This window comes from Eumetopias jubatus, unplaced genomic scaffold (assembly GCF_037043125.1).
Source record: "Eumetopias jubatus isolate StellerSeaLion01/CBP00866 unplaced genomic scaffold, mEumJub1_p1.0 scaffold_13, whole genome shotgun sequence".
Classification (NCBI taxonomy): domain Eukaryota; kingdom Metazoa; phylum Chordata; class Mammalia; order Carnivora; family Otariidae; genus Eumetopias; species Eumetopias jubatus.
Genome location: NW_028274819.1, coordinates 50538245 through 50610333, shown reverse-complemented (window position 1 = coordinate 50610333; position 72089 = coordinate 50538245). Strand labels below are relative to the sequence as shown.

General features: G+C 38.8%; 3 protein-coding genes across 4 annotated transcripts in view; 2 read left to right on the top strand and 1 right to left on the bottom strand.

Moving 5' to 3' along the window:
- The first annotated feature begins 17398 nt into the window (after positions 1-17398).
- LOC114219397 (olfactory receptor 2D3) lies at positions 17399-18364 on the top strand. Its single transcript, XM_028116968.2, has one exon. It carries the CDS (start codon positions 17420-17422, stop codon positions 18362-18364), a length of 945 nt encoding a protein of 314 aa, XP_027972769.1. The 5' UTR covers positions 17399-17419.
- A 14538-nt stretch (positions 18365-32902) lies between these two features.
- On the top strand, positions 32903-65083 carry ZNF215 (zinc finger protein 215). Of its 2 annotated transcripts, none has more exons than XM_028116893.2 (6): positions 32903-33063; positions 41303-41879; positions 45762-45847; positions 47833-47965; positions 48280-48375; positions 57646-65083. In XM_028116893.2, the coding sequence occupies exons 2-6, from the start codon at positions 41480-41482 to the stop codon at positions 58584-58586; spliced, it is 1656 nt and encodes a 551-aa protein (XP_027972694.1). In that variant the 5' UTR covers positions 32903-33063; positions 41303-41479; the 3' UTR covers positions 58587-65083. The 2 variants fall into 2 exon arrangements, with proteins under 2 accessions (XP_027972694.1, XP_027972693.1); XM_028116892.2 differs by lacking the exon at positions 32903-33063 and adding an exon at positions 33079-33935.
- Positions 65084-70443: 5360 nt separating this feature from the next.
- Positions 70444-72089, bottom strand: part of ZNF214 (zinc finger protein 214) — a 3032-nt gene continuing 1386 nt past the window's right edge. The window contains 1 exon segment of the mRNA XM_028116739.2: positions 70444-72089. This exon segment is cut by the window's right edge and continues 123 nt beyond it. Coding sequence (XP_027972540.2) covers positions 70444-72089 — 1646 coding nt within the window.

The following is a 72089-nucleotide window of genomic DNA, read 5'->3' as shown; positions in this document are numbered from 1 at the left end:
CAAACACAAAATCATTTTTTGAGGACAAACTAAAAACTTCACATACATTAGAATGGTTATGAGGTCAATGGGAATAAGGTATGGGTGTATATTAAGCAAACAATAAAATAAATGCATAAATAAACAAGAGAGGGACTTTGAAATCACTAATCATACAATATGTCATATACTGAGGAATATAATTAACTCATTTCTTCACACCTGAAAACAAACAAACAAACAAAAAACAGGAGAAATTAAGATTGCATGGTACTGTACGGAAATACGAAGTCAGTGAAGGAACAGACTACAGAGTGTAAAATAGACCAAATTTAGCAAGAGTTTAATATCTAGATGTTTAAAATCTAGATGTATCAAGATGTAAATGAAGCCATATATGTAAACAAAACTATGAAAATCTTAGAAGAAAAAAAGATGAGTTTTAAAAAGCATACCCTTTTAACAACAGAAACCTTTCAAATATTAACACAAAATCAAATCATAAGGGAAAGACTGATTAAATTATAAATGTGTGATATAAAAATCTGTAAAGTCAACTGCCAAAGTAGAAAAAGACTTATTTTTAACACAAAATCAAAGAGCCAATTCTTGATAATACTCAAGGGTTCTACACAGCAGTAAAAGAAATTTGAATAGCCCAATAAAAGACTAGCAAAGGAAATAGTCATGTCACAGAAAAAGGAAATGAAAATGATCAATAAACATATAAAGTTATGCTCATCCTCAAGTATAAATAAGGTATCATATAAATTAACAGTAAGATACCATTTTTTTAACCTAATGGATTAACAAAATTGATGTTTCACAATACTAAATGTTAGTAAAGGTGAACTAAATAGGAACTTTTATGCAATTTTGATGACTGTAAATTAATGCAACTTTTTAATAGGGCAATTGACAATATCTATTGACATTTTAAAGGAATGTAACTTTAGATCCTGCAATTAAACCTCCGGAAGTTATGCTTCAAATATATTTGACAAGGACACAAAGATATATGTTCAAAGAAGTTCACTATGGCGCTATTTTATTGTCTAAAGATTAGAAAAAATCCATATGTCCACAAAATGGATATGGTTAAGTAAATTACAGCATATTTATACCATGGAACATAATCATTTATTTTTAATGAGTTAGATTTATAGGTGCTGTGAAATCAAAACTAAACTATAAATAATGTGTAAATCAAACCACAAAAACAATAAAACAATAAAATTCAAATTACTAGCATTTCCTTAAGGTGATGAATGATGTTTTGCTGAAACTACATTGCCACTTGAAATATGATTGGGGGATTAACAACTTTAAGCCATTTCCTTGAATCCCACATGGCTATACTACCATCTGATAACCTGATTCTCCCCCCTGTTTTCTCTTACACTTTTTGACCTTCAGATGATATCAATGCATCATTTGGATCTAAAATTTACCTTTTAAAAAATGTTTTCATTAGCTTGAGAGTGCTATAGTAGTTCCATTTTCATGTGCCCAAACCAAAGCCTTTTTTTTAAAAAAAGATTTTTATTTATTTATCTGACAGACTGAGAGAGAGAGAAGCGAGAGAGAGAGCACACAACCCGGGGGAGAAGCAGGCTCCCTGCTGAGCAGGGAGCCCAATGTGGGCTCAATCCCAGGACCCTGGGTTCATGACCTGAGCCAAAGGCAGACGCTTAACAGACTGAGCCACCCAGGCGCCCCTCAAAGCTTTAATTTAATAGTTTAAAAGTCTCATTCTATAAGATTGTTCTTATAGAACAGTCCACAAAAAAAAAGCGTGGACTTTATGTCCAGTAACAACTTTAATATAAGAGCCCACCCAGAACCCCTGCTATCATGTTGCTATTAAGACCATGCTAACCAAATTCAACTCCACCACTTAAGGTGATCATATGGCACCAAAACAACCATAAACCAAAGTGAAAACACAAGGCCTGCAGTGCAGCTGCAGTACTCAGAAAGTTAGCATCCAGACAACCCAATATCTGCTTATTTTCACTTCTATTTAATCACCATATAAGTGAAAACACAAGTTTGATAACTTGTGAACGCCTGAGAATACATCTGCTGAGGTATTTGGAATGACATGGGTGTAAAACTTGGAAGAGGGGTGTTAGTGGGAGTTGGAGACTTTAGTCTGTGACCTCAAATATAACACCGAGTGCCCTAGGATGTCTCAGAGGATGGAAAGGTAATAAAGTTAAGGGCTTTTAAAGCTCCAGGGAATGCTCTGTTTAAATACTCTCAGGATCTCACCTTTAAATATATCCTTGAAGGAAAAATGCTCTGTTCAGAACTGGGACCTAGGAGAATTGGCGTTTGTACCTTGAATGAAGTTGAGGCAGAAAGGTTGGGAGTGGAGTCAGACTCCTAGCGCCGGCTCTAGTGCAGGCCTGGGAGGCATTGCTTAGGAGCCAACCCACAACGGGTGCTGTCCTTTGAAACTGGACCTGCAGGCTACAGAAATCATTCCCTCCCACACTTGATCCTCGATTCCCTCACCAGTGACCCTGCAGCCCAGATTCTGCCTCCTCTCTGTCCTCAGGTGAGAGTGGACAAGCTGTTGATGGGTCTCAGTCTGTAGGCATCTTCAGTACCGGTTGGGGATTGGGAGGTGGGCCTGGCATTAGGAAAGGTACATTTGGTCCTTTACTTTCTTACACATCAATGTTTCTCCTTGCTAGACTCCCAGAGACAACAATTTCATTCCCACTCTTCTCCAGAATGCCAGCCCAAAAACCCTTTTCCAGACTTTCTTCATCAGGAATGGGGCTCCTTCCAGAGAGAGCACAGAGGCTGTGCCTCTTGCTGTTGAAAAGGAACTGCCTGATTTTCCCTTTCCCTCCTGTGTCAGCCCTTCAGGCTTCATTGTTTCTCTCAGCTTGCATGTGTTCCACCATCTCCCATTGAACAGGCAAGGGGCTGGAAGGAAAACAGGAATCTTGCTTTGAGGAACCCCATCAAGAGCTCCTTGCTCTTGAGTGTTCTCTGGGTCTAGGAGATGGGAAGGAATCAGGACTGCATGGTACACTGTTCTAGGAAGGCCGGCACTGCTGCCTCCAAGCCCCCGGCGAGTTAGGGCAGACAGCAGAGCCTGGGTCCCGTGACAATCAGTGCTGTCTTTCTAGTCTCAAAGAGGATCCTAGCCCCCACTGCTCGTGCCCTCACACACACACCCCGTACTGTGGTACCTTCACATCAAGTCAGGCATGGTGGGTTCCCGAAACACCCAGCCTTGGTCAGTATCAGTATCCAGTTGGCTCAGTACCTACTCTGCGACATCTTATTGTGAAAGATTTGGTGGCCGTGAGGGTACACGTATGAGAATATGAAGTACTTCAGTGAGTATATCTGTGGTGTGTGGATGTCTGCGTGTTTATATAAGATATTGTGAAGCTGAGAGTGTGTAGGTGTATGCAGCATGTGGTGTGCGTATATGACAAGGAATAATGCCACGTATGCAACTGTGTGTGTGTGAGACACAGTCACTAAGAGGAGAGATCTGGAAAGGCCATAGTTACAATGTTGTTAGGGCCTCCGAGGATAAAAGATACATTGCCTGTCCCTTTGGTTTGGGAACACAGCCAGACTTACAGATCTCTTCCTGTCTTCCTGCCTTCTTCTTTTTCTCCACATCTCTAGATTCCTGTCCTCCAAGCTCAGTTTCCGTTCCCTGATTTTTTCTAACTTCTTTTCTCCTTATTGCGTTTTCCCATTCCGATTTTTTCTTCCTCATTTTTTATCTGAATTAGATAAAGATACATCATTGCTTCATTAACTAGTAAAGTTGACAAAGTTATGTGAAATCCTTAGAACATGAAAGAATCCTTATCCCTGTCCTTCTTTGGAATGTAAACGATACTACATTCATCTTATTTACCTCCTTTTCCACTGATGTTTATTACTCTCCTGTTTGGAGGTCCTCCCAATTCACATATACACGTACACATGTAGATGTGCAAAGCCTACCTTTAAGGGATAGAGCGATAGTCATTTTTTTAATACTGTACAGTCTCTCCCTGGATATTAAGATTTTGTTGTGCATTAAGAGTTTATCAATAAGGTAAGGGTATTATTTAATGGAATCATTTCTAGAGAGACAGAAATATACACAACATGTATGTACATACACACACACACACACACCCATATATATAAATCATACCCATATATGGTATTTGCAACCCTCTTTTGAAACTCAACAGTGTGAGCAACATCTTTCTTTTTTTTTTTTATTTTTTTATTGTTATGTTAATCACCGTATATTACATCATTAGTTTTTGGTGCAGTGTTCCATGATTCATTGTTTGTTCATAACACCCAGTGCTCCATGCAGAACGTGCCCTCCTCAATACCCATCACCAGGCTAACCCATCCCCCTACCCCCCTCCCCTCTAGAACCCTCAGTTTGTTTTTCAGAGTCCATCATCTCTCATGGTTCGTCTCCCCCTCTGACATACTCCCCTTTTCTTCCTCTCCTGTTATCTTCTTCTTTTTCTTTTTTCTTAAAATATGTTGCGTTATTTGTTTCAGAAGTACAGAACTGTGATTCAACAGTCTTGCACAATTCACAGCGCTCACCGTAGCACACACCCTCCCCAATGTCTATCACCCAGCCACCCCATCCCTCCCACCCCCAACCACTCCAGCAACACTCAGTTTCTTTCCTGAGATTAAGAATTCCTCATATCAGTGAGGTCATGTGATACATGTCTTTCTCTGATTGACTTATTTCACTCAGCATAACACCCTCCAGGTCCATCCACGTCGTGAGCAACATCTTTCTATGGAAAATATAGATCTACTTACTTTTAATGGCTTAAGGTTAGGGCATCATGATCACAACAGCAATTTCTTGAAATGTAGCTGTCAGACATTGTACGAACTACTTTCCATTAAGTTCTTAATTTAATCTTTATAACCACACTATGAATTTGTGGTGTTATATCCATTTCACACTAGGAAACGGAGGCATAAAGGAGCTGAATCACTGGGCCAAGGCCACAGAGCTAAGAAAATAGGGGGAAATGATTCGACCTATGTCTGTATGATTCACACATCTTTACTGTTACCCATTTCTCTATATGATATAGATTATATTATATAGCAAAACAATAATTTATTTAACAAATCACCTATTGTTAGACTGTGAGTTGTTTTTTTCTGGAAACAATCCTATATGTGCATATCCTTTGAAACAAAGTTTTATGCATACCTGTAATTATTTACAAAGTGTAAAGTCCTAAAAATAGCATTGTTCAGAAAAAAACGGCAAGTCCATTTTGAAACTTTTTAATATTTTCAGATCACCTTCCAGAGAGATTTTATAAATGTTACATGCCTACATCTTTCATATCTGTTTGCCCCATTCTCAAAAATACAGTTGAAGATATCATTCTATTTCAACTTTGCTAATCTAATGTGAGAAAAACAATAGCTACTATTTTATTTTCTATTTCTCTAAGTGAGGATGAATATTCTTTACACAGTTTTTGGATATTTACATTTCTTCTATTTAACATCCTGTTTGCATCATTTTCATTGGTATTCTTTTTAAACGCTCTTTGATGTCACAGTTTCCTATTTGTTGTTTATATTTTAAATGTATTTGTTCTTATTGGTTTGATTTGTATTTCCCACATGATGAGTGATGGTGAGCATCTTTTCATGTGTCTGTTGGCCATCTGTATGTCTTCTTTGGAGAAATGTCTGTTCATGTCTTCCACCCATTTTTTTAATTGGATTATTTGGGTTTACACTGTTGGGTTGTATAAATTCTTCATATATGTAAGTACTTCCCTTTTATTGGATATGTCATTTGCAAATATCTTCTCCCATTCAGTAGGTTGTCTTTTAGTTTTGTTGATTGTTTCCTTTGCTGTGCAGAAGATTTTTCTTTAGAAGTAGTCCCAATAGTTTATTTTGCTTCTGTTTACCTTGCCTCAGGAGACATATCTAGAAAGATGTTGCTATGGCCAGTGGCAGAGAAATTTCTGCCTGTGCTCTCTTCTAGGATTTTAATGGTTTCAGGTCTCACATTTAGGTCTCTAACCCATTTTGAGTTTATTTTTGCATATGGTGTAAGAAAGTGATCTGGTTTCATTCTTTTGCATGTAGCTGTCCAATTTTCCCAAAACCATTTGTGAAAAGACTGTCTTTTTCCCATTGCATGGTTGCTTCCTTTGTCAAAGATTAAACAACCATATAATGATGGGTATTTCTAGACTCTCTGTTCTAATCTATATATCTATGCATCTGTTGTATTGGTGCTATATTGCTTTGATTACTACAATTCTGCAGTATATCTAGAAATCTGAACTGTGGTACCTACACTTTTTCTTCTTTCTCAGGATTGCTTTGGCTATTCAGGTTCTTTTGTGGTTGGTTCCATACATATTTTAGGATTATTTGAATTAGCCCTGTGAAAAATGTTGTTGGTGTTTTGATAAGGATTGTGTTAAGTCTGTAGATTGCTTTGGGCAGTATGGATATTTTAACATTTGTTCTTCCAATCCATGAGCATGGAATATTTTTCCATTTGTGTCATCTTCAATTTCTTTCATCAATGTTTTAAGTTTTCAGAGTAGAAGTCTTTCACCTCAGTTAATTTCTAGGTATCTTATTCTTTTTGGTGCAATTGTAAAGGGATTGTTTTCTTAATTTCTCTTTCTGCTGTTTCAATTATTAGTGTATAGAAATGCAACAGATTTCTCTATATTGATTTTGTATCCTGTGACCTTACTGAATTCATTCATCAGTTCTAGCAGTTTCTTGGTGGCATCTTTGGGGTTTTCTATATATAGTATCATGTCATCAGCAAATAGTGAAAATACATCCTTACCAATTCAGATGCCTTTTATTTCTTTGTCTTGTCTAATTGCTGTGGCTAAGACTTCCAGTACTATGGTGAATAAAAGTGGTGTGAGTGGATGTCCTTCTCTTGTTCCTGATCTTAGGGGGAAAGCTGTCAGTTTTTCACCATTGAGTAGATGCTAACTGTGAGTTTTTCACGGAGGGCTCGTATTATGTTGAGTATATTTCCTCTACACCTACTTTGTGGAGGGTTTTTATTGTGAATGGTTGTCGTATTTTGTCAAATGCTTTTTCTGCATCTCTTGAAACAATCATATGGTTTTTATTCTTTCTCTTGTTGATGTGATGTATCCTGTATCATGTTGATTGATCACTGTGAAAGATTTTTTAATGTATTGTTGGGTTCAGTTTGCTAGTATTTTATTGAGGATTTATGCATCTATGTTCATCAGAAATACTGGCCTATAGTTCTCTTTTTTATGTAGTGTCCTTACCTGGTTTTGGTATCAGGGTAATGTTGGTCTCATAGAATAAATTTGAAAGCTTTTCTTCGTTTTCTATTTTTTTTGTAATAGTTTGAGAAGAATAGGTATTAACTCTTCTTTAAATGTTTTGGTAGCATTCACCTGTGAATTCCTCTGGTCCTGGACTTTTGTTTGCTGGGAGATTTTTGATTACTGATTCAATTTCATTGCTGGTAACAGTCTGTTCAAATTTTCTATTTATTCCTGATTCAGTTTTGGGAGTTTATATGTTTCTAGGAATTTTTCCATTTCTTCTAGGTTGTCTAACTTGTTGGCATATAATTTTTAATAATATTCTCTTACAATTTTTTCTATTTCTGTGGTGTTGTTTGTTATTGCTCCTCTCTCATTTGTGATTTCATTTATTTGGGTCCTTTCTCTTTTCTTTTGATAAGTCTGGCTAGCAGTTTATCAAGTATATTAATTTTTTCAAAGAACCAGCTCCTGGTTTCATTGATCTGTTCTTTTTTTTTTTTTTTTAGTTTCTGTATCATTTATTTCCACTCTAATCTTTGTTATTTCCCTTCTTCAGCTAGCTTTAAGCTTTGTTTGATGTTCTTTTTCTAGCTCCTTGAGGTGTCAGGTTTGGTTCTTTGATATTTTTCATGCTTTTTGAGGTAGGCCTGTATTGCTATAAACTTCCCTCTTAGAAAAGATTTTGCTGCATCCCAACGATTTTTGACCATTGTGTCTTCATTTTCACTTATCTCCATGCATTTTTTCTTCTTTAATTTCTTTCTTTCTTTCTTGAGAGAGAGCATACATGCACATTAGTTGGGGAGGAGGGGCAGAGGGAAAGGGAGAGAATCCTAAGCAGGTTCCCTGATGAGCATGGAGCCCAACATGGGGCTCGATCTCACGACCCTGAGATCAATGATCTGTGCCGAAATCAAGAGTCAGATGCTCAACCAACTGAGCCACCCAGGTGCCCCAATTTCCTCTTTGACTTCTTGATTAACCCATTCATTGTTTAGTAGCATGTTGTTTAGCCTCCATGGATTTGTGTTCTTTCTAGATATTTTTTGTTTGATTTCTAGTGTCATAGTATTGGGGGTTGGAAAGATGCATGGTATGACTTCAGTGTTTTTTAATTTGTTAAGATTTACTTTGTGGCCTAATATGTGATCTGTTCTGGAGAATGTTTCGTGTGCACTTGAAAAGACTGTGTATTCTTCGGTTTTAGGATGGATTGTTCTGAATATATCAGTGGTCCAATGTTTCAATCAAAGCCACTGTATTCTTGTTGATTTTATGTTTGGATGATCTATCCTTTTTGGTCTCTGGTTCCAGTCTTTGTTTTTAAGTCTATTTTGTCTGATATAAGTATTGCTACCCTGTTTTTCTTTGCACTTCCATTTGCATATTTGTTTTTCTATATATTCACTCTTTTTTGTAAAGATTTTATTTATTTGAGAGAGAGACAGGGAGACAGTGTGAGAGAGAGAGCATGAGTGGGGGGGTGGGGTGGGGCAGAGGGAGATGCAGGCTCCCCGCTGAGCAGGAAGTTCCAATGTGGGGCTTGATCCCAGGACCCTGGGATCATTACCTGAACCAAAGGCAGCCCTTAACAGACTGAGCCACCCAGGGACCCCTATCTATGCACTTTCAATCTGCATGTGTCTTTATGTCTAAGCTGAGTCTCTTGTAGGCAGCATATAAATGGGTCTTGTTTTTTTAATCCATTCTATCACCCTATGTCCTTTTTTTTTTTTAAGGTTTCATCTATTTCTTTGACAGAAAGACACAGTGAGAAAGGGAACACAGCAGGGGGAGTGGGAGAGGGAGAAGCAGGCTCCCCACAGAGCAGGGAGTCCAATATGGGGCTCAATCCCAGGACCCTGGGATCATGACCTGAGCCGAAGGCAGATGCTTAACAACTGAGACACCCAGGTGCCCCTATCATCTTATGTCCTTTGATCAGAACATTCTGTTCATTTACATTCAAAGTAGTTATTGATATATATGTATTTATTGCCATTTTATTACCTTTTTTGTTGTTGTTTTTGTAGTTTTTCTTTGATCCTTTCTTCTCCTGCTCACTTTCCTGGTTTGTTGACTTTCTTTAATGATACACTCAGATTCCTTTCCCTTTTTCTTTTCATATCTATTTCTAGTTTTTGATTTGTGGTTACCATTCGATTTGTATATAACATCTTCTGCATATAGAAGTCTATATTAAGTTGATGGCCACGTAAGCTTGAACCCATTCTATACTCTGATCCTCACCCCCCACCCACATGCACACATATGTTTTAGGTAGATGGTGTCATATTTTACATCCTTTTATTTTGTGAATCCCTTGACTGATTTTACAGATATACTTGTTTTGACTGGTTTTGTGTTTCCTACTCTAGTCTCACTGCGGTCTTTCCTTTCCACTCAAGAGTCTCTTAATGTTCCTTTCAAGAGTGATTCAGTGATCATGAACTCTTTTAGTTTTTATTTGTCTGTGAAACACTTTATCTCTCCTTCATTTCTGAATGATAACCTTGCTGGATAGTGTTCTTGGCTGCAGATTTTTCCCTTTCAGCACTTTGAATATATCAGCCACTCTCTTCTGGCCTGCAAAGTTTCTGCTGAACTACTGCTAGCCATATGCAGTTTCCCTTGTAGGTAACTGTCTTAATTTCTCTTGCTACTTGAAAATTTTTTTCTTTACTACTACTTTTGTCATTTTAATTACTATGTGTCTTATTATAGACCTCCTTCAGTTGATTTTATTGGGGGATCTCTGTGCCTCCTGGATCTGGATGTCTGTTTCTTTCCCCAGCTGTGGGAAGTTTTCAGCTATTACTTCTTCAATAAATACTCTGCCCCTTTTCTCTCTTTTTTCCTTCTGGAATCCCCATAATGCAAATGTTATTAGGCTCAATGGAGTCATTGAGTTCCCTGTGTCTCTTCTCTTTTTGCATAATTCTTTTTTCTCTCATTTGCTCAGCTTGATTACTTTCGATTACTCTGTCTTATGAGTCATTAATTCATTCCTCTCCTCCTCTAGCCTGCTATTTATTCCATCAGGTGTATTTTTATATCATTTATTGTGATCTTCATCTCTTATGGGTTCTTTTTTATCTCTTTTTAAGGGTCTCACTAATGTCCTCCACTCTTTTCTCAAGTCCAGTGAGTATTTATATAATCATTACTTTAAATTTTCTATCTCTATCAAATAATTAATATCTGTTTCACTTAGCTCTCTTGCTGTAGTTTTGTCCTATTCTTTCATTTGGGACATATTTCTCTCTGTCTTCATTTTGTCTTACTTTCTGTATCTGTGTCTCTGTGTTAGGAATGTCAGCTACATCTCCTGCTCTTAAAATTAAGGACTTTATGAAGAACAGGTCCTGTATGTCTTGTAGTGCAGTGTCTCCTGTTCTTCAGGACCTGGTGTTTCAGGAAGTGTCTTCTATGTGTGTTGCATATGCCCTGCTGTTGAGTCCTGGCCACATTTTCCTTCAGTCCAGTAGTCTTTGCCTGTTTTGTGCAGCATTTGGTCCCCAGACAAGTGGTGTACATTTTAATAAGGTGTGCACTGGTCGGCTTGTGAAATGAGACCTGCTCCTGCTGCTGCCAGAATTGAAGTCCAACAAAATGTGTCGGTTGGAAGATGAGGTGTTAGTGGGGTTCGTGCTGGTCTTCTGTGGGAGGAATCCTAGGGAGCCAGGTCTAAGGCAAGCATGACTGGGAAGGATGGAACCGCCAAAGTGTGTGTGGGCGGGGCTTGGAGTCAGCAATTTAGATAGTGAGTGTCAGCACTGTGCTGGTTCCTGCAAGTGGCCCTGTGTTTATGCTGGGGGGGTAAGAGAGGGAAATGGTAACTAACAGCTCCTTTGTTCCTAGAGAGTCTCCCTGTGATCCCTGCTTATCTGTGGCATGCTCTGAGATGAGTAAATTACTCTACCTCCTGTCTGCCCCCAGTGTTTTTCAATCTCTTGCTTCCATGTATCTTCTCTGGCTGTTTGTTGTGCTATCTCTTTATGGGGAGGACTCTGCCTACTAACAACCTCTGGGCTCTCCTAGAGCCAGGTCTGCTGATTTTTTTTTTTTTTTAATTCCAGGCTTTAAGTCCCACTGGTTGTGAGAACTCACAAGATTTACTCCCTCTCACTTTTAAAGCCAAATGTTATGGGGTTTCATCCCTGTGCAGGCTCCCTGGTATGATAGTCTATTTTTTGCCCTTCTCTGCACCACTGGCTACTTCCCCACTGGGGACTGACATGGTCCATTTTATCTCAAAGCTTATCTTTACCCTTCCTCCTTCTTTCAGTGTGGCCTCTTTTCTACATTTAGTTGTAAAGTTTGTTCTGCTGGTCTTCAGATCATTTTCTGGGCTATTTACTGATGTAAGTATTACCTAGTTGTATCCATGGGATAAGGCCAGCTTAGGGTCCTCCTACTTCTCTATCTTCCCAGGCTCTCAATCTCTTCCTTTTAATCAGAATGCTTTATCCATTTATTTTTAACGTAATTCTGAATACAATTGGGTTTAAGTCTACCATCTTGTTATTCACTTTCTATTTTTCTCATATTCCTCTTTCTTTTCCTCTTTCTTGCCTTCTGTTTAATTATTTTTTATTATTCCATTTTATATATTCTATTTGATTTTTTTTCTGTGCCCATTGTTTTATATATTGAGGTATACAGTATTCATCACAGTTTTATTACTAACACCTGCCCTCTGAGAGGTAGCAACTCCTTGACAGGAGTTTTCAGTGAAGCTCCTTAATTCTGGATGGCTGGAATTCCAAAATCTTGCTGCTTTACCTGACCTCCCTAATAACTGCTTTTGGGGGGGCTTTCCAAGTCTTATCCTATGCCTGCTTTGCTTAATATTCAGCCAAAACTTGTTCAGATTCCTAAAGCCCCTTTATTGTGCAACTACTTCCTTTTTGATGCTCTCTTTCACCATTTCCATTTGCTTTGGCACTATCAGTTATGGATCTCTGTCTCCTCACCTCAGCAAGGCCATCATGCTCTGCTTAGGCTCCATATCCATGGATCATGGTTCTGTGAGTGCCTCTTGGCATAAAGTTAGTGGGACCATGGAATTCACCTTGTTTGTTTCCTTGCTGTACAGGATTACTTTCTGAACTGACTGTTGTCCAATGTCTGAGCATAGTTGTTCCATATTTCATTTTATATTTGCTTCTAGCAAGAGGGCTGGTCCTATAGTAGTTACTTTATTAAGACTGAAAGCAGATGCAATAACATGACCTTTAGTTTAGAGCCTCCTCAATTAAGTGCTGTTTAGATTTTCCCATGTTTTTATTTTTCCTATATTGGCAATAGACGACCACCTATTAAAGAACAACATTAAAGAACAAAAACATTAAAAAAGAAAAAAAATAACCCACCCATAATTCTAATACCCACAGTCAATCCCCCCCAACCTTTTGGAATTTTTTTTCTTTCAGTGCTTTCTGTGCATTTTGAAAACCTATATTAACATTGGTCCCTAAAGCATTAACAAAACCACTTTTGGTAAGTACCAGTGTAAGATGATTGTCATTATTATTATTAGGGATATTAATCTTTATCTGTAGGATATAGAGGAAACAGAAATGCTCAGACAACGGCTAGATAATAAAATAAGGGGAAAGAGAAAGTGACAAATATTACATTACTGACAGTGCTGAGAACAGCACTGTTACCTGTGGAGTTTCAGAAATAATTTTGGGAGAGGAAATGGTTCTTTGAATAACTATAGGCACTATGCTGTACAGTACATCTCTAGGGCTTACTCATTTTACATAATTGAAACTTAGTATCCTTTGACTAATACATAATTTGACTAATAATTGCCTCCTTCCACAAGCCCCTGGCAATGACTATACCACTCTCTGCTTCTATGAGTTTGAAAATTTTACGTAAGTGATATCATGGAGTATTTTTCCTTTTGTGAGCTTGTGTGTGTTTGTATTAGTTCTTCTGTATCTGGTTTACTTCACTTAGCATAATGTCCTCCAGGTTCATCCGTGTTGTCACAAAAGGCAGGATTTCCTTTTTTAAGGATGAATAATATTCTATTGTGTGCATATTCAGCATTTTCTTTTTGCATTTGTCATTGGACATTTAAATTGCTTCTATGTCTTGACTGTTAATGAATAATGCTGCAATGAACATAGGATTTCAGATATTTCTTCAATATTGATTTCAATTCCTTCAGATATATACCCAGAAGTGAGATTACTGGATCATATGATAGTTCTATCTATTCTTAATTTTTTGAGATACCTCCAAACTGTTTTCCATAGTAGCTGTACCAATTTACATTCCACCAACAATGTACAAGGTTTTCCTTTTCTCCACATCCTTGCCAATACTAATTACCTTCTGGGTTTTGTATTTTTAAACTTTTTTTATAGTAACCATCCTAACAGGGGTAATATAATAGTTCATTGTTTTGATTGACACTTCCATGATGATTAGTGATGGTATGCAACTTTTCATGTACCTCTTGGTCATTTGTACGTCTTCTCTGGAGACATGTTTATTCAGTTTTCTTGTCCATTTAAAAAATTCGATTATTTGATTTATTATTACTTTTTTGCCATTCAGTTGTATGAGTTCCTTATATATTTCAGATATTAACCCTTTTCAGATTTACGGTTCGCAAATATTTTCTCCCATTTCATAGATTGCCTTTTCGTTTTGTTGATTGTTTCCTTTGCTGTGCAGAAGATTATTGTTAGGTTTTTGTTTTGTTTTGTTTTGTTTTTTATATCTCATTTGTCTTTTCATTGCTTGTGCTTTAGGTGTCAAATCCAAAATCATTGCCAAGTCTAATGTCCCTAAGTTTTCTGCTATGTTTTCTTCATTGAGTTTTATAGTTTCAGATCTTATGTTAATCTATTTTGGGTTGATTTTTGTTGGATTGGATAAGGGTCCAATTTCTTTCTTTCTTTCTTTTTTTGCATGTGGGTATCCAGTTTTCCCAACACCATTTATTGGAGAGACTGTCATTTCCTCATTGTGTATTCTTGACACCCTTGTCAAAGATCAATTGATTGTATATATGTGGTTTTATTTCTGAGTTCTTTATTATATTCCATTTGTCTATATGTCTGTTTTTAACCGTTATTATATAACATGATAATCAAATTTCACTGTGAATATTTTTCTTCAATTTAGAGTATTTATTTAGGATAGATTCCTGGAATTGGATTTAGAAATTGGGAAAATATTTGAAGGTATTATATGATATTAGGCCTAGGGGACTCCAGAACTCATATTATGCTAGTCCTGATCATTCTTCTCCTTAGAGTTCTACAAAAGAAACAAGAAATATGAAAACTAAGATACTGCTTTTTATTAATTGCCCTAGTCCCTAATGTTACTCAAGTTCAGAACTCTGATAAGCCTGGTTTGGAATACTCAGTCTAGTCTAAAATCTTTCAAAATTTTCAATCTCCTTTACAGCTTTAAGTGGGATTTTATCAGTCCAGTTCCATGAAGAAGTGAGGAAATCGAACATGCATGACCTTTTAAAGCACAATAACCCTAGCTGGTAGTAAATATGGACCAAGCAGCATCCTAGAAAGTCACAAATCAGATTCTTCCTTATGGGGAAGAAAGGACTAGTAAAAAGGGAATCTCTCCCTTCCCCATATTATTGAGAACTGGGTCAAATTTAAAAATTTTAAAATATATTTGAAAAATTATTTTCCAGAAAGATTGGACTAATTTTCCTACCCACTTGCATTGTACAAAATTGTCTTTTTTCCCGTGCATTCTCATTTTACAGTTAATGAATTCTGCCATTTTTAAACTGTGTAATTTGGAGAAGGTAGCTGAACTATTCTGTGCTCAGTTTTTTCATCTGCAAAGTAAGATGAATAATGTCTACCATACAATGTTATTGGGACAATATAATTATATAGAACCCTTCATGCCTGTCATGAGCTAAATTTTCAATAAAATACTAGTTGCTGGGGCACCTCGTGGCTCAGTCAGTTGTCTGCCTTCAGCTCAGGTCATGATCCCAGAGTTCTGGGATTGAGTCCCACATCAGGCTCCCTGCTCAACAGGGAGTCTGCTTCTCCCTTTTCCTCTATGTCTCCCCCCTGCTCCTGCTCTCTTGTGCTCTCTCTCTCAAATAAATAAATAAAATCTTTTTAAAAAAATACTAGTTACTATTTTGTGATGTTGTCGTTTTGTTAAAATATTAGCTAATTTCCAAGGTAAAAAATGTATTCTCATTGTTGTGTTGTACTTTTTTTTTATATTATTTACAATAATATCATCACGTATTTTTTTCTTATACTTAATAACTATTTGCATTTCTTCTTTGTAAATAGCCCTTGGCCCATTATTTCTTGGCCTCAACCATTTTCATAGTGTTTCATATGTAATCTTAATGTAATAAAGGCATTAACTATTATCTGCTATCTCCTTCAAATATTTTCCTGTTTATAGTTTATCTTTTAATTTTATTCATGATATTACTATCTCAAGAAGTCTTTCTATTTATGTTGTAAATTCTACATGTTTTCCTTCATGATTTCTTAGACAGATTTTATAACAGTCTGATCCTATGCAAATATCACAAGAATTTTAACTCATTCTTTCTGTTTTTTATTGTTTTACTTTCAGTATTTTACTCTTCAGTCCAAATAGAATAATACTTAGTGTATTAAGTGATAAGGCTTTATTTTTTTTAAAGATTTTATTTATTCATTTGTCAGAAAGAGAGAGAGAGCACAAGCAGGGGGAGCTACAGGCAGAGGGGAAAGCAGGCTCCCTGCCAAGCAAGGAGCCCAGTGAGGAACAGATACCAGGACCCTGGGATCATGACATGAGCCAGAGGCAGATGCTTCACTGAGCCACCGAGGTCCCAAGGCTTTCTTTTTGAGTGTGTTCTTTTTTTTTTTATGTTATGTTAATCACCATACATTACATCATTAGTTTTTGATGTAGTGTTCCATTATTCGTTGTTTGTGTATAACACCCAGTGCTCCATGCAGTACATGCCCTCCTTAATACCCATCACCAGGCTAACCCATCCCCCCACACCCCCTCCCCTCTAGAACCCTCAGTTTGTTTCTCAGAGTCCATAGTCTCTCATGGTTCATCTCCCCCTCCGACTTCCCCCCCTTCATCCATGGCTTTCTTTTTAAAGCAAGAATAATTTATTGTTTTTTTTAAGAGGTCAAATTAAGTTTGATGCCTGGAAGCTGTTTCACATTTTCCAAGCATATGTTATAATTAAATATGTAGTTAGTGGTGCAATTTTATACATGGTAATAGTGCTAACAATACATACATCATTTTGTAACAATATGTGTACAGCCATTAGTAAAATCCACATGAAGTCTAATATCCTTATATCAGAACTAGCCAAGAAGGCTTTAACAATTTCATACTCTATACATAAGCGACACTAGGAAGAGGAGAAACAATGGGAGACAATGAAGTGGATTTACATTATTTTTTTTAAAGATTTTGCTTATTTATTTTGAGAGAGAGAGAGAGAGAGTGCACACAAGAGCAAGTGAGCATGAGCAAGGGGGAGGAGCAGAGGCAGAGGGAGAAGGAGGATCCCTGCTCAGCAGGGAGCCCTATGCAGGGCTTGATCCCAGGATGCTGGGTCATGACCCTAGCCAAAGACAGATGTTTAACTGACAGAGCCACCCAGGCGCCCCGTGGATTTACATTATAACCAACTAATAAGAATTAAAATATTCTATTTAGTATTAATTAGAATGATATGAATAGCAAAAACTAGAAATATCCAATTTGGTTATAAACTGAGTATTATATTTTTTTAAGGTTTGAATTTTTATTTTTTATTATATATTTTTTTAGTTTTTCTCTTCCTTTCTTTTTGTTTATTTATTTATTTTATTACGTTCAGTTAGCCAGCAAATAGTACACCATTAGTTTTGATGGAGTGTTCAATGATTCATTAGTTGCTTATAACACGCTGTGCTCATCACAACATGTGCCCTCCTTAATACCCATCACCTGGTTACCTCATCCCCCCACTGTAACCCTGAGCTTTAAATGATACTCTTCTACAGGACTTGATGTCACAAACCCGAAGTTTGTTCTTTTTATTTGTGCAAACAGGTAAAGAGGCATAAATCTCAATGGGAGAGGAAAACCAAACCTTTGTGGCTGAGTTTATTTTCCTTGGCCTTTTCCAGGACTTGCAGACACAGATCCTGCTATTTGTTCCTTTTCTCATCATTTATCTTTTGACTGTGCTTGGAAACCTTCTCATCATCATTCTCATCTTCATGGATTCTCGACTTCACACTCCCATGTACTTTTTTCTTAGAAACCTCTCTTTCGCAGATCTCTGCTTCTCTACTAGCATTGTCCCTCAAGTGTTGGTCCACTTCCTTGTAAGGAGGAAAACTATTTCTTTTTTTGGGTGTATGGCACAGATAATCGTCTTCCTTCTGGTTGGGTGTACAGAGTGTGCACTGCTGGCGGTGATGTCCTATGACCGGTATGTGGCTGTCTGCAAGCCCCTGCACTACTTCACCATCATGACCCAAAAGGTGTGTCTCCAGTTGGCTATAGGCTCCTGGGCCAGTGGGGCACTAGTGTCTCTGGTGGATACCACCTTTACTTTCCAACTACCCTATCAAGGACAGAACATTATTAATCACTACTTTTGTGAACCTCCTGCCCTCCTGAAGCTGGCTTCGGCAGACACTTACAGCACAGAAATGGCCATCTTTGCAATGGGTGTGGTCATCCTCCTAGCTCCTGTCTGCCTGATCCTTGTCTCCTACTGGAATATTATCTCCACTGTGATCCAGATGCAGTCTAGGGAGGGGAGGCTCAAGGCTTTCTCTACCTGTGGCTCCCATCTCACTGTTGTTGTCCTCTTTTATGGGTCAGGAATATTCACCTACATGCAACCAAACTCCAAGACCCCAAGAAAGGGGAATAAAATGATATCTGTGTTCTATACAGTGGTGACTCCAATGTTGAACCCCATAATTTATAGCCTGAGAAACAAGGATGTCAAAGGGGCTCTCAGAAAACTAGCTGGCAGAAAGTCCTTTTCTCAGAGGGAGTGATCTCTGGGTGTGACAGTTTAGGTTAGTTTAGTTTAGTTTAATTTAGTTTAGTTTTAGTTCTGGAAGGAGACAAGAGAGGTAGAGAGAGAGGGAAGGCAGAAGGCAGAGGGAGAGAGAGAATCTTAAGCAGTCTCCCTGACGGTGCAGAGCTGACTCAGGGCTCCATTTCATGACACTGAGATCATACCTGAGCTGAAATGGTCAGATGCTCAACTGACTGAGCCTACCAAGCACCCCTCTGGGTCTGACTTTTAGAACTATGGTAACATTCTTAAAAGAGGTATAGGATTTTGGTAGACAGTTATGAATTAGTTCAGGAAGCATAAAAGTGAAGGACATGTTCTAAACACCATGAATACTCCACACTAAGCTAGAACACAGAAAAGGACAAAAAGTTAGGTTTTCACATTAAGTGCTGTTTCAGAGTTTGTGGTTAATTCAGTTAACATGGACATGTTTTAAGCATGATCACAACTGAATCTAAGAGGTTTAAACTGGATTATTTTGAAATAACATCTAATATGAGTTGCATACATGATTCTAACACCAAAGACATTTCAAGTTTAGATTTCCCTGTCATACAAACCTAGGAATAGGCTCTGATAGAAACAATATATTTGGAAGAGTCTTTAATACTGGGAATCATTTATGGCTCAGAGCTTTTCAGCTTGTAAATGACACCAAAAGCAAAATACTTACTAGTTCACAATGTTCTTTCCTGAAACCTTCAAAAACTTGAGTTTTTTTTTTTTTTAAATCTTATCCCACATTATGGGGGGAGGGGGCAGATGAAGATGGCGGAGGAGTAGGAGACCTGGATTTCGTCTGGTCCCAGGAATTCAGCTGGATAGGGACCAAACCATTCTGAACACCTACGAACTCAATAGGAGATAGAAGAAAATAATAGCAACAACTCTCTGAACAGAAAAATGACCACTTGGGGCGCCTGGGTAGCTCAGTTGGTTAAGCGACTGCCTTTGGCTCAGGTCATGATCCTGGAGTCCCAGGATCGAGTCCCACATCGGGCTCCCTGCTCAGCAGGGAGTCTGCTTCTCCCTCTGACCCTTCCCCCTATCATGTCATGTGCTCTCTCTCTTTCTCATTCTCGCTCTCTCAAATAAATAAATAAATAAATAAATAAATAAATAAATAGACCTAAAAAAGGAAGAAGTAAAATATCCACTATTAAAAAAAAAGCTTTAAAAAAAAAGAAAGAAAGAAAAGTGACCACTTTCTGGAAGGTAGGATGTGCGGAGAAGTGAATCCGAGCTGATATTCGGGAGGATAGATGGTGGGGGAGGGGGCCTCCGTTGACCGCTTCTGGCAAGTGACAGAGCCATGGAGCACAAAATCGGAACTTTTAGAAGTCGGCTCCACTGAGGGACGTCGCTCCAGTGGCTAAGCGGGGGGTGGAACCCTCGCGGGACAGTGTGGTCTCAGGACCCTGGGGGTAACAGAAAGACCGGGAGTGCCTGAGTGCAACGGAGCTCCCAGGTATTGGAGCAGGAAACCAGCTGCAGAGACAGAGCAGAGGAGTGGGCTCTCAGCTCAGGGTTGCCATAAACTGTGATCCGTGGCACAGTCGGGCCACTGCTCCTCCAGCAGGGACCCAACAAATGGCAGATCCGGGGAGACTCCCCTTGCTCCCCCCGGGAGGAGTGGTGCAGTAGCGCACCGCAGGGATCTGCTGGTTTGGAGACTCTGCACAGGGTCGTGTGCCAGAGATAGAAACGCTCGGTCACAGGCTGGGTGAGCACGGCTGGGGAGCTCGGTCTCCTTGCAGCCGGAGACCGAGGAGACGGGAGTGACTGCTTTTCTCTGGGGGCGCACTGAGAAGTGGTGCCCCGAGTTCTCAGCTCCTCTGGGTGGAGATTGGGAGGCCACCATTTTCACTCTGGTCCTCCAAAGCTGTACCGAGAGCTTCCAGGGAACAAAAGCACCGGAGAGCAAACCCGATCAGGGTACTTACCCCTGACCGGCAAGGGTGGGGCAATTCCGCCTCCAGCAAAGACATTTGGGAACCATGGCCCCTCCCCCAGAAGATCAGCAAGAGCCGCCAGCCAAGACCAAGTTTACCGAACAATGAGAACGGCAGAATGCCAGTGCTAGGGGAATACTGCATAGAATCCACGGCTTTTTTTTACCATGATTCTTTAGTCTTTCAAAGTTAATTGTTTTTTAAACTGTCCTTTGTTGTTTTTTTTTTTTTTTGAATTTTTCTTTTTCCCTTTTTCAACCAACATCTTATAAATCCCTTTTTTAAAAAACATTTTTATTTTTCATTGTTAGAGTCATAGTCTATCCCTTCATAGTAGTTACCCTTATTTTTGGTATATATATATATATATTTTTTTTTTTTGGTATATATATATATATTTGGTATATATATATATATGTATATATATATACATATATATATATATGTTGTTCTCTCTTTAAAAACTTGAGATACAGTTTCTTCTAGCAGATCAAAATATACCCTAAATCTCTAGTATATGGCTTTGTTCTAGTCTCCTGCCTGATCACATTCTCTCCCTTTTTTTTTCTTTTTTTCTTTTTTAATCCTCTTCTTTCTTTTTTCAAACAACTTATCTTATTCGTTTTATAAAATCTTTTATAATTTTCATCTTTACAGTCATATTCCATCCCTTCATCATATTAACCCTTATTTTTGTACATATATAAGTTTTTCTTTCTTTAAAATTCTGGGAGGCACTTTCTTCTAACAGACCAAAATATACCCAAAATCTAGTGTATGGCACCAATCTATGCACCAGCCTGATCATATTTGATCATATTCTGTTTTTTTTTTTGTTTTGTTTTGTTCTGTTTTTGTTTGTTTTTAACTTTTTCTTTTTCTTTTTTCTTTCTTTCCCTTTCTTTTTCCCTGCTTTCAGGTCTTTTCTGATTTGTTTAGAGTATATTTTCTGGGGACATTGGTACCCTGTTAGCATTTTGTTGTCTCATTCATCTATTCTCCTCTGGACAAAATGACAAGACAGAAAAAATCACCTCAACAAAAAGAACAAGAGGCAGTACCAACTGCCAGGGACCTACTCAATACGGACATTAGTACGATGTCAGAACTAGAGTTCAGAATGATGATTTTAAAGATACTAGCTCGGCATGAAAAAAACATGGAAGTTATTAGAGAAAACCTTTCTGGAGAAATAAAAGAACTAAAATCTAACCAAGTCGAAATCAAAAAGGCTATTAATGAGGTGCAATAAAAAATGGGGCTCTAACTGCTAGGATAAATGAGGCAGAATAGAGAATTAGCGATATAGAAGACCAAATGATGGAAAATAAAGAAGTTGTGAAAAAGAGAGATAAACAACTACTGGATCACTAGGGCAGAATTCAAGAGAGAAGCGATACGATAAGACGAAATGACATTAGAATAATTGGGATCCCAGAAGAAGAAGAAGAGAGAGAGGGGGGCAGAAGGTATATTGGAGCAAATTATAGCAAAGAACTTCCCTAATTTGGCGAAGGAAACAGGCATCAAAATCCAGGAGGCACAGAGAACCCCTCTCAAAATCAATAAAAAGAGGTCAACACCCTGACATCTAATAGTAAAACTTACGAGTCTCAGAGACAAAGAGAAAATCCTGAAAGCAGTTCGGGAGAGGAGATCTGTAACCTACAATGGTAGAAACATTAGATTGGCAACAGACCTATCCACAGAGACCCGGCAGGCCAGAAAGGACTGGCATGATATATTCAGAGCACTAAACGAGAAAAATATGCAGCCAAGAATACTATATCCAGCTAGGCTGTCATTGAAAATAGGAGAGATAAAAAGCTTCCAGGACAAAGAAAGACTAAAGAATTTGCAAACATGAAACCAGCCCTACAAGAAATAATGAAAGGGGTCCTCTAAGCAAAGAGAGAGCCTAAAAGCAACATAGACCAGAAAGGAATACAGACAATATACAGTAACAGTCACCTTACAGGCAATACAATGGCACTAAATTCATATCTTTCAATAGTTACCCTGAATGTAAATGGGCTAAATAACCCAATCAAAAGACACAGGCTATTGGATTGGATAAAAAGACAAGACCCATTGATATGCTGTCTGCAAGAGACTCATTTTAGACCCAAAGACACCCCCAGATTGAAAGTGAGGGGGTGGAAAACCATTTACCATGCTAATGGACACCAAAAGAAAGCTGGGGTGGCAATCCTTATATCAGACAAATTAGAGTTGAAACCAAAGACTGTAATAAGAGACAAGGAAGGACACTATATCCTAGTTAAAGGGTCTATCCAACAAGAAGATCTAAAAATTGTAAATATCTATGCCCCAATGTGGGAGTAGCCAATTATATAAGCCAATTAATAACAAAAGCAAAGAAACACATTGACAACAATACAATAATAGTGGGGGACTTTAATCCCCCCCTCACTGAAATGGACAGATCATCTAAGCAAAAGATCCACAAGGAAATAAAGTCCTTAAATGACACACTGGACCAAATGGACTTCACAGGTATATTCAGAATATTCCATCCCAGAGCAACGGAATACACATTCTTCTCAAGTACCCATGGAACATTCTCCAGAATAGATCATATCCTAGGTCACAAACCAGGTCTCAAATGGTACCAAAAGATTGGATCATTCCCTGCATATTTTCAGAACACAATGCTTTGAAAATAGAACTCAATCACAAGAGGAAAGTCAGAAAGAACTCAAATACATGAAGGCTAAAGAGCATCCTACTAAAGAATGAATGGGTCATCCAGGAAATTAAAGAATTATTTAAAAAATTCATGGAGACCAATGAAAATGAAAACACAACTGTTCAAAATCTTTGGGATACAGCAAAGGCAGTCCTAAGAGGAAAGTATATAGCAATACAAGCCTTTCTCAATAAACAAGAAAGGTCTCAAATACACAACCTAACCCTACACCTAAAGGAGCTGGAGAGAGAACAGCAAATAAATCCTAAACACAAGAGAAGAAGAGAAATAATAAAGATCAGAGCAGAAATCAATGAAATAGAAACCAAAAGAACAGTAGAACAGATCAACAAAACAAGGAGCTGGTTCTTTTGAAAGAATTAACAAGATTGATAAACGCCTGGCCAGACTTATCAAAAAGAAAAGAGAAATGACCCAAATCAACAAAATCATGAATGAAAGAGGAGAGATCACAACCAACACCAAAGAAATACAAACAATTATAAGAATATATTATGAGCAACACTATGCCAGCAAATTAGATAACCTGGAAGAAATGGATGCATTCCTAGAGATGTATCAACTACCAAAACTGAACCAGGAAGAAATAGAAAACCTGAACAGACCTATAACCACTAGGGAAATTGAAGCAGTCATCAAAAATCTCCCAACAAACAAAAGCCCAGGGCCAGTTGGCTTCCCAGGGGAATTCTACACATTTAAAGAATTAATACCTATCCTTTTGAAACTGTTCCAAAAAAGAAATGGAAGGAAAACTTCCAAACTCATTTGATGAGGCCATCATTACCTTGATCCCCAAACCAGACAAAGACCCCATCAAAAAGAATTACAGACCAATATCCTTGATGAACATGGATGCAAAAATTCTCACCAAAATACTAGCCAATAGGATCCAACAGTACATTAAAAGGATTATTCACCACGATCAAGTTGGATTTATCCCTGGGCTGCAAGCGTGGTTCAACATCCACAAATCAATCAATGTGATACAATCCATTAATAAAAGAAAGAACAAGAACCATATGATCCTCTCAACAGATGCAGAAAAAGCATTTGACAAAGTACAGCATCCTTTCTTGATCAAAACTCTTCAGACTATAGGCACAGAGGGTACATACCTCAATATCATAAAAGCCATCTTTGAAAAACCCACAGCAAATATCATTCTCAATGGGGAAAAACTGAGAGCTTTCCCCCTAAGGTCAGGAACATGGCAGGGATGTCCACTATCCCCACTGCTATTCAACATAGTACTAGAAGTCCTAGCCACAGCAATCAGACAACAAAAAGAAATCAAAGGCATCCAAATTGGCAAAGAAGAAGTCAAACTCTCAGTCTTTGCAGATGATATGATACTTTATGTGGAAAACCTAAAAGACTCCACCCCAAAACTGCTAGAACTCATACAGGAATTCAGTAAAGTGGCAGGATATAAAATCAATGCACAGAAATCAGTGGCATTCCTATACACCAACAACAAGACAGAAGAAAGAGAAATTAAGGAGTCTATCCCATTTACAATTGCACCCAAAACCATAAGATACCTAGGAATTTTGGTTCGATTGAACCAAAGAGGCAAAGAATCTGTACTCAGAAAACTATAGAATACTCATGAAAGAAATTTAGGAAGACACAAAGAAATGGAAAAATGTTCCATGCTCATGGATTGGAAGAACAAATATTGTGAAGATGTCAATGCTACCTAGAGCAATCTACACATTCAATGCAATCCCCATCAAAATACCGTCCACTTTTTTCAAAGAAATGGAACAAATAATCCTAAAATTTGTATGGAACCAGAAGAGACCCCGAATAGCCAGAGGAGTGTTGAAAAAGAAAAGCAAAGCTGGCGGCATCACAATTCCGGACTTCCAGCTCTATTACAAAGCTGTCATCATCAAGACAGTATGGTACCGGCACAAAAACAGACACATAGATCAGTGGAACAGAATAGAGAGCCTAGAAATAGACCCTGAACTCTATGGTCAACTAATCTTTGACAAAGCAGGAAAGAATGTCCAGTGGAAAAAAGACAGTCTTTTCAACAAATGGTGTTGGGAAAATTGGACAGCCACATGCAGAAGAATGAAACTGGACCATCTCCTTACACCACACACAAAAATAGACTCAAAATGGTTGAAAGACCTCAATGTGAGACAGGAGTCCCTCAAAATCCTAAAGGAGAACACAGGCAGCAACCTCTTTCACCTCAGCCACAGCAACTTCTTCCTAGAAACATCACCAAAGGCAAGGGAAACAAGGGCAAAAATGAACTATTGGGACTTCATCAAGATAAAAAGCTTTTGCACAGCAAAAGAAACAGTCCACAAAGCCAAAAGACAACCGACAGAATGGGAGAAGATATTCGCAAATGACATATCAGATAAAGGGCTAGTATCCAAACTCTATAAAGAACTTATGAAACCCAACACCCAAAGAACAAATGATCCAATCAAGAGATGGGCAGAAGACACGAACAGTCATTTTTCCAAAGAAGACATCCAAATGGCCAACAGACACATGAAAAAGTGCTCAACATTGCTCAGATCAGGGAAATCCAAATCAAAACCTCAATGAGATATCACCTCACACCAGTCAGAATGGCTAAAATTAACAAGTTGGGAAATGACAGATGTTGGCGGGGTTGCGGAGAAAGGGGAACCCTCCTCCACTGTTGGTGGGAATGCAAGCTGGTGCAGCCACTCTGGAAAACAGTATGGAGGTTCTTCAAAAAGTTGAAAATAGAGCTACCCTATGATCCAGCAATTGCACTACTGGGTATTTACCCCAAAGATACAAATGTAGGGATCCGAAGGGGTACGCACACCCTGATGTTTATAGCAGCAATGTCCACAATAGCCAAACTGTGGAAAGAGCCAAGATGTCCATCGACAGATGAATGGATAAAGAAGTTGTGGTATATATATATATATGTGTATATATATATATATATATATATATATATATATATATATATATATATATATATATATATAATGGAATATTATGCAGTCATCAAAAAGAATGAAATCTTGCTATTTGCAATAACGTGGATGGAAATGGAGGGTATTATGCTGAGAGAAATAAGTCAATCAGAGAAAGACATGTATCATATGACCTCACTGATATGAGGAATTCTTAATCTCAGGAAACAAACTGAGGGTTGCTGGAGTGGTGGGGGGGTGGGAGGGATGGGGTGGCTGGGTGATAGACATTGGGGAGGGTATGTGTTATGATGAGCGCTGTGAATTGTGCAAGACTGTTGAATCACAGACCTGTACTTCTGAAGCAAATAATACATTATATGTTAAAAAAAAAAAAAGAAGATAGCAGGAGGGGAAGAATAAAGAGGGTAGGAGTTGGAGGGGGAGACGAACCATGGAGTCTATGGACTCTGAAAAACAAACTGAGGGTTCTAGAGGGGAGGGGAGTGGGAGGATGGGTTAGCCTGGTGATGGGTTTTAAGGAGGGCACATTCTGCATGGAGCACTGGGTGTTATATGCAAACAATGAATCATGGAACACTAAATAAAAAAAAAATCTTATCCCACATTTCATAGAAACATAGACTATCAGGGTAAAAAGGGAAATTTACAGTCATTTAACTGAAACATAGGTCTGAGGCTTAAATCACTCCCCAATATTTCTATTGAGTAATTATCCAGCACTGGCCTAAACAAGAATATATAGCTCCATACTCTCTTGGATCATTCCCTTTCATTTATACAATTGATACTTGAACAATATGTGCCAACCCCCAAATATTGGAAAATCCTCATACAACTTTTAACTCCCCCAAAACTTAACTTCTAGCCTACTGTTGACTGGAAGCCTTCCCAAATACATAAACAGACAATTAATGTATATTTGTATATGTATTATATACTGTATTCTTACAAGAAAGTAAACTAGAGAAAAGAAAATGTTCTTATGAAGGTCATAAGAGAAAATATATTCACAGTACTGTACTGTATCGAAAAAAATCCACATATAAGGGGACCCATGCAGTCCAAACCTGCATTGTTCAACTATAGATGGTTCTTTGCTATTACAAAGACCTTCCTTATGGTAAGTCAACATCAATTTTCCTTTATCTTGAACCAGTTCTCTAGTTTTAGTCCTAGAACAATTTTCAGTATCCTATACCACAACTCACTGAAGTCAGTTTCTGTATTGGCCCAAATTCAATTCTCACAGCCAACCACCCACTTGTTTCTTTAAAGTTCCTTTATCTAACATGCTTTGGCACCCTGTATTCATTCTGGTCATCCTCCTTTGAATAAGCCCACTTTACCTAATGAATACCTCTTCCAAAACACAAAAGAGAAATTAGGATTTTAAATTTGGAGTTTCCCAATCTGAGGCTGACCCCTCCATAGGCTTAGAGGCCTGTAACCACATCTCACTTTGGCTCAACATCTCTAGAATGGTCGATTCTGGGGTCCACTTCGGGTTTCATAAACCCTTAGTCCAAACAATCTGGCTGACAGGCACTTGCCTATTTTACCCAAGCATTTACTCAATCACATGTTTAGAGGGGATTCCATGACAACCATTCTATAGTTGCCATGGATATGAGTCCAGGAACCACAGACCTTAGTAGTCAGGAACTACTGACTCTGCAGTAGAAGACCTCCCCAGTGAAGTAAGATCTAGTAGCTAAATTCTTTTTTTTTTTTTAAGATTTTATTTATTCACTTGAGACACAGAGATACAGAGAGGAAGAGAGAGCATGAGCAGGGAGAGAGGCAGAGGGAGAGGGAGAAGCAGGCTCCCTGCTGAGCCAGGAGCCTGATGTGGGGCTCGATCCCAGGACCCTGGGATCATGACCTGAGCCAAAGGCAGACGCTTAACCATCTGAGCCACCCAGGCACCCTAGTAGCTAAATTCTTATTTCTTTCATTCATGCATCCATGCATTCATTTTAAATATTTTTTTTATTTATTTGAGAGAGAGAGAGAACACAAGAAGGGGGGAGGCAGAGGGAGAGGGAGAAGCAGGCTCCCCACTGAGCAGGGAGCCCAAAGAGAGGCTCGATCCCAGGACCCTGGGTTCATGACGTGAGCCGAAGGCAGACCCTTAACCCACTTCTCGGACACTCAGCACCCTCCATGCATTCATTATAAAACCATTTATTGAGCTCTTATTTCATTTTATCTTCTCCAACTCTACTTGTATCCAGTATGCCCAGAGCAATGACTGACGTGTGTTTCACACAACGAAATGTGTGTTTCAGTACACATTTTTGCATTTGTTACTATCTTTTTAAAATTACTGGAGCTGCACTACAATAAACAAACTCTAATCTGGGCTGTGAGGATCAGAGAACACTCCCATACAAACAGCATGCTCTAGTTGAAGTGATACAGACCAGGACAAAACACTAATAGGTAAATTCGGTGACTTGGCTGCCCATGATCATCTAGATGAGATCTATTTCAGTAACAGGAGGAAAAGTAAGGAAATGTAAACAGAAAATTTGGGTACTAATTTAGAGAAGTCTCACCAAAAGGGAAAAGAAGAAAAAAGTAAGGGATGAGAGAGTGGGATTGTGAGTTTTTTTTTTTTTTTTTTTTAATTAGATTCCTAGGTCACTTCTCCCATTTTCTTGAAGACTTTCACCCCTGGATCACTGTCACTTTCCCCAACACACTACTCCTGTTATAGATCTTAGGTATTCTAATTTTTACATAAAATGAAATATTCAGCTACTTTGCATTCTCAGAAGTCCTTGATCTTCATTCCTCCAATGATCTCAGCCATCCACATCATGGTCATTTCTTTATTATTCCCATTACCAATGGTTGCCATCCCCACTCCAAATTCTGAAACCACAGAATCTCCAGAAAAATAAAATTACTGTTTTAAGGCACTAAGTGAATACATAACTGAACAAATAACTGAAAAGTTGAAAGAATTATGTTCCCATTCATTCCACCAAAATAGATGCTGATGGGACTTTTTCACACTAACAAAAGTTGCTATCTCTCTTAAAACAAAACAAAACCCCAAACATGCTATCTCTCCTGCTATGGAGGGAGAGGGAATAAATGGCCAGAAAGCTTCTAAAGAAAAAATTTCCTGCATACACCCAAAAACAATAATGAAGATAATGTATAGATTAGGGTTCTTAGTTGCAAGTAACAGAGGCCGACCATGTGTGATTTAAGCTACCAGGAAAAATACTGAAATAATGGTAATTCTGGTCCTGCAGCCAGAACCACACATATACATTGGTTGTGATGAGAACATGACTGCCATTCAGCACTAGATGGCCCACTTTACTCTGCCAACACCATCAGCCCAGGCCCTGCTGCTGGAGCTGCTGATTCACTGAGGCCAGAAATTTGGATGTTGGTGCTTCTTCTGCCACTGAAAGAAAAAGAAAGGAAGAAATTGTGTGCTGACAAACACTACATCAGTCAGGTGATCAAGGTTAACAGCAATAGGGGCACCTGGGTGGCTCGTCGGCTAAGCATCTGCATTTGGCTCAGGTCAGGATCCCAGGGTCCTGGGACCAACCCCCAAGTCAGGCTCCCTGTTCAATAGGGAGCCTGCTTCTCCCTCTCCCTCTTTGGCTCCCCCTGCTTGTATTCTCTCTCTCTCTCTCTGTGTCAAATTAATAAATAAAATCTTTTTAAAAAAAGGTTAAAACAATAGTGACAAATCACATTGATAGTATGTACCCTTGAGATGGTGTGATGGAAACAGCACTTGATCTTTGTGATCTTCCTCCCCTACACCCATAACCTCAGTCTAATCATGCGAAAAAGATCAGACAAATTCTACTATGTGGGCTTCCTATAAAATATATGACCAGTACTCCTGAAAACTGTAACGGTCACCAAAAACAAGTTTGAGATGCTATGGTGAGCGCTGTGAATTGTGTAAGACTGATGAATCACAGACCTGTACCCCTGAAACAAATAATACATTATATGTTAATAATAAAAGAAAACAACAAGTCTGAGAAATTGTCACAGCCAAAAAGAGCCTAAGGAGGCATGACAACTAAATGTAATGTGGCATCCTGGGTGGGATCCTGGATCAGAAAAGAAATATAAAGAAAAAGAGTAGAAAAGAAAAAAACAGGGGCACCTGGGTGGCTCAGTCAGTTAAGCATCTGCCTTCGGCTCAGGTCATGGTCCTGGGGTCCTGGGATCAAATCCTGGGTCAGGCACCCCACTGAGCAGGGAGAGTCTGCTTCTCCCTCTGCTCCCCCGCCCTTCTCCCAGGCCCTGCTCCTGGTCTCTTGTTCTCCCTCACTCAAGTAAATAAAATCTTAAAAAAGAAAAAAAAAAGGAAATCCAAATAAACCATGATTTTAGTTAATAATGTGTCAATAGGGCACCTGGGTGGTCAGTTGCTTGGGCATCTGACTCTTCGTTTCAGTTCAGGTCATGGTTTCGGGGTCTCAGAGTCATGGGACTGAGCCCCACATGAGGCTTTGTACTGGAGTCTGTGTGGGATTGTGTCTCTCCCTTCCCCTCTGCTCCTCCCCCCTGCTCATGCTCTCTCTAAAATAAATAAATGAATAAATAAAATCTTAAAAGAAAATATTGGGGTATCAATGTTGATTTTCTTAATTGTAACAAATATAATTATAATGTAAGATGTCAATAGTAGGGGAAAGAGGGTATATGAGGACTCAGGGTACTTCTCAGTTTTTTTGTAAGTCTAAAACTGATCTACAAAATAAAGTCTATTTTTTAAAAAGATAAGAAATGGTTTGCTGTCCTTGCTTTTTCATCTCAAGCTCCTAATTCAAAGACTAGACTGGGAGTATCTAATTGATTAAGTCCAAGTCACATGCTATACCCTAGCTGCAGTGAAGACAAAGTGAATTTCAAGTGGATTCAGCTTGTATGGAGGGAGACAGGCTCTAACTAGCCCAACACTCCCAGATGACTATAAATATGGAAAGGGTACTCAAATGATCAGAAGCCAAAAATTGACAAATGTCCACTACAGATGGCCTATGAAACCAAATCCCCCCCCCACTAATGTCTTGACTACCTACAGATTCCAGACTGACCAGTGTAACTCATAATCTACATAACACAATATTCTGAGGATGTGTAGAACACAAAATGTTGAGTGAAGAGATACAGTAGCTTAGCACAGGGAATATTTCTGTTGGGCATTAAGATAGTCCTCATCTGATTGTGTTACTAATGTATTCCCTGCAGCTAGTATAATATCTGCCACATATTAGATCATCAATAAAAATTTGCTGAATAACTATGTGGTCTAGGAAATGTATTAGCTCAAGTAAGTTTTCTCTGTACTTTTTCTTAAATAAATACAGACAGGTTCTAATTCAGAACATCTGGATGTCATGATGCTACAAGGAAACATAGTTTGTAGCAAACAATTGCATGCATCTCAAGGATCAAGTCCCAGATAGCTTCAGAGTCCTTTACCTTTACAGTAAAAGTCATACATTGAGAGAAATCTTACAAGATCGTTCCATTAAAATATATCTGGACCTTTAGTGAAGTGCCTGCAACCTGAAAATTACCCTGTTCACTTAGACAGCAGTCTCAGTGCTTCAGGGGACCTTTGAAGGCACATGGTCAGAAACCTCATATCCATAAGGTAAGAGAGAAAGGCTGGTCATTCTCCTTCCTACTTTGTGTCTTTTCCACTTCCCTGCTCTTTATTGGGTATAAAACATGTTTGAGCCTATGTACTAGCAATACTTACAAGTTAAATTTCTGATTTTGCCTAGCTACTTTAATATGAATTTTATAAAGGTCAACCTCATCACAAACAATTCATAGCACACACTATACCCCCAAACTTGGAAAATATCCATCCATAATTCTGCAATAACTTACTAATGGCCCCCTAAATATTTAAGTATTGAGTGAACAGCAGTGGTACAAGTAAGAAGTGATCTGAGCTTGGGGCTTAGCTTTGTCAGATTTAATTTCCAAAAACTGGGGGATGATAATCTCTACCTCATAGTGTTGTGGTGATGAATGAGACAGTATTTCTAATTTGCTTAAGACAGTAGTGAGCAGAGAGGAAGTTAGCAAAAAATCTTCTAGCTCCCCTTTTGTTTTACCTTGTTCAACTCATGGTCTAGATTTAAAGCTCTGTCCCAGAGAGGCTTTCCCTGATTTACTAGTTTGAGTTCTTCATCTGGGACTCAATCCTGGACCTTCTCCTTTTAGCGTTTTCGCTTTTTCTCTTTCTTTCTGCAATGCCATCCTCACCCATAGCCTCAACTATCATCTACCCAGAATTGACACAAATTTCATACCTCTGCCCGAGACCCCTCAAAGCTCCAGACACTTCTATCCATGTCTATTTGATAATGCTTCTTGGATATCACAAAGTATCTCATACTCAGCAAGCCAAAATTGAACTCATGGGCTTCCGCAAAACTTTTTATCTGGACGCAAAACAGAAGGAATGAATGAGTGACGCAATCAGTGAAAAACATGTTAGACACAAATCGGCATCTTTTCGAAATTCTGCCATGTTTTTTGGTTCCACGCAAATGGGGTGGGAGTAGCACGGAGAAGGTGAGGAAGATTTTGGCCAGTTATCCGGGATGGGTTGGGGGAAGCTAAGAATGTTTGACAGGCCATTCTCCCTGCACCTCACCCTCACCGCCTTCCTGACCAAGGCCCCCATCCACCCATTCCTGGCCCTAGGGTTGGACGCCAGTCTACGGGGTGGGCGGGCTCTGGGGAAGGGGGCGGAACTTGCAGAAACCGCCATCTAGTCCGCGGACTGGGGCCGCGAGGGCTGCTGGGGGCCCTTTCCAAGGATGGTGCGCATGCGTGCGCCGGGGCGTGCCTCGGCTTTTCCGAGACACAAATCTGGCGGCGGCGTTTAAGGGCCAGGGGTGGTCACGGCTTCTTAACTGTGTCTTGATTACCTACGCCGGCTCCCTCCGCCCGCGAGGCCGGCAGCTCCTGGCGGATCTGGCGCCTGGGTGTGACTGAACGGAGCCCCCGCTGGGAGCGGTGCCCGCAGGTATCACCGGGTCAGCGGGCGGTGAGGACGCGGGTGTGCGGAATTGGGAATCCCGCTTGAGGGCGTCGGCTGGTTCGCAGTGAGGCGGCTTCCGGCGCGGCGCTCCGCAGTCTCTGCGGGACCTCCTGGAGCCGGGCACTGGGAGCGGGGGAGGCGTGGGCTGCAGAAGGAAGTCAGTGCGCTGGAGAGCACAGGTGCACAGCGTTTAGCGCCGGCCTCTCTTCCATTCTGCAACGGAGGGCAGCCTCCAGGCGCTCGACTTGATGAAAGTGGCTTCACCAGTGGGTTTGGGAATGACTGGTATTGATTCCTCGTGGAAATACCGAGTGTGGCAGGATCGATCAGCTGGAAAAGAAACTGGAGAAAACTTCATTCCAGCTTACCTTCCTTCCTAGGCGTTCCTAGCCAGTCCTCCAAGCATAAAACTTCAAGGCATCTTCCTTATTTTCGGACGCTTCATTTGCAAACTGCTTCTGCGCCTCTTTATCTGCACTATTCTCCAAAGGCTGTTTTTACCTCAAGCTGTGGCCCTACCTATCAGCTGTTTGGTTGAAACAACCCTCTTTGCCCACAGATACTACCAGCGCACAGTTGGCACCTGTTCAGTTTCCTCAGTGCTCTACAGTCCTTTGAACCTGTGTCACCTAGGTGGTTAATGCTCCAGATTCCTGTCACCTGCGCCTTATTGAGTCCTCCCTTCCCGTGGTACTGGCTCACACTCTTAGCTCTTCATTCGGACTGCCACCATCGTCCTGAAAGGTGTCCGTTCAGTGCTTTAACCGTTCTTGACTTTAATTCCAGTGTTCATCGCTTACAGACCCCTTAAGCTCGCAGTCACAGCCATACCTTGCACCTTCTAACTCTACAAGATGGTGAGTGGAGAGAAACACAGTTTTTAAGGAACTGTAGAAAGGGCCACAACTTAGAATGTACTGTGAGGTAACCACAGTGGAGGTGGAAGCTTCCTCTGAGTCTCAGAAGTTCCAACACGGTGTGGGAGTGAGAATCCAATAGAGTAGAGGACTTGAGTGAAGGATTACATGTGAAACCTCTCTTTCAGTCATCTCCCCAACTTCCCCACCTGTTTCCCTTCCCACCTATATAAAGAAGCAGTTCAGCTAAAGTGCCTTCCTCCCACAAAAAGTTTTTTCCTAAATAAATTGAATAAACCGTCTGAGGAGAACTAAGGCTTTTAATGTGGATGTTCCTTTCAAAGTAAAACCTTTTCACTCTGTTATGTGGAGAGGGAGGCACAGCCTGACAGCCAGCTCCCCCCACTCACCCTAAATCAGAGCATGCCAATCTGTGTGTCTCACCCATATACACATGACTCTCAGGAGGATATCTTCATTCAGAGTAGATGCCCGTTAGAAAGCCAATCTACTGATACAGCCAAAGTAGAAATTGGTACAGCTCTCTGGAATAGTCACCCTAATACTTGATTCTTTTTTTTTTTTAAAGATTTTATTTATTTGAGAGAGAGAGAATGAGAGAGAGAGAGCACACGAGGGAAGAGGGTCAGAGGGAGAAGCAGACTCTCCCCCGAGCAGGGAGCCCGACGCCGGACTCGATCCCGACACTCCAGGGTCATGACCTGAGCCGAAGGCAGTCGCTTAACCAACTGAGCCACCCAGGCGCCCCCTTTTTTTTTTTTTTTTTTAAGATTTTGTTTATTTATTTTGACAGAGAGACAGCGAGAGAGGGAGCACAAGCAGGGGAGTGGGAGAGGGAGGAGCAGGTTTCCCGCTGAGCAAGGGAGCCTGATGCGGGGCTCCATCCCAGGATCCTGGGATCATGACCTGAGCTGAAGGCAGACGCTTAATGACTGAGCCACCCAGGCGCCCCTAATACTTGATTCTTAAGTATGAACAGAAAACTAAGGAACACCAGATGTCTAAGAACAAAGATAAACAGAAGTCTTGACCACAGAATAAAAGGGAATTTAAGAAACAGAAAACTCATATTAGAATTGCCAAAGAAATTTGAAGTAATTGCAACAACCAGACAAGAACAATACAGTGGAAGAAGAACCATCAGTGAACAAGAAAAAGCCCTTAAATTTAAAATATGACGGTAGAAATGTTTTTTTTATGAAATCTACAAGGTCAAGTGACAGAAATCTCCCATAACACAAAAAAAATTTCCAAAAAAATCACTTCTTGGTAGTAAACCCGGGCATAGAAAGGAGGATAGGATGGAAGACTGTTGATTTTCATCATAAAAGGTCTCATGTGCTTTTGATTATTTTTCCTTTTGCCATATGCATGGATTCTTTGATTTGCAAAAAATTTTCCATAATTTTAATTTGTTTTTCACCACAAATTTTGTTCTCCCTTACCTCAGCATTTTGGGAGAGACTTTTAGATTTGTCTATCATATCACTGGTTCAATGACATGTCCCTTTTGTTCTTTACTCCTTCTAATCGAAATTGTCAATCTCTTCATCCATTTTGATATTTACCTTAATCTCATCCTGTTTTACTAAATGGCTCCCTGATTCTGTTTCATAAATTTACCATGCATCCTTTTGAATCTGAATACATCAGGCAAGTGTCCTTTAATTTTTTTTTAAAGATTTTATTTATTTATTTAATTGACAGAGAGGGAGAGAGAGAGAGAGAGAGAGATGCGCGAGAGGGAACACAAGCAGGGGGAGTGGGAGAGGGAGAAGCAGGCTTCCCACTGAGCAGGGAGCCCGATGCAGGGCTCGATCCCAGGACGCTGGGATCATGACCTGAGCCGAAGGCAGTTGCTTAACCGACTGAGCCACCCAGGCGCCCCGTTTCCTTTAATTTCTTAAAATTTTTATTTTACAACAATTTCAGATTTACAGAAAAATTGAGACTATAGTACAAAGAGCTCCCATATACCCCATACCCGTTTCCCCTATTAGTAACAAATTAGTATGTTAATTAGATCTATTAATTAGATCCATTAACTGAAGTCCATTCTTTAATCATATTTCTTTAATTTTTGCCTAATTCCCTTTTTCTGATTCAACATCCCACCCAGGATGCCACATTACATTTAGTTGTCATATCTCCTTAGGCTCCTCTTGGCTGTGACAGTTTCTGAGACTTGTTTTTAATGACCTTTACAATTTTGAGGAGTACTGGTCAGGTATACTATAGGAAGCCCATCTGTTAGAATTTTTCTCATGATTAGACTGGGGTTATGGGTTTGGGGAAGGCAAATTACAGAGGTAAAGTGCTGTTTCTACCACATCATCTCAAAGGTACATACTGTCAACATGTCCTGTCATTACTGATGTTAACTTTGATCACATGACTGAGGTGTATCTTTCAGGTTTCTCCACTATAAATTTATTCTTTTTCCCTCTTCCCATATTTACTCTTTGGAAGGGGTTCACTATGTAGAGCCCAAACTCAAGGGATGGAGAGTTATGTTCCAACTCCTGGAGGACTGAGTATCTACACAAATTATTTGGGATTCTTCTGCATGAGAGATTGGTCTAGTCTTCCCCATTTACTTACTGATTGAGTCAGTCATGTATATTAGTATAGTTTATGGGTATTAATTTTATACTTTGGGTTATTTATTGCTCATATTGTTTCAGCTTTGGCCATTGGGAGCTCTTTCACTTGGCTCCTGGGTGCCTTGGACATGCCCCAGTGAATGTGTTTTTGTTTTTGAGCTCTTACCTAGTTTCTAGTACTTCGGGGTGCTCCAAGCTCATCTTGTATATTTCTTTTTTTCTTTTTTTAATTTTATTTATTTGAGAGAGAGAGCACAAGTAGGGGAGGGGGGCAAAGGGAGAGGCAGAGGGAGAAGCAGACTCCCTGCCGAGCAGGGAGCCGGGTGCAGGGCTCTATTCTAGGACCCGGAGATCATGACCTGAGCCAAAGGCAGACGCTTAACTGACTGAGCTACCCAGGCACCCCCGTATTGTATATTTCTTGCTCCAGTCCTAGAATAAGTCATTTTTCCATGAAGCCCTGGTTCCTTTATTGAAGAATGGTATTAAAAACTGAGATCTGGGCGACCTTTTTTTTTTTTTTTTGATCTGGGAGACCTTTGACCCCCTTTACCCATTTCTCCCACCTACCACTCTTCTCTGGCAACCACCAATTTGTTCTCTGAGCTTGTATTTTCTTTTTGTTTGTTTTTAAGATTACACATATAAGAGAGATCATACAGTATTTTTCTTTCTCTGACTTTATTTCCCTTATCATAATCCCCTCGAAGTACATCCATGTTGTTGCAGATGGTAAGATTTTATTCTTTTTATGGCTGAATAATATTCCTTTATGTGTGTGTGTGTGTGTGCGCGCGTAGATAAATTTCTTTATCCATTCATCTGTTGATGGACATTTAGGTTGTTTTCATATCTTGGCTGTTGTAAACCAAGTAAAGTGCTGCAGTGAACATGAGGGTGCATATATCTTTCCCAGTTAGTGTTTTCACTTTCTTTGGATAAATACCCAGAAGGAGTTGCTGGATATAGGATAGTTCTATTTTAATTTTTTAAGGAACCTCCATACTGTTCCAGAGTGGTTGCCCCGATTGACACTGCCATCAGCAGTGCACAAGGGTTCCCTTTTCTCCACATTCTCAGCAACACCTGTTATGTCTTGTCTTTTTCAGAATAATCATTCTCACAGGGCGCCTGGGTGGCTCAGTCGTTGGGCATCTGCCTTTGGCTCAGGTCATGATCCCTGCTCAGCGGGAAGCCTGCTTCCTCTCCCACTCCCCCTGCTTGTGTTCCTTCTCTCGCTGTGTCTCTCTCTGTCAAATAAATAAATAAAAATCTTTAAAAGAAATAATCATTCTCACAGCTGTGGGGTGATACATCATTGTATTATTTTGATTTGCATTTGCCTGATGATCAGTGATGTTGAGCATCTTTTTATGTATCTGTTGGCCACCTGTATGTCTTTGGAAAAATGTTCAAATGTCTTCTCTGGGAAAATAGTCAAATCTGCCTATTTTTAAATCAGATTGTTTTTTGTTATTAATATTTATGAGTTCTTTATGTATTTTGGATATTAATCTCTTACCAGATATGATTTGCAAACGTACACATTAAGAAAATGAAAATCACATCATTTCAATAGATGCAGAAAAATCATTTGACAGAATTAAACATCCATTTATAATTTAAAAAAAAAAAACTCTCAACAAAATGTATATTGAGTGTGTATTGCCTGCCAAGAAGTGGATGAGTGTTCTTTTACTCCCTGTAATTCAATCAGATAGGTATTGTTTATATCCATGTTACAGTTGAGAAAACTCACGGTTTGGTTAAATAATTTGCTTAAGTTCATACATGTAGTAACTAGTACAGCTGGGACTTAACCTCATGTCAGTGTGACTCCAAAGTATGTACTCTTAGTCACTATGTATTCTCTATAGCAGGATTTCTTTACTTTGGAATTTCTGACACTTTGGGCTGGACAATTCTCCATTACAGAACACTGTCTTGTGCATTGTAGGAGGTTTAGCAGGATCCCTGGGCTTCTCTCACTAGATGCCAGTAAGAGCCCCCAGTTGTGATAGCCAAAACTGTCTCCAGACATTGTCAGACTTCCCCTGGTACGAGATCGCTCCTAACCCCTGGCTTAGAGATGTATAATAAAATGAACCCTGAAAGTTGAATTGCATCCATACTGGGAGAATTGTCAATTGGGTAGAAAGCTGTATCCGAACTTCCCTGAATGTAATGACTCTTATAATTGGGCAAGCTCTTTGGGGAACAGTGAGTGCTCTGCTCATAGTTGTTAAAAGAGATACTGGCTCTTGTGGGAAGACTTTTCAGTCAATATGCTTTCTGCACAACCTACGTGGATCTCTTGACTTGGCTATATCGTATGAAGACTCCCATGAAGAACAGTGCCAGTTACTCACTCTGCTAGCAAGCTGTGTTTTCTGTTCAGTGGCCTTCTGAACAAACTGGTGCCAGATATGGCCCATGTAGTCTTGTGAGTCTAGATGTTTAGTTGAGCCTGTGACCTCCCTGGTGGACATTGCAGACAGGCCCATAGTGAGTCCTAACAAATGAAAATTTCTAATCATTACAATCTGGGAATGTACTTTTTTTAATTGAATAAAATTGACATACAATATTAGTTTCAGGTATACAACATATTGATTCTGCAGTTCTATACAGTACTCACCACGATGAGTGTTGTTACCATCTGTCACCATGTTTATTATATTACTACCTATATTTCCTGTGCTGTACTTTTCATCTCTGTGACTTATTTTGTGACTGAAGTTTGTACTTCTTAATTCCCTTTATTTTTCATATCTCCCCCCCGCCACCTCCACTCTGGCAACCACCAATTCTCTGTATTTAAGAGACTTTTTGTTGGTTTGTTTGTTCATTTGTTTTGGCTTTTAGGTTCCATGTGTAAGTGAAATCATAACAGTATTTATTTTTCTCATCTTATTTCACTTAGCATAATACCCTCTAGATCCATCCATGTTGTTGCAAATAGCAAGGTCTCATCCTTTTTTATGGCTGTGTAATATTCCATTGTGTATGTATACTACTACTTTATCCATTTGTCTTCAGTTGCTTTCATATCTTAGGTGTTGTAAATAATTCAGTAAACATAGGGGTACATAGATCTTTTCAAATTAGTGTCTTCATTTTCTTTGGCTAAATACCCAGTGGTGAAATTACTAGATCGTATTGTATATCTATTTGTAATTTTTTGACAAACCTCCATACTGTTTTCCACAGTGGTTGCACCAATTGACATTCCCACCAACGGTGCACAAGGTTCCCTTTTCTCCACATTCTTACCACTTGTTATTTCTTGTCCTTTTGATATTAGCCATTTTCTGACAGGTGTGAAATGATAGCTCATTGTGGTTTTGATTTGCATTTCCTGATGATTATTGATGTTGAGCATCTTTTCATATACCTGTTGGCCATTTGTATATCTTCTTTGGGAAAATGTCTATTCAGGTCCTCTGCCCATTTTTTAATCGAATTTGTGTGTGTGTGTTGGTGTGTGTTGTGTGTGTGTCAGTATGTGTATCGAGATGTACAAATTATATATTTTGAATATCAACCACTTACCAAATATGCCCTTTTCAAATATATTCTCCCATTCAGTAGGCTGCCTTTTTGTTTTGTTGATGGTTTCTTTTACTGTGCAAAAGTTTTTATTTTGTTGTAGTCCCAACAGTTTATTTTTGCTTTTGTTTTTCTTCTCTGAGGAGACATACCCATAAATATGTTGCTAAGGTTGATGTCCAAGAAATTACTGCCTGTATTTCTGTTAGGAGTTTGATGGCTTCGGATCTCATATTTAGGTTTTTAAGTCCATTTTGAGTTTATTTTTGTATATGGTGTAAGAAAGTGGTCCAGTTTCATTCTTTTGCTTATAGCTGTCCAGTTTTCCAGCACCATTTATTGAAAAGGCTGTCCTTTCCCCATTGTGTATTCTTGCCTCCCTTGTCATAGATTAATTAACCACATAGGTATGGGTTTTTTCCTGTGCTCTCTACCCGTTGACCTATGTGTCTGTTTTTGTGTCATTGAAATGTACTTTTTGATTTATCCCTGACAATGAAATGACTCACATTATTTTTTAAATAATTGTTTCTTAACTTAATTTCTAGTGGTATCTCCAATTTTACTCATTTTATAGAATCTTATTGATATTTTAGTGAGTATTTTTTAGGTATCGATAGTATAAAGCCTTAATAACTTGACTTCTGAAAATGTGTTTTGCTTAGTTTTAAAACAAAAATGTGTTGGAGCACCTGGGTGGCTCAGTTGGTTAAGTGTCTCTCTTTGGCTCAGGTCATGATCCCAGGGTCCTGGGATTGAGCCCCACGTTGGGCTCCCTGCTCAGCCCGGAGTCTGCTTCTCCCTCTCCCTCTGCCTGTCACTCCCCCTGCTTGTGCTCTCTCTCTTTCTCTCTGTTAAATAACTAAATAAAATTTTTTAAAAATAAAGCAAAAATGTGTTGTCACCTGGTACAGGAGAAATCTAATTGCAATTAAATTATGAGGTTTGTTTTAAAAGGACTGTTTCATTTATCACTTTTTGTGTGATGTCTGTTTTCTTTTTGATGGGTGGTGAAGGGAAAGAGACAGTATATTTTTTTGTTATAAAAAAGGGAAACAAGAATGGAAGAATAATCCATAATATTTATATTAGACAATTTTAAGAATATTATTTGTATTACTTTATCTTTTAACACTATGCTAAAACATGTTCATTAAATATAGGTCATATTGGTGTCTTTTTTCATTCTCTCAGGTACCTGAATGTTGGCTTTCTGTCTGACGCTCCTGGAACTTTTCTCTTATTGAGATAGAACTTGGCTGAAATCACATTGCACATATATTGTACACAAGTGCTTAGCCCAAGCCCAAGAATTACTATAATCCTCTAGTTAGACAAATTCAAACTACAGTGGGAGTTCTGGCCAGGAAGATGCAGGCTCTGAACAAATTGATGGCTATCTCAAAACCTCAAAACCTGATTCTACATGAACAAAGTGAGGCCTTGAGAGCAGATGTGTCCTGGCAACAGGAATCCATCCCAGTCATGGAAACCTATGACTCTGAGGCCTCTCGTCAAAGGTTCAGAAATTTCCAGTATTTGGCAGTGTCTGGGCCTCATGAAGCCCTGTGCCAACTCTGGGAGCTCTGTCTTCAGTGGCTGAGACCAGAGGTTCATACAAAGCAGCAGATCCTAGAACTGTTGGTGCTAGAACAATTTCTGACAATTCTCCCTGAAGACATCAGGACGTGGGTGAATTTACAACATCCAAGGAACAGCAAAGAAGTGATGACCCTCATAGAGGATGTGATTGAAATGCTTAAAGATGAAGGTGAGAATGTAGAAAATTGGCAGTAGAATAATAGTTGACCTTTATGTGGAATCTAAAAAAAAAGGGGGGGAAATGAGCTCATAGATACAGAGAACAGATTGGTGGTTGCCAGAGGTGGGGGGGGAGGATGGGCAAAATGGGTGGAGGGTCACAAGGTATAGAAACTTCCAGGTATAAAATAAGTCATGGGGATGTAATGTACAGGGTAATGACTATAGTGGATAATACTGTATTGCATATTTGAAAGTTAAGACATTAGATCTTAAAGAGCTCTCATTACAAGAAAAAACTTTTTGTAACTATATATGGTGACAGATGTTAACTAGACTTATTGTGGCGGTCATTTTGCAATATACATAAATATTGAACCATTACATTGTACACCTGAAGCTAATACAGTTGACCCTTGAACAACATGGGTTTAAACTGTGTGGGTCCAATTATACATGGGTGTTTTTCAATAAATACAGCACAGTACTGTAAATGTATTTTCTCTTACGATTTTCTTAACACTTTCTTTTCTCTAGCTCACTTTATTGTAAGAATACTGTATGTAATATATATATATATATAATATGCATTAGACTGCTTATGTTATTGGTATGGCTTCTGGTCAGTGGTCAGCTATTAGTAGTTAAGTTTTGGGGGAGTCTAAAGTTATATGCAGATCTCCAACTGCGCAGGAGGTTGGTGCCCCTGAAGCATCTGCCTTTGGCTCAGGTCATGATCCCAGGGTCCTGGGATCGAACCCCACATCAGGCTCCCTACTCAGTGGGAGGTCTGCTTCTCCCTCTCCCACTCCCCTGCCTGTGTTCCCTCTCTCGCTATGTCTCTGTCAAATAAATAAGATCTTTAAAAAAAAAAAAGAAAGGAAAAGAAATTATCTTTTTCTGAAGCTAAGAGGGTCTGTCAAATAAATAAAATCTTTTTAAAAAAATAAAATATAATTTTGATATCAGTATAGAGTAGTGGTTGGCAAACTATGGCCCAAAGGCCAAATGTTTTTGGAGATAGTGTTTTTGGAACACAGCCATGCCCACTGATTTACATTTAGTCTACAGTTGCTTTCATGTCATGACCAGAGTTGATTAGTTGTAGCAGAGACTGTATTGCCTACAAAACCCAGAATATTTACTATCTGGATCTTCACAGAAAAAGTTTATCAACATCTTGTTTAAAGGATAGACCTGAGGACTCTGAAAACAGGAAAATCAGTTAAGATAGGTGAGGTGTTAAAGGATGAGGGAGTATTGGGAAAACAGGAGTTTGAACCTAAAGGAATTATGGACTGCATATAAGGTGTGAGTGGGATAAGATTTGATGTAAATGTGCATGTTCTGCCATACATGAATGGGCATAAGTAGCAGATTTTATGGGAGGGGATTTATACAGTAATTATGTGGCGTGTTGAATTTGAGATCTCTATGGGTTTGGAAAGTTACAGGTATGAACAGAAGTAGGAGAAATACATACCCTTAGGGAGCATCAATATTTAAAGGCTATTATAGCTCTAAGTACCCATTACAGGAAATACAAAGGATGGAGGAACATGTTAAATTATATCATGGGAATGCCATTAGTAAAATCTAAACTCTGGGAAACTACAAGATAATCCAGTGTCTAAAACAAAATAGTTTTATTTTTTTTAAAGATTTTATTTATTTAGAGAGAGCACGCATACACAAGCAGGGTGAGAGGGAGAGCGAGAGAGAAAGAGGGACAGAGAATCTCCAGCGGACTCTGCACTGAGCACAGAGCCCAGCGTGGGGCTCCATCTCATGACCCTGAGGTCACAACTGAGCTGAAATCAAGGGTTGGACATTTAACCTGTTGAGCCACCCAGGCACCCCTCTAGAACAAAATAATTTTAAGGGAGAAGTGGGGATATGGACGAGGGATTTAGAAATTAAATGTAAAAGATGTATAGCCAATCACATGAATGTGTGAACCTTGTAAGTCATAAGGCAGTTGATTGGATATTTGACAAGGAATTATTGACTGGGGAGAGTGATGATATTGTTGCTATATTTAGTCCTTATTTGAAAAAGAAATAAAGGATTAAACAGAAGAAGAAAAGCCAGGTAAGCAGGCTAGAAAAGCATAATCTAGGACATCAGAGAACCAAGAAATGTTAGTATCTTGAGCTAAGAAAAGAGAAATCTTCAAGAAGGGAGTGTTCAGCAATGCTGTGACAAAAAGCTTCTCCTTTTAAGATGAATATTGAAAGTAATTTACTGAAATTGTTGATTATGAAGTAATTGTTAAGCTTTATAACAGTTTCAGAGAAGGAGTTGTGGTGCTTATTTGTAGTTAGTTATATTAGTTTTCTATTACTGTCATAACAAATGACCACAAAGTCAGTGGCTTAAAACAATGTGAATGTGGAGGGGAGGAGCAGAGGGAGAAGGGGAAGCAGACTACTCGCTGAGCAGGGAGCCTGATATGGGACTCTATCCCAGGACCCTGAGATCATGACCTGAGCTGAAGGTAGACAATCGACTGAGCCACCTAGGTGCACACAAGGTCCTCTTGATACAGAAAAAGTATTTGACAAGATCCAGTGCCCTTTCATGATAAAAGCACTCAACATACTAGGAATAGAAGGGAATTTCTTCTACCTGATAAAGGGCATCTATGAAAAACTTCAGGAAGCATCATACTTAATGGTTAAAGACTGAAAGCTTTACCCTTAGGATAAGGAAACAAGACAAGGATGCCCACTCTGGCCACGTCTGTTCAACATTATACTGGAGGTACTAGCCAGTGCATCAAACAAGAAAAAGAAATAAAAGGCATCCTAATTGGAAAGGAAGAAGTAAAGCTATCTTTACTGTCATATGATCTGTTCTTATGCAGTTGATCCTTGAACAACATGGGTTTAAAATACAAGGGTCACAATATGTGAATTTTTTTTTTAAGATTTCATAGCAAAAGCCATAAGGCATTTACTTACAACTGCCCGCCCCAGTCTCCACAGTTCCAATGGAAGACGACTCGTTCAGAGTTCACGCCTTCTGCCCTTTGAGCACCCCGAGAGGCCTGCAGAGCCCGTCAGCAGCCCTTGGGATCCCTGAGACTGGGTTACCTGTCAATTTTTTTCATTAAAAATAATTTTAAAAAGACAGCCTGTGTTCATGTATTGGATGACTTAATGTTTTTAAGATGATAATACTCTCTGAAGCGCTCTGCAGTTTCAAATGCAATTCATAGCAAAGTTCCAGCTACCTTTTTTTGCAGAAATAGACAAGCTGATCCTAAAATGCATATGAAGTTACAAAGGAGTCCAAATAACCAAACAGCCTTGATGAAGAACAAACTTTAAGGATGCGTACTTTAATTTCAAAACTTACTACAAAGCTACAGACTTTAGTTAGGACAGAATTAAAGTTATTTTGTGGAATCTGCTGTAGCCACAGATGAAGCCTCAAAATATTATTTTGGCCTTCTTCTCCCTGATCCGATACTTCAACTTCTGGTAGAATATCAGAATCATTTTTAGAGCTCTTATTTTATTTTTATTTATTTGAGAGAGAGAATGAGAGAGAACATGAGGGGGGGAGGGTCAGAGGGAGAAGCAGACTCTCCCCCGAGCAGGGAGCCCAATGTGGGACTCGATCCGGGACTCCAGGATCATGACCTGAGCCGAAGGCAGTCGCTTAACCAACTGAGCCATCCAGGTGCCCATTTTTAGAGTTTTTAAAAACTTTAACATCTGAGCCCCACCTTTGGAGATTCTGATTGCTGGTAGGGCCTGACATCGTTATTTTTCCAAAGCTCTAAAGATGATTCCTATGAATAGCATGTTAAAATGACTACTATAATCATTAAATGTTTCCCCAGGGCAAATCTTGTCTCCCTAATGTTTTCCTTCATCTTCCTCAGAGATACCCTGCAAGGATTGTATCATCCTCCAGAAGGGGAACATCAAGGAGAAAATGGAAACTGACTCACTAACTGGCAATTCTCAGGTGAATTAGGATTCCTACTCTTTACTGTAATGATCTGCTTTTTCTTTTTCCACTTTTGAACTTTTGCTAAATATAGGTCCATTTAAGGACGTAAGACTGTTACTTCTCCCATAGGACATTGGATCTATTTTATTTTAATTGATGATACACACTTTGGAAAATACTTAATCTTTGTATTTTTCTGTGCATCTGTTCCCTTAGGGTTGTAGACAACAATCAAAGCCATAGAAATAGAGCCCACCAGAGAATGTTTAAAATTAAAAGTGAAGGGAGCCAAGGGCAGAATCCTGAGTAACATCACTGAATAGGCAGGAGCAGAAGAAACCCCAAAGGATACTGAAATGAAAGCATCAAAGTGGTAGAGGAAAACCAAAAAGATACCATGTCACTGAAAGCCAAGGATGAGAGTATTTCAAGGATAAATGCTTTAAAAATTCAGGAAAATTCAGGGTGCCTGGGTGGCTCAGATGGTTAAGCGTCTGCCTTCGGCTCAGGTCATGATCCCAGAGTCCTGGGATCGAGTCCCGCATCGGGCTCCCTGCTCCTCGGGAGCCTGCTTCTCCCTCTGCCTCTCTCTCTCTCTCTCTCTCTCTCTCTCTGTCTCTCATGAATTAAAAAAAAAAAAAAAAAATTCAGGAAAATTCAGCCTGAATATACCCAGTCCCTTAACCATCACGGAGATACTACCATGCGTGGGAATAGAAGCCAGGTTGCAGGGCGCCTGGGTGGCTCAGTTGTTAAGCGTCTGCCTTCGGCTCAGGTCATGATCCCAGGGTCCTGGGATCGAGTCCCACATCGGGCTCCCTGCTCAGCGGGAAGCCTGCTTCTCCCTCTCCCACTCCCCCTGCTTGTGTTCCTGCTCTTGCTGTCTTTCTCTGTCAAATAAATAAATAAAATCTTTAAAAAAAAAAAAAAAAGCCAGGTTGCAGAGGGTTGAGGGAAGAAGGTGAGGAAGGAGGCAAAACTAACATAGATGATTTACTCAGAGTCATCCGATGTCTTAGAGTTGTCTGGCTCTGCAGTAGAGGGAGGGGAGAGATGTGTATTTCATTGTGACTGAAGGTGCCCATCACGACAAGGTTGGGAATGCTAGAGAGGGAAGTGCAACGCATGACGGTGTGAAGGCCCTCCTAAATACTTATGTTGTGGACACCTGGGTGGCGCAGTCGTTAAGCAGCTGCCTTCAGCTCAGGTCATGATCCCAGAGTCCTGGGATCGAGTCCCACATCGGGCTCCCTGCTCAGCGGGAAGCCTGCTTCTCCCTCTCCCACTCCCTCTGCTTGTGTTCCTGCTCTCGCTGTCTCTGTCTCTGTCAAATAAATAAATAAACTCTTTAAAAAATAAAAAAAAGAAAAATACTTATGTCGTGTCTGACCTGCACTGCTGAGGAGAAACAAAAGGAAATCCTCTGTGGTGATGCCAGTAGAGGCAGACAGGCACACAGGCCGACAAGCACAGGTAGTAATAATTATTACAAAGAAGAGAAAGAAACATAATGCAGTAGACTGATGAGGGGGTGGCTACTTCGTTTGGGTAATCAGGAAAGGACTGCCTGACCCGAATGGGAATGAGTTAGCAGGCTGCCTTTCTCAGAGAAAATGCCCTACGTCTGCTGCTAGCTATCTTCATTACAAATTCCCCTCAAATCTATCCGAAACTCCTCCTCTTCTGAACTCCTCTTCTGTCAGGTATTTTTGCTCTGTAGTAATTTTTTGTTCCACAATTATTCCAACTGTCTTTTTGTTTTTCATCAACCAAAATAAAAGTTAATTTAGGGTTAGGACTGCACTTGATTTTCCTTTGGCAGCCCTCACAGAGTGCCAAGTTGATAGGCCTCTAGTATAACTTGATTTTCATCACTTAGAACCCCAAACATTTGTCAGTTTCTTACGTATTCTGATGGCCTACCCTGTTCATTCCAGATTCTTTTCTCCTCTAGTAATCTTTTTGGGAGTGACCTTTGATTAAAAAATTTAATGTTTTAGGAATCAATAACATTCAAAGATGTGATTGTGGAATTCAGCGAGGAAGAGTGGGGACAACTGGACCCTGCTGTGAAGACCTTGTACAGGGATGTGATGCTGGAGAACTACAGGAACCTGAATTCAGTGCATCAAGGTGGCTTCTGTGTATTTACCTCCTCTGCCTGTCAGTGGTCTCTTCACCTGCTGCTAAAAGCTAGAAGACGACTGCAGCGGTTAAGGGCACTTTGGTTTGGGTTTCCTAATATCCTTTGGGCACGATCGCAGATTTTCCTGCTGTGTATCTGAGTGGAAGTCCTTTCTGTTGGAGAGCTAGATGTACCCAGATCCGTGGTGACTGCTGGCCTTATCTTTCAGCAGCTCTTAGAGAACTACTGAGGGATGGAATCTCTTCCCTATAAAAATGGCTGAGGTGTCTGTTTGTTGTTTTTTCAATTTCCCCATGAACAGAACATCTACTTTACAAGCCAGTTGAGATCTCCAAGCTGGAGAGTAAGGAAAGAAGATGGGCAGTGGAGCAAGAAATCCCAAGCACATCTGTTTTGGGTAAGAACCAGGCAGATATGAGGCAGCCATAAGAAGCTTCTGTTTGTTAAACACACAGTGTACTGTTAACAGCCTTCGAGTAAGAGTCGGGGAGGCGACGACAAAACCGCCGAAGCTTTGAAGGAAAAAAGTCACATTGCCTTTTGTTCACAGATTCTTTTTCTTCAGTGGATAGGCAAAAGAATGTTGCAGGTGAGGAACACAGACGCTTTTAAAGCTGTGTGGCCCGGAGCAGCCTACCTGCCAGTCTCCTGATCTGTAACATGGAGTTAATAACAGTCGTTCACAGATTCTTTTTCTTCAGTGGATAGGCAAAAGAATGTTGCAGGTGATGGGTGCCTGGGTGGCTCAGTCAGTTGGGCAACTGCCTTCGGCTCAGGTCATGATCCTGAAGTCCTGGGATCGAGTCCCACATTGGGCTCCCGGCTCAGCAGGGGGCCTGCTTCTCCCTCTGACCCTCTCCCCTCTCATGCTGTTTCTCACTCTCTCTCTCTCAAATAAATAAATAAAATCTTTAAAAAAAAAAAAAAGAATGTTGCAGGTGAGGAACACAGACGCTTTTAAAGCTCCGTGGCCCAGAGCAACCTACCTGCCATTCTCCTCATCTGTAACATGGAGTTAATAACAGTACTTACCTCTACATTCCTGTGAGGTTTAAGTGAGTCATATGGGTAGCACCCTTAGAACGGTGCCTGGCATGTGGTTAGTGCTACGTAAACAAACATTAGCCAACCCAGCATGAAATCATATTCTTTCTTTTAAAGAAAACTTTATACAGAGTGACTTTAGTAATCTTCGTTTTTCCATTTTTCCTTCGTTTACTATCGAACTTCTTGTGCCCTAACTTTCTACCTTCATGTAATCTCTTTGTTCTTATTAACATTTTGTTTGTGGGAGATGATCAATTATTGTGTGCTTAATGTAAATTTTAGTACATATAGAAAAGTATGAAGAGGAATAGAGCTCACCCCTTACCTCACTCCCCAGAGCTATGCAGTATTAACATTTTGATTTATTTTCTTAGACTTTTTTCTTTGTGATGATGTGTCTCTGTGGCTTGTGAAGATTTGTTTTTTTCCAAAATTGGGATCATCAGGGATATGCTACTTTATATTCTGCTCTTCTCACCTAATATGATACCATAGGCAATTACCTGTGTCACTAAATAGTGTGTGAAAATGTGGTTTCTAATTCACATGTAACATGCCATCGTATACATGTATCATAATATATTTAACCATTCCCCCTCAGCTGTTGGCCATTCAGGTTGTTGCCAAGTTTTCAGGCATATCTGATAAGTTCTACATAAGATATACCTTGTTAGAAAAGAAACTTCAGCATCAAAGGGCATGAATATATTTAACAGTCTTGTTACATTGTGCTGTATTGTCTACAGAAAGGTTATACCAATCCATACTGTCACTAATAACGTATTATCTATTTATTATCAGTCTAGCACCCAATTGTTTACTGAAATCTTTATTGATTTGATAGCCAAATTATTCAATTTCTTCCTTTCTGAGGTAAAGTCCCCCACCCCCCCACCCTTTTCCTTTGGACCCCATTTCTCCCTGCCTTCTTTCACTTACATTTTTACCATTTCTGCCTCATCTTCCCATTAGTTTTTCAACATTTTCAGGTCATTACTGATTTAAAAAATTTTTCTCTCAACGAACCTCTTTATAGCCAATCTTCTCAAAATATTTTTTTACTTTTCTCATTTCCTCACCTTCTATTCCTCACCCCATTCCAGTTTAGTTCTTATTCCAGATCTCCATCTGAAACAGTCCTTACTAAGGTTGTAGAAGACTTTCTTGTAGCTAAGTCCAGTGGATATTTTTTCATTCCTTGTCTTACATTACCTGCTCCTCACTCTTAAAACACTCGTAGGTTCTTATAGTCCATCCTATTTTCCTCCTCTTTCTGGCCTTTCTCAGTCTGGTGGAGACTTCTCTTTTCTCTAGCTCTAATTTCAGAGTTTCTCGACATGTGGTCTCATTTTGTCTTCTTTTCTTACTCTCTTTTCTTCTCTAGGTTATCACATCCACAACTGCAGCTTCACTTACTACACACGTGTAGGTGACTTACAAATTTGTGTCCCCAGCCCAGGGTTCTTCTCCGAATTGAAAAATTTATAGACATGTGACATTTCTCTTGGATGTCTTAAAGATGACTCCAGCTCTACAAAACCAAAATCGTAACTTTTTCCAGTCTTCCTCCACTGTTCCCTGAGCGAATGGCACTGCCATCCATCCAGTTACACAAGTATAGTGTATTATCCTTGACACAACTTCTCCTTCACTTAAGACTTGTTTTTTTCTTTCTAAATATCCCTTGAATGTCTCCACTTCTTTCCATCTGTAGTGCCACTACCCTAGTCCATGTACCATCACCGTCTCTCATCTCAGCTATCCCTGCAGTCTCTTAATTCATTGTACTGAAAGATCTTGCCATGCCTCTTTGCTCTTTTCCCCAACTCCAGTGTTTGAGCCACATTGCAATCAAAAAGATCAAATTCTGTCACGTGCTTGCTTAAATCGCTATGCTGACTGCAGTTTTGCTTGCTTCAGAATACACTAGTCCCCACCTATTTTTCCAGTCTCGCCTCACACTGCATCCTCCCCTCACTCTTTGCACACAAACCACACTGCTCTGCTTCCCATCAGCATCAAATGTGTATTAGCATCTCCTGGGTCCTAAGCACTCTGATAGGTGTTGGAGGACTGCAGAGAAAAGAGTTCCACACGACACACATTCCAGATGTCCCTTGAGTGGGGCTTGCCATCCATCTCAGGGCCTCTGTACATGTGGTTTCCTTACATAAAATGCTCGTTCTTCTGTTCTTTGCCTGGTTGATTCCTCATCTTCCTTCTGATCTCAAAGAGTTTACATTTCCTCAGGGAAGTCTGTCTTGATTCGTTTTTTTCTGTTATATTCTCCCATACGACCATAATCTTATCTTTTTAGCATTTATCACAATTATATTTTGCTTGCATCTGTTTAAGTCTTTATCTCCCACATTAGGCTTTATGTTCCTTGAGGGTAGGGACCATGTCTCTTTTTGCCCTACCTTTATATCTCAAGCTTTTGCACATTTATAGGAACCAAAGGAAAAAACTGGATAGATAAATATTGGATTTTGAGAAAGGTAAAAATTATCTTATTTGTTTTGGTCATTTGTGATTCAGTAAATGGTTTTATGTCCTTTATTAAGACTTTAGAGGTTTTTAAGTAAGATCTCATGGAAATTCCCACTATTGATCACAGTTACAGCAAATGAAATATCACTGAAGTTTTTTTATTATTTTGTTTATGGTGCCTGCCATACATATTTTTAAATTTATTTTATCACGTATCTTCCCCCCAGTGCTTTCTATCTGTTAGTTCTAGGCATAAGAATTTTTCCATACCCAAAGGAGAAATATATTTCCTGATTTTGTTCTGATTTCATCTATTTCCTCATTTAAGTAATACTTAAGTCAATCTGGAATTTACCTAGAATTTACCTCAGTAAATGTAGCTTATTTACCAAAACAGTTAATAGACTACAGTGGATTAAAGGTGGCTGCAGAATCTTTGTCACTCTCTCCATCAAGATGTAGCCTTTGTACACCTGAAGCTAATGTGACACTGTGTGTCAAGTATATTTCAGTTAGAAAAAAAAAGAGGCAGACTTTGTTTGCCCGCCATTTGAATCTCAGCAGACTGTTGGATCAAGAAAATGGAGCAGAGGTGACACTGCTGGTTCCAGGTCTAGCCTGTAATAGGACCTGGAGCTGCCACTTCTTTCTCTTGGAAGTTAGCAGCCACTACTTCAGCTAGCTTGACATTGCCGTTTGTGAGAAGCCTAGCATAGCCACATGAAATGTACATACATACACATATGTTCTTTAAAGGCTCATCAGATGATCAGAGGCACATCTAGATTTAAGTGCTAATGACCCAAGGTTATTAAAAACAGTTTAAGGTAAATTTGGATAGAGAATATAAAACCAAATTTTGGACAGCTTAATTAACTGGTCAAAACCTGTGAAAAAAGAATCCTGTGGATTTTAATCTGTAAACACAGATAAGCCATTGGAATGATTTGAGAAGTTGGGGGGAAACTCACCTAGGCCAAGGAAAGGCAGAGATGGTTTGGCATGGCTGGTCTCCAGGGGAGTTGTGAGCAGGCACCCAGGATTGGGATGACAGGCTCAGGTTTAACGTGTTCATTTTTGTTTCAGTTTAGAGACAGGAACAAAGTCTTGTAGGTAAAGCATAGTTTGTGAGTTTGGGATTAATAAGAATAACACATTGACTCAAAATCTGTTTAGTGCAAAAGGCGAACAAATCATGGGTGTAAAGATAAACAGTGGTGTTTCCACTAAAATCAGTAGATAAGACTGTTCCTATAATTATTTAATGTTAACCTGAAAGACGTCACTGATAAATGAAAAAAAAATGAGAAATTTAATTAGTAGAAGAGAGGAAAAAAGGCTATTATTTGTAAACAGTAACTTTCTACTTAGAAAATCCAAGAAACTCATTGTCAAAACTATTATATCTGTTAAGAGTTTTGTAAGGTGGCCAGATATAAAATAAAAATATTGGTAGCTTTCCTATATGTTAGAACTAAGTGATTTGAAAATAACAAAATACATGAAAGTGACTTTAAAAATAGGAGTAAAGAAGTTATATGAAAAATGAGTCCTAGAAATAAGAGAACATCAGAGATTTGCTTAGAGAAATACATTTAGGAACTCTGTCACTCAGTAAATACTTCTGGAACAACTTCTGTTTCAGTGACCTATTGTTTCTAACAAATTGCCCCAAAACTTACTGACTTGAAACAGCAATCATTTTATTAATTCACAATTTTGTGACTTGACGTAGGAGTTCTCAGGATCCATATGATGTTGACTGAGGATACAGTGTTCTGCTGGGATGGGATGGTCAAGATGGCTCATCACATGGCTGGAAGTTGATGCTGGCTGTCACTGGGAACTTTGGTCCTGTGGACCAGAGCACCTTCATGTGGCCTCTTCTTGAGGCATGGACTTCTCATAGCATGCCAGCCAGGTTCTGGGACTATCCTGAGAGGAATTCAAAATTGTCAGTCTCCTAAAGGCCAGGCCCAGAAGTGGCATGGTATCACTTCTACCGTATTCTGTTGGCTAAGCAGTCACAGAAGTAGCCCATTTTCAAGAGGAAGAAAAACCCCACTTCTCTATGGGAGGGTGCCAAAGAATGTACATCTATTTCTTTTTATTACTCAAGTATAATTAATATCTGGTGTTATGTTAGTTTCAGCTGTACAATATAATGATTCAACAATTCTGTACATTACTCCGTGCTCATCATGAGTGTCTTCTTAATCCTCTTCTGTCCTCACCTCTCCCCCCACTCACCTTACCTCTGGCAAGCACCAGTTTGTCCATTATATTTAAGACTCTCTTTCTTCACACACACACACACACACACACACACACCCCTATATATATCATATCTTCTTTATTCCTCTATGAATGGACATTGTGGTTGCTTCTGTATTGTAAATAATTCTGCAGTAAACATAAGGTTGCATATATCTTTTTGAATTAGTGTTTTCATTTTATTTGGCTAAAACCCACTAGTGGAATTACTAGATCATACAGAATTTCTATTTTTAATTTTTTGAGGAAACTCCATACTGTTTTCTACAGTGGCTATACCAGTGTGCATTCCAACCAACAGTGCAAGAGGGTTCCTTTTTCTCCACATCCTTGCCAACACTCTTATTTTTTGTGTTTCTGATTTTAGCCATTCTGACCAGTGTGAGATGATATCTCATTGTGGTTTTGATTTACATTTCTCTGATGATGAGTGATGTTGAACATTGTTTCATGTATCTGTTGGCCATCTAATGTCTATTTTTGGAAAAATGTCTATCAGGTCCTCTGCACATTTTTTTAATTGGATTGTTTTTTCGTGTTGAGTTTTATAAGTTCTTTCTTTTGGATTCTAACCCTTTATTGGATATATCATTTGAAAATATCTTCTCCCATTCAGTAGGTTGTTTTTATTTTGTTGATAGTTTCCTTCACTGTGCAAAAGATTTTTACTTTGGTGTAGTCTCAATAGTTTCCTTTTGCTTTTGTTTTCCTTGCCAAAGGAGACATATCTAGAAAAATATTGCTATGGCCAATGTCAGAGAAATTACTGCCTATGTTTTCTGTTAGGAATTTTATGGTTTCAGGTCTTGCATATAGGTCTTTAATCCATTTTGAGTTTATTTTTGTATATAGTGTAAGTAAAGGGTCCAGTGTCATTCTTTTGCATGTAGCTGTCTAGTTTTCCCCACACCATTTGTTGAAGAGACCGTTTTTTTCCCATTGTATATTCTTGCCTCCTTTGTCATAGATTGATCATAAAGCTGTGGGTTTATTTCTGGCTCTCTGTTCCATTGATCTACGTGTCTTTTTTTTTTTTTTTTTATGCCAGTACCATTCTGTTTTGATTACTACAGGTTTGCATAGTATGTCTTGATACCTCCAATTTTGTTCTTCTTTTTCAAGATTGGGTTTCGCTATTCAAGGTCTTTCTTGGTTCCATACAAATTTTAGGATTCTTTGTTCTAGTTCTGTGAAAAGTGCTGTTGGTATTTTGATAGGGATTGCATTAAATATGTAAATTGCTTTGAGTAGTTTGGAAATTTTAACAATACTGGTTCCCCCAATCCATGAGTGTGGAATATCTTTCCATTTCTTAGTGTCATCTTCAATTTCTTTCATCAGCGTTTTATAGTTTTCAGAGTATAGGTCTTTGACTCTTGGCTAAATTTATTCCTCTGTTTTTTACATTTTTTTCTATTTTTTATTTAAATTCAACTTAACATATACTATATAATTAGTTCCAGAGGTAGAATTTAGTGATTTATCAGTTTCATACAATACCCAGTGCTCATTACTTCAGGTGCCCTCCTTAATGCCCATCACCCAGTTACCCCATCCCTCCACCCACCTCCCCTACATATTTTATTCTTTTTTGGTGCAACTGTAAATGGGACTGTTAGCTTCCTCCCCCCTCTCCCCTTCCCTCCCCTCCTCTCCCATTGGGATTGTTTTCTTAATTTCCCTTTGTGCTACTTCATTTTAAAGTATGGAAATACAACAGATTTCTGTATATTTTGTATCCTGCAACTGTACTAAATTAATTTATCAGTTCTGGTAGTTTTTTGGTGGAGTCTTTAGGATTTTTTTTATATAGTATCATGTCATCTGTAAATAGAGTTTTACTTTTTATTTACCAATATGAATGCCTGTTATTTCTTTTTCTTGTCTGATTGCTGTTGCTAGAACTTCCAGTACTATGTTGAATGACAGTGGTGAGAGTGGACATCCTTGTCTTGTTCCTGATCTTAGAGGAAGAGCTCTCAGTTTTTCCCCCTTTGAGTACAGTGTTAGCTGTGGGTTTTTTATGAATGTGCAGCCATTTTGATCTACTATAGTCTGTCCTCTGGCCACAAATTATTTCTTTTATTTTTTCCCCCTTGTTAAATACATTTACTGTCTCCTAAGAGACCTCATCTCATTATGGCATCAGGCTTGAAGTCCAGGATCTTACCATCTAACTTAAATTAGGTCTAGGTTTGAAGAGGTTTCTCTCTCACTGAAGACCTATGAATTAAATTACAGGTTATCTGCCTACACACCCAGTATACACTGGTGAGGCAGAAACAGGCAAACTACAGTCAGTACTCTCATTATATTCCTATGCTCTGCTCTAGGAGATTGTTTTAATAGTCTAGTTTCCAGTGTGAGTATTATACAGACAGATAATTTCTGCTAGAAATTAGACTAAATCAGGCTGAATTAATAGGTATTTGACAAAGTTGGATGCATCAGTGGGGCTGCTTTGAGGCAAAAGTCATTTCATAAAATAATAGTACCTCAGGGCAGATTAGAGATACAAGGGATAAAGAGCAATGTTTATTCAAGATCTCTTTGTGGACTCTAGTGTAAATATTAGAAGAACAATGACTCACTGAACAACTGAGGACATTGAGGGAAGTTCTTTCTACATGAAAGAGGAAATTCTCAGTCTCATTTGTTGAGTTGGAAGAGAGTACTAGGATAGCCAAGTGGCATTGTCTTGGAGACAGGTAAAAAAAAAAAAAATATATGTGAGGGCGCCTGGGTGGCTCAGTTTGTTGAGCAACTGTCTTCAGCTCAGGTCATGATCCTGGAGTCCTGGGATCGAGTCCCGCATCGGGCTCCCTGCTCAGCGGGGAGTCTGCTTCTCCCTCTGACCCTCCCCGCTCTCATGCTCTCTGTATCTCATTCTCTCAAATAAACAAATAAAATCTTAAAAAAAAAATATGTGAGATACAAAGCTGAAGATGTGTTTTGGCTTCCAATAAAGTGTAGAAGTAAAGCATTAGATAAAACAAGTTATGTGCGGAAGGATAATGGGAGTCAGTGAAATTTAGTTATTAAGAAATTGCTAGAATATATAGTATATTGGACATATTTATACAGAAACTAAGTGAGAAAGGAATTTTGAGAAGGAAAGTAAGACATTAAATGAAACAAACTGAAGATGGGTAAAAACGAGAGAACTGAATCTTACCTGGAACAGGTAAAATTTTGAGTTCTAAGAAATACACAGAAAAATAACATCGCACCGTTAGAATCAGGAGCAATTTTGAGCCCAGGAAAAGGGGTGGTTTCTTTGCTACTTCTCATCATAGTTTTTTCTTTCTGCCTTTGTTAAATATGGGGAATAATTGCAGCTTGTATGGAAAATAGAAGCACTGATTGCAAGTTTGTTGTAGCTGGTTAAGATGTGGTGCCTGTAAATGTAGACATGTTTTTAAAGATATGATTAAATTGCTATTTTAGAAGGGTGTATTTATTATTGATGAACAGCATAGGTTAACAGAGACAAAGGCAAGATGCTAGAGAAAGGAAGGTTAGGTATAACCTACACAGACTAGTTACGAACCAGTAATAATTTGAACTATGATATGCCACCCTGTCCCAGTTCATATGCTGGATATTTTCCCAAGCCCTATGTATTCTCTCTAATATTCCTGAATAGCTCTCATATTTTATGATCTCCTAACCTCCCTTTTAATACTTTTATCCCTTTTATTTCTTCTATAATTCTCCTTTTTCTAATCTCACCTCACATTTCCATTCTGTATTTAAGGCCTATAAATATGCATATTCCTTTATGTGGTTTAGCATCCCTTTCCTAATTAAACAATTTCCCTTCTTCTAGTTCATGGAATTTTTTATTTCTTTTTAGACAGAGAGGTAATTTCAGAAAACCAAGATTCAGTTCCAAAGCAGAGAATTTCTGGAAAAGAATCACCTCCTGGAGTGATTATGACAAGACTGACCAAAAGCGGATCCCCTTCTTTAGATGCTTGGATGAGCAATGATTGGTTATATAGGAACCAGGAACACTGGGACATAAATTTGCCAGAAGAAGCTTTTGTTCATAAGACAGTGAACACTGAGGTGGGAAACTTTGAAGGTAGTGAGAATAAGAAAAGTTTAGATGTTAAGTCAGTTAATTCAATTTTGGGTATACAGCAAGGAATTCCTATGAGAAAAGAGTCCTCAAAATGTGGTAAGTTTAAAACTAACTTCAAATTTAATTTAGACTCAGGTAAGCAATATTCAGAATATAATGAATGTGGGAATGCCTTGAGCCTGAGTGTAGATATTCATCACCCAGAAAGTCATACCTTAGTGAATTCCTATGAATGCTATCAATGTGGGAGAGCCTTCAGCCGGAGTTCATCCCTCATTCGACATCAGATCATTCACACAGGAGAGAAACCTTATAAATGTAGTGAATGTGGGAGATTCTTCAACAGACGTACAAACCTTACTAAGCATCAAAAAATTCATACTGAAGCAAAGGTCTGTGAAGGCAATAAATGTAGAAAAGCTTTCAGTGAGACTGAAGACAGTAATAAAAATTCAAGACTTCATTCTGGAGATAATCCCTACGAATGTGTTAACTGTGGAAAATCCTTCAGCCGAAGCTCTTCCCTTATTCGACATCAAATGATTCATACAGGAGAGAAACCATTCAAATGTAAGGAATGTGAGAAAACTTTCAACAGGAGTTCAAATCTTAAAAAACACCAAAAACTTCATACTCAAGAGAAGTCCTGTAAAAGGAAGAAACCCACGATTAACTACATCAATGAATTTATACTAGAGGGAATCCTGTGAATAGAGTAAATGCAAGAAAACATGGGTCAGGGATTCTTCTTTAATCGATATGACAGAACTAATATTGGAGAGAAATCTGTTATTGGGTAGGAATATGTTCCCAAATGAAGCCACAAGCCACAATGAGTTAAATGTATCACCATACAAGTCTTTGCCTATCATTATTCTGATATCCATTGCCATCATCATTCCTAGTTCATAAATGGGACCTATGGCATCCTTATATTCACATGATTTATTGACGTAGATATTAGGGAGGAGCCAAGCAATACCCTTGGAATTGATATTTAATAAAACTCAAACTTTCAGTCCTTACAAGAAGGTCATGAGAAACCAGGAGCTCACAAGAATATAGGAATACTTCTAAGGACTGAACTTTCTGAATTAATGGCAGAGACCACAGGAGTGGCAAATTACTCCATGATAATATCCTTGGCCGTCCTAGTGCTGAGTGGGGACTAGAACTGGAGGAGGATTATCAACTGCAGTGGGAAGTGGATTCTATATATAGTCGTCAAATCTGCATTTTTAAAAGTACTCTTTGGGATCTAGGCCAAGGGACATCCATAGTCTTGGGTCTGTCATTTATTCCAAACATTAAGAGGTCAATAAAGTGTCTTAATACTCTGTGCACTAGTTTCCTCTTTGTTCTATAAGTTATTTCTGTAAGTTACCTTTGAGATCCTGAGCCAAGAAATTTATCTTTAATCTGCCCCCAAATATTCATATTGGAGAGATTCCCAGTGAATGAGGATGGTGGCTTTTGGTTAAAGCTCATATCTTACTCAAAAACAGAAAAGGTATACTGGAGTGTGAACACTTACAATTAGTTAATGTGCAAAATTATTCTATGTTCATTTGTTCTATGGTTTCAGGTCTTTAATCTATTTTTTATTTAATTTTTGTGTATAGTATAAGAGTGGTCCATTTTCATCCTTTTTTGCATGTGACTGTCCAGTTTTCCCAACACTGTTTATGGAAGGGACTATCCTTTCCCCATTGTATATTCTTGGCTCCTTTGTAGCAAATTAATCGACCACATATATATGAGGGTTTATTTCTGGGCACTCTGTTCTCTTCCATTGATCTATGTGTCTGTGTTTATGCCCGTACCATACTGTTTTGGTTACTATAGCTTTGTAATATAGTTTGAAGTCAGGAAGTGTGATACCTCCAGCTTTGTTCTTTCTCAAGATTGCTTTGACTGTTCAGGGTCTTTTGTGGTTCCATACAAATTTTAGGATTTTTTTTTTTTCTGTGAAAAATGCCATTGGGATTTTGATAGGGATTGCACTGAATCTGTAGATTCTTTGGGTAATGTGGACATTTTAACAGTATTCTTCTAAGCCATGAGCATGGAAGATCTTCCTTATTTGTGCCTTCTTGTTAAGTTTATCCATAGGTATTTTATTCTTTTTATGCAGTTACAACTGCATACCTATGGATAAATTTAACCAAGGAGATGAAGGATCTGTACATTGAAAACTATCAGACATTGATGAAAGAAACTGAAGAAGGCACAAATAGGAAGATCTTTGCCATTCAGCCTCAGTGGAGGGAATGGCCCACTGTCTACTCTCAAAAACCTGCCCCCTGTCTCTGTGCCCATACGCCATATCCCATGAATTACTAAGGCATTCTGCTAGTTATATATTATATTTATTCATTTTCATTGTTCCAGAAGTTTAGCTGGCCACATAGCCACCCAACTTTAAATTTATCTCTTGTTAGTAAGTCCTGGTCGATGGGATGTGAACAGAAGTGATGTATGTCACTTCCAAGTCTTGCCCTTCAAGCAGCTAGGTATCATTCTATTCTCCTGACACCTTTCCCTCTCCCTGCTGGCTGGAGAACTGTGAAAACTGTTGTAACTGCAGTGGACTACAGGTGGAAGCCAGTATTAGGAATGGAATCCTGGGCCACCCATCTACCTCCAGATGGTTAGAGAGAAAGAAACTTCAGTCATGTAGAAGCTCCTGGTTTTGTTGTTTTCTTTTGTACCACAGGTTGCCCTCTACCCTTAGTTAATATGCTCACCAAATCTTCACTCTTCCTTGTATCTCTCTGCGTATATCCCTACTGGTGCTATATTTATATTCTGGTTACTATCCTTTCTCTCACATTACTTCAACTAGCGTCTGTGCCTTGAAATTCTGTAAAATGCCAGTAGAGGATCTTTTTGAAATACAAATTTTGATTATTGCACACAAATGCTTAAACCTTTCAAATACTCCCCGTGAACCTTTAGGTGAAATCTAAACTCTGAAACGACTTACCTTGGCTTTCATATTCTAATGTTCTCTTGCACCACACCCTTTGTACTCCCATGTGTCAGCCATGCAGCAGCTTCCAGCTTCCCATCCACCGCATGTGCTTAGCTCTAGGGTTTTCCATATATTTCCTATTCATGGAGACCTCCTCTTCATCTAGCTAATTTTCACTCCTTCAAGTTTAACTAGATTTCTTTCTCTAGAAAGCCACCTCTGACAACCAAAGACAAAATCTTTGTACTAAATTCCACATACTTATGCGTTTACAGCACTTAAGGGAATTCTATTACAATTATTTATTGGATTGTATTCCCTAACTACTTAGTATGACTTGGGGGGACAATTAGTCTGTAAGAAGCATACTGGCTGGCAACAAATAGTATTGAATGTGAGTAGGAAATAGACCTGACCACTTATTTTTTACATCTCAGTGTAAAACGACGTAACCAAAGACATCTTTTTTAAAGATATTATTTACTTTGTGCGTGAGCAGGGGTGAGGCACAGAGGCAGAGGGAGAGAGAGAATCCCAAGCCGATTGCACGCAGAGTGTGGAAACCTATGAGGGACTTGATCTCAGGACCCTGAGATCATGACCTGAGCCAAAATCAAGAATCTCATGCTTAACCAACTGAGCCAGCCAGGTGCCCCTCCCCAAAGACATTTTTAAATGAATACTAATGATCCCACCACTATAACATCAGTACTTTTTTCAAATTTGTATATATTAAGATTTTATTTATTTGAGAGAGAGAGAGAGCACATGAGAGGGCGTAGGGTCAGAGGGAGAAGCAGACTCCCCCCTGAGCAGGGAGCCTGATGTGGGACTCCATCCTGGGACTCCAGGATTATGACCTGAGCTGAAGGCAGTCCCTTAACCAACACAGGCACCCACAAATTTGTGTATTTCTTTGAATAAAAAAATACTTTGTTGTTCACACTGAATTAGGATGGAATTATGATTAGTGGCCCCTAACGGGGCTCTATTTGCTATCATCTTTATAGGTGTGAGCTTTGAATTTAGTAATTTACCAATACCAGTTCTGCTCTATCAATCTTCTCCAGGTACTCCTTGATATCCAAGTTGTTTATTCTTGCCCCCATTACTTCATTTTGATGTTGTAATGGCTGAACTAGGCTATTTAAAAAAAAAAAAAAAGATCCACAGTTGTCATAGACATTAACAATGTACCAGTCTAGCAAGTGAGTAAAATCGTATTAGTTACAGAATTTTCATCTTCATTGAGGCAAAATGGTAACATCTCAGTGGGTTTGACTTCTGAATGAAAATGTGTAAGAGGGAGAGGGGCCAGAGTGTAAAGACAGTCCCCTTTGCAGTCTTATGAGACCACTTCTCTAGGAGAGACACTATAAAGTGATCCGAACTCCCACATCCTTAAGGAATTGGATTCCAAACTCCTCCTGTCATTTCCAGAATAAAATCCGCCTGGCTCAGCCCCTAGTGGTTTGAGCTCACTGTAGGCAGTCCCAAGAGCTGCAAGAATTTACGGTAAGTGCAATTCTACAATTCGTAGCTTCATCCTATCAACAAAAACAAATCAAGCCTAAATCTCTGCTTGCCCTGGAAGCGCCTCTAGTGTGAGAGGTCAGGGCAGGCTGGAAGGTTCGAATGGTGAGCCCACCACAGCAATAGTACTCAACATTCTTAAAGGACTCTCAAGCCAAGGTAGCCTTAGGCTTTTTATCCCAGCCAAGGGCGCCTGGGTGGCTCAGTTGGTTAAGCGACTGCCTTGAGCTCAGGCCATGATCCTGGGAGTCCCGGGATCGAGTCCCACGTTGGGCTCCCCGCTCAGCGGGGGGTCTGCTTCTCCCTCTGACCCTCTTCCCTCTCCCCTCTCCCCCCTTGTGCTCTCTGTCTCTCACTCTCTCTCTCCCAAATAAATAAATAAAATCTTTGAAAAAAAAAAGTTTTTATCCCGGCCGGAAGACACCGCCCCCGTGGGGCCTGGGCGGGACAGGAAAACCGGAAGTGGGATGTCACGGAGCCTGCGTGGTGGTCTGCGGCTGCGTCCGTCCTCCTGCGCAAGCGCGATGGGGTTCAGCTGGCTGGGTCGGTTTACCACCTCTACCTTCGTCTCCACTCTACGGTCCTGGAATTGACAAGGTTTCCCGGGAAAACCGGGTAACCGTTCTGACTTTTGGGCTTCTCTTCTCTTGCACTTGTTATTGGAAGTGTACCGAAACCTCTAGTCCCCAGTGCCATAAAAGCCGTTGCCATATGGTGTCTGAAGACTTAGTGGTTTCCTGCCGGCTGGGCCTCTCCACTTGGTGTGTTCGGGCTAATCGCGAACCTTTTTGAGCCACGATTTCTCTTGACTATAGCGTGCGCTTACTAGGACCTTTCTTGAAGTGACTGTGAAATTAAAATGACATTAAACTGTTATGATTTCGCAGAGTGTGCTTAAACTCCGAGAAGTCAAATGATTGTCCCAATACCATGCCATCGATAAAAGTCAGACCCTAGGTTAAACTTAGTCTTTTAGATCTTTGAGCCACAGTGCTTTTTACTGTTCACCAGGAATTTTTTCAAAAAAATGTTAAAGTTAGAATTCATTTGACAGTTAACGGTAATGTTTAGTAAAAGATACCTGTACAAATGACTCATAGCAATCCGTATTATAAGTTCTAGAACTTGCGAAGATGAACAAAAACACACGCTAGTGTTACTTTACCTTTTGGAGTGGATCGCATAAGCCTAATACTATACTCAATAGGTATTAAGATCTAACTAATTTGGTAGGCATTTCTGGCAGATTTGCCTGACTCTTGATAGTTGGCCTGATGACAGTCTGCCTTACTCCTAGTTCACACTGACCCAGTGATTATTAATTTGACATTAGGTGGAAATATACCTTCTTTTCATAGTAACTGATGTGAGCTCAGGCAACCTAGCTCTTAACCATCAGGCTATACTTATTCCTAAGACTACATATTTTGCTCAGTCTGCTTGAAATACCCAACTGCCTTCCCCCCAGGTTATTTCAGTTTATTCGGACTAAGATTGGAATCACACCCTAACTCCTACCCAAGGTTGGGCTGGACTAGTCCTTTGGCACAATTTGAACTTCATATTATCCATATTTAAAAAACCCTACATCTGTAGGAGTAGCTCAAACTCCAAAATGAAATCAATCTAGACAATAATTTCACTCTTCCTAAAACCCTATTTGCTTAACTACAAGTTTTTACAAGCAGTTCCTCCTGTCTGTGAACTATTTTGGTCTTCTTTTTACATATTAAAATGCTATCCAAAGCCCAATTTTAGAACTACCTTCTGATATATTCATCATACTCAAAATCTATCCAAAATTTGATTATTTCTCTCACCTCCCCTGTTAACACTAGGTTAACACCTTATCTCTTGTAGGCATTACTGCAATACCTCCTAAGTGGAATCCTTGCTTTGCCTCTAGCCCCTACCTTTGGTCAATTCTTCACAGCCTTCAGAGTGATCCGGTTAAAATTTAAAGTTAAATCATGTCTCTTAAGACCCTTCAGTGGCTTTTCAGGCTATCTTTAACCTTATTTTTTTATTTAAGTTCAGTTAATTAACATATAGTGTATTATTACTTTCAGAGGTAGAGTTCACTTAACCTCATTTTTTAGTACGTTTTCCAAATTTACGCTGGTGAGCACACAAGGGAAAAGTAAAACGAACAATTAAAAAAGGCAACTATCTCCTACTGTCAAAACTCAATGACACCACCTAGTGGTGTACTAAATGGTCTTGTGGCCTCCATTCTTGCTCATTCTCTTCCCCTCTCTCTACAACATACCCAATCTCCACACTGTTGTTAAAGTCATCTTTCCAAAACGATAGTATCGCACCCTCCTTTAAGATTCTTTGTTTCTTCATGACTAACAAATTTTAACTTGACTCAGGAAGTCCTTCATGATCGGGCCATCCTCTAACCTCTCCTTCCAATTTCACACTTCCTATGCCATCAGTGTCAGGTTACTTGTAGCCAGTCGTCTACATCATTTATTTTCAAGATTTCATTTCTTTGCACAAATTACACTTCTGTGACCTATATTTTAATCCAATAATTGAATGTAGAAAATTATAAAAGTTGACAAAAATAATCGGAAACTTCATACACGATGACATGGCAGTTAAATTCTTGATATAAAAATGAAAAGTCTGAATCCCTGATAATATAGAGATAATTAAGCATTATGGTACAGTAACACAATGGAATATCATGTAATCATTAGCATTTTAAATAAGTTGTATGTAAAAATGTGATTTTATTTATGAAAATAAAACACCAATAAAAATATGAAAAATACAGGAAAGTATGAAGAACATAAAGATAGCCACAATCCATCCTATCAAATAGATCGACTAGTAACATTTTTGTGTGTGTGTATATATATATATATGCATATATATATATATAATCTCCAACTTTTCCCCGTGGGAATATCTATATAAATATATATATATTATAAATAGAATCTTACCCATATACAGTTCTATATCTTGTTTTCAATTAACACCATAAGTATATTATCATTACAATATTCTTGGAAAATACAAGTTTGAATGACTGCATAACATTACACATACAGGACCTTTCCCCTATTTGGCGGTGGGGAGTGCAGCATAAAAAATACTGCAATAAATATCTTGAACATTTATTTATCTTTGTGTGTTCTAATGTAGTTCAGAAGGCTTAAACCTGCCACTTTCTGGGGAAATCTCTTGGAACATGAGCCCTCAAGGGCCATGTTATATGCCTTATTATCCCATCCCTGGGCATGTCTGAAGGGACCAGAGTGAACATTTGATACAAAGCTAGCCAATCCAAAGGCTTCCCAGTAGCCTGTGGTTTAGCCTGGCCTCTAAGGCTTGTGTAGAGGTAGTAATGAAAATTGAGCCAATCATCTCCCCCCACTCAGAAATGTGAATAGAGACCCAGAAGGAAGTTACAAATCAGTGGTAGGCAATAGAATTTAAAAACATATATTCATGGATGTGGTGGCAATTCCAGACCTGCAGAGTAAGTAAACAGGAGGTCAGTATGTAGAGAGGAGAGGCTACTGAAAGAGAAACAAGTTTTTGAGAGTGGCTTTGTCTAATGGCTTTCTAGAGCAAGTTCCCATATGAAAGCTCTGTCCTTGGATTTTTTCTGGGAGATTTTAAAACATGAATGTTATATAGCTCTATTTTTGAATTACATAACTTAAGTGGGTCTTTGTTCTTTGGAAATAGAATTGCTCTAATAATGTGTAAGCTATTTCCAAAAAATATATGCCTAGACATGAAATCAGTCAGAAATATGAACAATTTTAAGGCTTATGATTAGCCAAATAGCTTTCCAGAGTCTATCAATATATCCTCATTGTAAGTAGTGTATACGTGTCGATCACTCTGTACTCTCACTGAAAATAGCTATTATAATTAATAGAAGTGGTATTTTATTGCTTTAATCTGGTGATGTCCTTTGCCAATTTTTAGATGTCCATCTTCCTTATTAATTTATAAAAGTTCTTAACTGTCATAATCATGACATATTTTTCCTATTGTCTGATTTCCATGTTTTTCATCTACAGTTTAGAAAATTTTATGTGGCCAAATTCTTAGGTATTTTTTCTGAGTTCTTCCTTTTTATCTAATTTTCAAAAAATGCATATGTGTATGCATGTTTTCAACCATATAAAAACCCACTTTGGTGAATTTTAAATATTTATGTTAAAGCAGCACAACCCTCTTTAGAAAGAAATCTTATGCTAATCTTGAATATGAATCAGATAAAAATGGGGTTAAATTTGTAGTTCATTTCTGACACACCAGCCTTCATGAAACCACATGGAGATTCATGGAAGTCTGCCTGAAAACCTGTGCTTTAATTAATAGATATTAGAACAATATATATACGATGTATGTCATGAAAGCCCAATTTTGTTTTTCACCAAAGAGTTAAATCATTTTCTTAGCACCATTTACTGAATAATCCTTTTCCTATTCATAGATCTTTTTAATATGTAAAGTATATATGCATATATACTAAAAATGTTATTACATGTTATCCATCTGCTGGTCTGTTTCTAAGTGATTTACCAAGCATTTTGAACACGTTTTTCAAATGTACAATCAAGTTCTCCATTAATTTCAGTATATCATTTACTTTTTATTTTAGGGCAATCTCATTGATCTTACAAATTATCTTTGCTCTTCTCCAATGTCTGTTTTTCTTAAAAGACTTTAGATTTTTTTTTAAATTTCAAATCTCATTGGAGTTTTGATGAAATTTGAAATCTATAGATTAACTTAGGAACATTTCCTCTAAAAAAACTTGTAAGACTTCTCTATGCAAGTCCTCTTTTATTTTCATTTTTTATTTTCATCTATATTTTTACTTGTTCTTTTTTAGAAATTTGTTATTATAAACCATACATTTTTCTACCCATTATATTTTCTGATTATAGCAAGAATTTAGGAAACTACTGGTTTTTATGAGTAAACCTTATGTGTTTAGTTAATTTTTATTAACTTTTAAAAACATTGTAGGCACTCCCTTATGTTTGTATAATAAACCTTCGCCTATTTTTTTGCCTTTTCTTTTATATCAATAAAATTAATCAGTAAATTAATATTGAGCAATCAATCATTACTGATTAATATCATTTTGCTTTAATTCTTTTGTCTTTTGCTAATAGGGACTAAATAGTCTTTATTTTTATTTTCTCCTGTTTTGAAAGGCATATGTGCTTTAGTTCTATTGCAATTTCTAACTTTGTAAAAAAATATTTTTTACACCTTTATTTCTTCAATTGTTAAAGAAGATGTAGAGTCCCTGCTATTTAAGATCAGAAATGTAGCACATTTTCCTTTGCTGTTCTTACCCCCATAGGGTTGCCGGATTTCCAAATAAAAACACAGGATGCCTAATTAAATTTGAATTTCATATAAGCAAATAATTTCTTAGTGTAAGTCCCGTTCAATATTTGGGATATACTTATATTAAAAAAATATTCATTGTAGATCTGAAGTCTAAACTCGTGTATTTTGTCTGACAGTCATAGTCTCCCTCTCAGGCATTTATATATAATCTCCTTTTATACTCAGCATTTGTATATTAAATATTTTTTTTGCACAGCTATTTAAAATTTTGGACAGGGTGCATGGGTGGCTCAGTTGGTTAAGCGACTGACTTCGGCTCGGGTCATGATCCTGGAGTCCAGGGATCGAGTCCCGCGTCGGGCTCCCTGCCCAGCGGGGAGTCTGCTTCTCCCTCTGACCCTCTTCCTTCTCGTGCTCTGTATCTCTCATTCTCTCTCTCTCAAATAAATAAATAAAATCTTTAAAAAAAATAAAAATAAAAAAATAAAATTTTGGACATTTTGTAAACAAATTAACAGTTACTCTGTTTAACTGATGTTAGTGCTCATTACCAGTTTTAGGCCGTAATTTCCACATTCTTGAGCTCTCTTTAAGAAAGGAACATGTAGGGGCGCCTGGGTGGCTCAGATGGTTAAGTGTCTGCCTTCAGCTCAGGGCATGATCTCGGTCCTGGGACTGAGCTCCATATCAGGCTCCTGGCTCAGTGAGGAGTTTGCTTCTCCCTCTCCCTCTGCCTCTCTCCCCTGCTCATATTGCCTCTCTATCTCTGTGTCACATGAATAAAAAAAAAAAAAAATTAAAAAAAAAACGTGATGAGCACTGGGTGTTATATGCAACTAATGAATCATTGAACACTACATCAAAAACTAGTGATGTACTACATGGTGGCTAACTGAACATAAAAAAAAAGGAACAATGTATGATGTTTCCTGTTTTCTTATCTAATCTGTTACCTGCACAATTTAGACAATGACAATTTAGTTGATTAAAAAAATACCATAGGTGATAATGGGTTTTTTAATCTCACAATTCTGAAGGTGTCGTTCCACCATCTTTTGACATTTACTTTTGAAGTTCTTTATCCATTCTCTTTTCACTGGCTTTGTAGATAACCAGAATTTTTCTTTCTGCATGCTTTCAATTGTTCTTTTCCCTAAGCTGTTCCTAAGCATGCTTTTTATATTGGTTTTGCCTAAAATCTAGTGAGCATATATACGTTTAGTTCAGGTAAAATGTCTTAATTTCTTTGATCATTGATTCTATTCCACATTCTTTTATCTTCCTTAGAAACACCTTTAATTCCTACATTGGATCTCCATTCTTTGCACTTCCTATCTCTATTTTTTCATTGTTTCCATCTCATTATCCTTTTTGTATACATTGAAGATCATTTCAAGTTTATTCATTACAGTATTTGATATTCTGCTTCTGTTGCCTTTCACTTTGATCCATTTTAAATTTCCCTGTAGTCATTTTTCATTATTTTTATTTTATAGGCTCTTCTCTACTTAAGGATTTCTGCTCTAGTTTCACTGATTTCAGGTTTTCTGTCATGCTACTCAAGACACCAGTTTTTTGAAAATTTCTTCAGGAGACTGAAATAACTAATTTTCAGGGCTATCGGGTTTTAATTCTTCATGGTGGTGTTCTTTCTTTAGTACTGCAATTCCCTGTTATTTCCCTGAACAAGTCAACTTAATTTAGTTTCTCTTGGGCCGTGATGTCTAAACATATTTATATTTTATATATTTATATATAAATATAAATTTTTATATATAAATATTTATATAACAATAGTTAGGACTTGTGTATTCCAGCTGACTCTACTCCATTTTACAATGGTCAAATTCTCTCTTCTTCCATAATTAGGTTATTAGTTCAGTTTTGCACATAGATCTGAGTTTAGTTCTATTTCTCTGTTACCTCTCTGTTCTGAGAATAAATCAGTCTACTGCTTAAATCTCTAATTCTGAACAGATGGAGTATCTTCAGTTTCCTGAAGATCCACTTCTATTAGCTTTTGCTGACATCTTTCACACCCTACTTAGAGACATTAAATATTGGACTTCTTGTTATGTAGTTGTCTGAAGCTGTGAATCAATGTGGAATCCTGGGGAGGGGGTTGTGAGAGTGCACCGTGGTAACCTCAAAGTGCAGCACCCCTGCAAAAGATGGTTCCTTGGTTCCTGACTTTTCTGGTTGACAGAGATAACATCCCTGAGACATCCTATCTCAGATAAAGGGTCATGCAGTGCTTTCTTATGTCATAAGCAATCGAATTGTCCCTTCCCTATAGTTGATTCTTCCACATTTGAGCAATAGGTTATCTACCAGTTTGAGTTTCAAGTTTTGTGTTTTTCCTGTGGCTTCCTAGGGACTTTACAGAGGAGTCAGAGTGCTGTTTCATAGATAGCCAATTTCCATTTAAAACAAAATGTAAGTAAATGTTTTGAAGTCAGTGAAAATACAGAGTTGAATATACAGTACGATTTCATACACATGAAAATGCACAAAAAAAGGCTAGAATAAAACAGGATGAAGAGTTTTCTCCTTGAATCTTTCAGATATTTTATAATGGATATGTATGATATAATAGAAAAAGTAAATACACTTTCATTTTGAATATATAGGCATCCCCCTAAGGATTTCTTCTTGAAGCAAATGATTCTTAGTGGGGGTTGAGGGAAACTATAAATGTTGCTTGGGATTATTTGGGTAATTTATAGAATTTTCTTCCCAGCAGGATTTATTGGGGATAATGTTAAGCTTTGATTAAAGCGGTTACCTAAATGTAAGTATAAGGTTTCTCATGTGTGATTATTGTGAAGATGTGAATTCTGATCAAATCCCTTATAATACTCATGGCACTTAAGAGGTTTCTCTGCGTGGACTCTTTGATGAATTCGAAGAGCTGAGCTATGACTGAAACCCTTGCCACACTTCGTGCATTGATAAGGCTTCTCTCCTGTGTGGACCCTCTGATGAATGTGAAGATTAGAGCTGTGACTAAATCCCTTTCCACAGTCATCACATTTATAGGGTTTCTCTCCTGTGTGGACTCTCTGATGAATGAGAAGATGTGAACGCTGACTGAATCCCTTACCACACTGTTCACATTTATAGGGTTTCTCTCCAGTATGTACTCTTTGATGAGTATGAAGCTTCGAACTCTTGCTGAAGCCCTTCCCACATTCATGACAAGTATAGGGTTTTTCCCCAGTATGGACCCTCTGATGAATACGAAGATCAGAGCTGTGACTAAAGTCCTTCCCACAGTCGTCACATTTATAAGGCTTCTCTCCTGTATGTACTCTTTGATGAATTTGGAGATTTGAGCGCTGGGTAAAGCCCTTACCACAGTCATCACATTTATAGGACTTCTCTCCCGTGTGGACTAACTGATGAATTCGAAGATTTGAGCTCTGACTGAAGCCCTTGCCACACTCATCACACTTATATGGTTTCTCTCCTGTGTGGACTCTCTGATGAACATGAAGTACTGAACTCCGACTAAAACTCTTACCACACTGATCACACTTAAAAGGCTTCTCTCCTATGTGAAGTCTCTGGTGAATGTGAAGTAATGAATTTCTACTGAGGTCCTTATTACACTCAAATTTATAGAGTTTCTCTTCTGTATGCACTCTTTGATGATTGTGAAGACTAGAGATCTGACTGAAGCTCTTACCACACACGTGGCATATATAAGAAACCTCCCCTGTGCAGACTCTCTGATGAAAGTGAACACCTAAGCTTTGACTGAAGTTACCATCAACTTCATCACATCCATACAGCTTCTTACCTATGTGAATTCTTGTATGTCTGTATAGGTCTGATCTCTGAGAGAAGCATGCTGTGCTAATAGAGCATTGATAGAACTTTTCTCCACGTTGATTTCTCTTGTGGAGAACACACTGTGAGTTCCAATAATAAATTTCTTTACATTTATTACATCCACAGTATTCCTCTTCCATAGAGTTTTTCAGTAGGTCATGTTGACATAGCTCCCCAGTGTACTCCGGAAGGGCTTCTACTGTTGGGACATAAGAATGTTGAACTATAAGCTTCTGTTCTTTTTCCAGAGAGAGATTTTTCCTAGATATGCCAAGAGGGCATCTGCTTCCTTGAAAACCGTGTGAATCATTCACATTGATTTCTCTAGCATACTGTCGAGGGGTATGTTTTGTTTCGAAGGACTGCCAAGGTATAAACTTTGTATATTTTAAGTTCCTGGGACTTTTACCTTCAAAAGTCATTTCATAGTTCCCATATCCTGGTACTTGGGTGGAGAGTATTAACCATTCTGGATGGTGGGAAAGATCTCGTTGCTTTAGGTCTTTGGAATCTGTTCCTTGGACAGTTTCCA

Excerpts from the sequence above, each read along its gene's own strand:
- LOC114219397 (XM_028116968.2), top strand. The coding sequence starts at position 17,420 with ATGGGAGAGGAAAACCAAACCTTTGTGGCTGAGTTTATTTTCCTTGGC.
- ZNF215 (XM_028116893.2), top strand. The coding sequence starts at position 41,480 with ATGCAGGCTCTGAACAAATTGATGGCTATCTCAAAACCTCAAAACCTG. Across the intron at positions 41,880-45,761 it reads TGAAATGCTTAAAGATGAAG|AGATACCCTGCAAGGATTGT; the intron begins GTGAGAATGTAG and ends CATCTTCCTCAG. Across the intron at positions 45,848-47,832 it reads CACTAACTGGCAATTCTCAG|GAATCAATAACATTCAAAGA; the intron begins GTGAATTAGGAT and ends TTAATGTTTTAG.